The 72,089-nt window shown below is 47.0% G+C and overlaps 2 protein-coding genes across 2 annotated transcripts in view; one reads left to right on the forward strand and one right to left on the reverse strand.

Annotated features, from left to right (window-relative positions):
- Positions 1-23,520: 23,520 nt before the first annotated feature.
- LOC125948058 (zwei Ig domain protein zig-8-like) lies at positions 23,521-46,885 on the forward strand. The gene is made up of 8 exons (XM_049673696.1): positions 23,521-24,238; positions 30,886-30,973; positions 33,088-33,329; positions 33,467-33,583; positions 37,225-37,318; positions 40,703-40,830; positions 43,940-44,108; positions 45,430-46,885. The coding sequence occupies exons 1-8, from the start codon at positions 24,215-24,217 to the stop codon at positions 45,549-45,551; spliced, it is 984 nt and encodes a 327-aa protein (XP_049529653.1). The 5' UTR covers positions 23,521-24,214; the 3' UTR covers positions 45,552-46,885.
- Positions 46,886-70,299: 23,414 nt separating this feature from the next.
- Positions 70,300-72,089, reverse strand: part of LOC125948051 (cytochrome P450 4C1-like) — a 9,299-nt gene continuing 7,509 nt past the window's right edge. The window contains exons 6-8 of the mRNA XM_049673690.1: positions 71,725-71,922; positions 70,891-71,198; positions 70,300-70,775 (exon numbers count right to left, since the gene is read on the reverse strand). Coding sequence (XP_049529647.1) covers positions 70,502-70,775; positions 70,891-71,198; positions 71,725-71,922 — 780 coding nt within the window. The 3' untranslated portion in view covers positions 70,300-70,501. The remainder of the gene's footprint in view (positions 70,776-70,890; positions 71,199-71,724; positions 71,923-72,089) is intronic.

The raw sequence follows: 72,089 nt of genomic DNA on the forward strand, positions 1-72,089 counted from the left end.
GTTCCCAGCATGCCGGCGTGAACGTACGGTGGCCAAAGCAAGCCCTGCCAACACCACCAGCTCGCCCTATTGGCCGGACTGCAATCTTTCATCGGAATTGCTGCTGTTGCTGCTGCTGCTGCTGCTGCTGCTGCTGCTTCTGTTCCGGCGGCTAGCACGTGCCTGATCGATCTAAGGCTGGTGTAGCGACAAGCAGGAAATGGAAAAGAAAAAGAAGAATTATAGATAGAGGGAGAAAGAGAGAAAAGAGCAAAAGAGAGAGAGTGAGATCCCATAAAAGGCAACTAAGCCACCTTAGCCACTGTCCTTTTTCCAGGGACTCAATCTGCTGCCACGGCACTACGAGGCGGATAGGTTTTTCGGGTTTTTTTTCTTCTAAAATTTCCTTCGCTCACCTCACTCAATATGGCAACAGGGAAGTGAAAGGCAGAGCAGTGTGTTTGCGAAAGCCAAGCTGAAGTCAAACCATCCGTACCGTGTTGGGCAGGACCCGAAGCTCTCTCCTTCAGGCACCGAGGGCTGTCGAATTCGGGATGAATTTTTTATGCCAGTTCATCCTATTTATGGCGAAAGTTGTTCGTTTCGATTTTTGGAAAACATCCTCAAAAACTCTCCACGCTGCTAGCCGTTACAGCGGCAGTGTGGCTCCTGGGATGGGCTCATGTACCTTTTCCCTCTCACGATCATCGCTGTCGCCGTCATCGTCGTCGTCGATGTAGTCGTAGTGAAGTCTGCTACCGTGGTACCGGTCGCTGGAATGAATAATCGACCAGAAAGATACTGATTGGAAACCCTTTCGCTTCGCTGTATCCGGCAAATATTGGTTCAGGGCGAGCGAGCGAGCGATTCGCTTGGCAGGTGTAGCACCCTTTGGACTAGCAGCAAAAGTTACGCCAAACACCGGCTGGCCGGCACGACTCAACTACGATACGGAGTATTCGGCAGCAGCAGATCGCAAAACATGTTGCATTAGATTCACCCATCCTGACTAAGTACCGTTGCCCAGAAGGTTTAAACCATCCCGGAGTAGGTGGCCAATGGGCGAGCTTCGTCATATAGTGTCCGGTAAATGAAGTTTCCGTGCGCTTGAGTCGAACTCGCCAGCTAGTAAATGAACAGTTTTTTTTTTTGAGTGGTTTTCGTTGGTCCAGCACAGATTGAATACACTGCCGTATGAGGTGCCCGTGCTTGGAAAAGTGTTTGCGCTACCGGCTGATAGAGTTTTTAATTTTCATTTCCTGCACCATTTTTCCCATGTGCAAGAGTGAAGTATGAACAGTTTTGCTTCTTTTGATTCCAAACCAGCAATAGTAAACAGACGATGCTTTCGTGCTAACGTCAGTCTGTTCGATAGTAAACGAGCAGCTAGGAAACGAGAAAGATCAAGAAGGAAAGTGAACCGTTGCTCATTTCAATGTTCTTTTCCGCCCCATTCCCGATTCTTATCCCTTCATCGTGCTCGAATGGAAATTCACAATTTCACTTCCCCATCTGATATTGTGGCCGATGGTTCTATTTTTTTTGGCTCGACCGAAAAAAAACGTGAATATTCATCACGCTTCAAGTGATCCACTTAGCTCTGCACGATTAAATCTTCCTTTCGTTTATTGAAAGAGAACTTCAAAATAAAATGAAAGAACTCAATTAAAATGCCATCTGACGAGCTGGTTTCGAGGCTGTTCTGTTCTCGTGCCGTTTTTTTTCGAAAACAAAAAGACAAAAGAAATTTTGATGAAATGATTTCGAGAGAAAATTGGTGGCTACTTTTGGGCAGGAAGCTGGAAAACAGTTTGTATCGTGTTGAATTAATTCTTTGCAGAGCTATGATGGTTCGTTGTGACCGTGAATTTCATGAAGCAAGTACCAATGTTAATCAAAGAAAATTTATTAGCAAAGAAAGTAAGAACGTGTTGTTTTAGAATAATTAAGTTATTAAATCTATTTCAACTTCTTTTTGGAGGGATGAAATTCAATTTAAGTACTTTTCACAAAAGATTTTTTGTCACATCGTGAATGCGCATGTATCAAGTAATGACTTACAGAAAACAACGTTGTAAATAATTACGGTAAACGGTTTTTCAGGTTAAAATGATTAAATGACAGCATTGATAAGAATCAACCCCTTATCTGATGTTGGTTGATGGTTAGGAGATAATGATTGTGACATATGGTTTACCGATCGCTGTAAAGATTAAAGGCTGTACAATGTAATTGCACCGTTTGAAGATTTGATCAAATGCGTGTTATTTTCATTAGTGAAAACCTTGAATAAAAATTAGTTCACTTTTATAAACATTTCGTATACGCAAAGAAAATACACGTCCTATTTATTGTATTGTGAGTTCTTAACATATTAAGATGAAGTTTAACATAAAGTTACAATGGATGAACATGTCAAGGGATCTCAAAACAGTTCTCGAAACCTCGTACTGCCACATTTAGCGATGAAACAATAGAAAGCGAATGGAAAAATCTTTTCTTATGCCCATAAGTAGACATGAAACTGAAATGTTCAATTTTCCCCTGCTTTGCGCCGATGCTATACAATTGCGTATCTAACCAGACCCATCAGGATAGTCATGCTCATCGCTCCCAAAGCGTACGATAAACGACAATAGCCAATCTGCTGCAATAAACTCAGGCAACTAATTGTGCTAACGGGCTCACAGCAAAAGAGATCACCAGCCCTCCCTTCGTTAGTAACTCCCACGTTGCGCGTTGCGTTTCAATTACGATGATCGCCATCGTCAAATGTCGATTGATGCGAGGGCGAAGCGTAACCGAACGCCCGGCATTGAAGCGTTTCCGTTGAAAGTCAATCCACTAGAGAGTCCCAGCATTAATTTGCATTAATTCAACCAAACCATAAGTTAGGTTATGGGCATCTCTTACTTGGTCCCCCCCTCCCCCAAAAACTCGGTCTCAAGCGCTCTGGCTGACTAAAAGATTATTTCTGGTAAAGCGTTCGGGCTCCATAGGGACCTTCACTGGTACCCAGCGACCTACTGTCCGCCTCGAATGAGAATTCATTGTGATTGTTTTGCGCATTGGACACCACCAACCCTTGGGGGCTGTCCTACGTCCTCCTCGATGTCGAAAGTGTTCAAACAGCAAGCGGCCGCAGCGTCGCGGCGCTTCAAGGATTAGGCAAAGAACGGAAGAGAGGTTGGCCGGAATTTTGGTCAGCGGTTTATTAATGGTGAAACCGTCCGACTCATCGAGCGACGACAATAGAACGCCAGCCAACCAGCCAACCAGCCAACCAGGAACCGAACCGCTTTACACTTCACTGGTTCATAAGCCATCTAGGCGAACCTTTCATCCTCTCGTGGCTCGTTCGCGGTCGTCTTGAGGCAAGGATCTTCATTCAAGAGACGCCATTGATGCTACGGAAGGACTTCCCCCGCCCCTTCCCTAACCCACGCATTCCCACCGAAACCGGATGGCCCAATGAGTCCAACTTTACGCTCGATTTCACCGTTACCCTCACCGTCCACCGTCGCTCCGCTTCCGCCAAAAACCATTCGATTCGACCATATTTTGTAGCAGTTTATTGATGGCACACAATATTGAATCTCATTACTCTTCGCTCTTGGAGCGTTTGAGCGTTTTCAAGGACTCCGGCGGCTGCCAGCTGCCAGAACGGTGAAGCGTTCGGCGAAATGAAGCCGATCTCGGCAATCGCTCCAAATCCGGTTCCGAAGGAGAGAACCATCGAAATGAAATTTGTTCGCTCGCAAGGAACGAATGCTACGCCGGAGATGACCATTTCAACCGTTGTCATTTCGCAGCAGCGCCACCATTTTGTAGGCCCCGGAGCCATAAAGCTCCGGATTGATCACCGGGACTTAAAGATCATCTTTCTTTTCTCGCTCGCTATTCGCTGGAGTGTGAAAAATCCATCCGCGCGCACGCGTTACCATTCATCCGGATAATCAAAAGCCGAGTGCGAGTGCCCAGGTGTGGCGGAATTGTTGCCGATCCGGACTCCGGAGGTGACTCTTAAGGGGAGGGTAGGAGATAGGAACACACAGTCCGTCCATTTCAATGAATTTGTGGATTTTTCATGCGATTTTATGGCTAGCGTGGGGTGCTTCTCTCGGAACGAACGCTACGGGTTTGCACAGGTGAACCTCTCGGTATCGACGATCCATTTCCACCCGGTACCACCGAGCATATATGGTATGTATTATGCACACGACTCGCTCCTTCGGCCCCTCCCTGCTCTATGAAGCTGTCGATGAAGAAGAGATGCTTATCGGTTGCTATTTTTGTAGCTCTTTTGGAGCGGCACTCTCTGTTTTGTTTATTTGGGGGGAACATGCATTTCTGGAGGTCCAGAACCTCCAGAACCCGTGTTGTTGACCTATTTACCAGCTGGAAAAGCAATCGGCCGAATCGGCATGGCATCTGAATGCAAAGCGATACGCGGCCAGTACCGATCCCCTCTGACCAACCACCAAAGGTAGCAAACAAAAGAGGAAACGAAAGAGAGTGCATGGAATGCTTTTCCCTTGGTGGAATGAAACTGTGCGAAACGAAATTCTTTCATAAACGGAAAACTGAACATCATGCTCCATCGCGGTGTGTATGTGATGCTCCTTTTAAGCTTGGCCTTCGATGGCCATTCGGTCCATACGGTCCATACGGTTTGCATCTCGCTCGCTGGCGGCAGATGCATCAAGGGTTTTCCCGGTTTCAATTTATGAAATACAGAATATGAATGTTGAATTTCAACTGTTGAAATAGAACGAGAGGGAGAGAGAGAGAGAGCTCCACTTTTGAGGTGCTTTTTGGCCGGACATTCTGTAAGCTCGATGGCGAAGTATCAAGTGCAAAGTGGAGTAAGAGAAAAAGAGACACAGAAGCATCGTCTCCATGAAAAGAAAATCCCAGCAGCCTGAGATGAAGCAAGAAAAAAAAAACACCCCGGAACATAAATCTGACACAATGACCAACCGGAGACTCGTGCACGGTCTTCGGTATTTCGTTCCCTCGCAGCACGTATGCTTTGGGTCAATCTGGCATGCGAGAGGAGTTGGTCGATGCGGTGTTGTAGGTCGCCGAAAAAATGGGAACTCAACAATAATCCTTCTACAAAGCCTTGGGTGTGCCTGTCACGACAGACACTGGCACACAGTATCTGGCGTAGTATAATCGGACATACCAAAGACCACAGCGCATTGGCAAATGGTTGAAGAGTGGTCCACCATTCGAACATTTGCTTCTTTTGTTCTTCGTTTCTCCACGGTGCACGGTGGTGGCAAGCATTTTGTTTCAATTTCAGGACGCTGCTATTTGCACGAGAGTCGGCAGCATACGATTGTCCGTTTAATGTTTTGTATGCTGTATTGCTCGATCTCGAACGAAAGATGATGAAGTTCACATGCTCCCGTTAATGAATGAAGATTGCTTTCAGGAGCAGTCTATAGCACGGAAAATGAACCCCATTTTTCCACACGCAGAGCCCAACATTGGCATGCAAATGACGATGAATGGAATTAATCGAACCTTTTTGGGCCGCTTGGCGGCCGCTTCCTTTCCTCCAAATTCCGCTGCCTTTTGCTTGGCAGGGTTTGGCATAATTAAAAGTGCTACGAAACTTTTCATCCCGATGAATTATGGTCCTCCATTATTGCCGATACGTGACGCTAGGAAAGGGAAGCGTCCAGCGCACGTTTCAAAGGGTTTTTTTTTTCTGAGCGTCACTGGGTTGGGTCTACTGGTGAGCGTGATAGGTTAGTCCTCGAAGAAGAAAAAAAAGAACGACCCGGAAAATACCATAAAATAGGGAAAGTGCTTGGCTTTATAAGACACATTCCTGTCCGTTCGAAGGTCCAAAACCGCCAAACCGTTACCACACGCCTGACGCCGGGCATATTAATGAGGACTGTCCTAGACAGAATCCCAGAACGCTCCAGTCCCTGACCTCTGGTCTGGTCTACAACTCACGCCTTTGCCGTCCAATCGAAGCCACGAATCGAACGATGATGGCAAGCAAAAGACCGCAATTTTCATCAAACGAAAGAGACAATTAAGGTGGTGAGGTGGGATGTAGTTTCGTTGAAGTATGCGAAGCACTAATCGACCCCGATGATGTTGGTGGCGGTGGGTTGTGAACTTCATTTTATCCTCCTCTTCTGGTTGTCGATGGAATGTGGCAACCGGACGAATCGTTCAAATAAGGCTGGTGAGAATCTTTCCAAAACAATCGTGAGACCATGGAACGGTTTTACTTTGGATGATTTTTCTTGTTCAGTTCCTATATTTGTATTATTCCCACGTTGAAGATTATAAATGTGCTGTTTGCTTACATAATCATCTTCAGCTCATATCGAAACTCATGCTACAATAGCGTTATGATATGCATACTATGCAATTGATTCGAATAGAGCAATTATTAAATGTAGGCACTGATACCATTTTCTCATTAGTTTAGGCTCAGCGATGATTTTATTGAAAATAGATGCAATGACACGAACCAGAATCAATCGAGTTTAGAATCATTTAATCTTCTAAAGGCGATTCTAACACATTGTTGTTACTGCTTGGCGTTGCTAGTATGCATTATTAATAGGATTTTAAGGATTGGTCGATCAATATGTCTATTGACGCATACAAAATCGCTCGCCGTTACTAAAATCATAGTATCAGCCGCAACAAGTAATAATTGCTCTACTAAACATCAATTGTGATAATTGCATATTATGCATAGAATTTTGTTGTACGATCATGAATTTGTGTCGAGTAGATGACATGGTGTGACCGTACGAATTCAAACATGAGTCACGGTAAATATTTTCTATCTCATTGAACTTTTTATTCAGCGATTCTGTATGACAGATAAACAAATTTTTAAACTCATTGTCCTCATTGTACTACGAGGAATCTAACTTCATTATATATTTGAAAAAATGCTTTAAACTTCATTTTGACCTTTTGTTTAAAGAGGGCCAATTATTCATATTTTGAACAGACTGTACAAATATACGAAGCATAAACCATTGTTGAAATTACATGTGATATTAAATTTGATTTTGGTTTATTGTAGGCCGAACGCACATGCACTTTAGTTAAAATTTTTGCTCATTACCCTTATTACCCTTTCAAAACATTAATTCAAATATAGTCAAAATGTAGTGATGGACCAAATTGGAAAACATTGCAGACATTTCATCAGCAATTGTTTGAAGTATCCCAAACATTACCTCGACTTACTTCACGGGCATCCCAAAATAAGTGCCCCTAATCGAGCAGCAGTTTCCACATCATTTAGTCATTTACATTGACTCTCAAGTACCGTTACAAGAGAGAGAAAGAGAGAGAGAAAGGCAGGAGCCGTTGTCAGTGGTTTAATGTATTGCTCCAGGGGCATGCTGCCATTATGGATGTTATGCCCCCTAGAAAGCCATCGATAAGATTGATTTTACCTTTGCTTCCGCCCGAAACACATTAGGAGTTAGTCACACTTGTTGTGGCCGCTGACAACCGAGCATCACCATTCAAGGGGGGGGGGGGGGGTGAGAGGGGGGAAAGGGCGAGGAAACCCTACCCCACTTTCGTCAGGCTGTTTAAACATTTATCGTACAGCACATAAAACGGTGCCTTAGGATTTCATCCCGGAAGCAACGCTCGTATGCCATCGTGACGCCGCCGCTGGTGTCTCCCAGTACTCCTAGGGGCTGCCCACCGCCAAGCTGCTGAAACTCGTAAATGATGAGAGTGTCATCAATCACATAAATTTGATTTAAACTGCCTGATATAAAGCGTTGGCGGCGGCAGCGCGATCGTATGCCCTTCACCGACCATTTGTTGCCCGGGCGTCGGCATCCTGCGCAGGTCTCGGAACTGAGCCTCAGGACCACGGACACCTCACCCGCAAAAGCCCCTTGTCGCACCGTATGCCGTATGGGCGTAGCATGTAATTTATGCTTTTTTTATTTTATGTCTTTTTATCAATTTCAACACACGCATCCTTCTAATGATCCGGTCCATGACGCCGGTCCGAAGCTTGCGTGTAGGAGCCCACGATCCTGCCTGATGTGCCGGTTGATTTATATGCTCATTCAATTCGCATCTCGGATCACACAGACACATGCTCCCAACGAGCGAAATTTGACGAAAGATTTTTGGCACTACGAAGTGCGTCCGATCTCGGCGAGCACTCCAAGCGGATGCAACAGTTCCTTGGTGTCCTTGGTGTTCAATCGAAAACCACTCGATGCTCCAGGTAAATTTGCGCCAAACCCGAGACCATCGGCCATTGCTTATCGATGACAGTGTCCATGGCAGCGACATAAATTCATCCGGATCGGAGTCGCAATCGGAAAACTCCACGATACAAAATTGCCACGCCACCGAGGGATAATTAAGGCGCTCTCTCCCGAGCGATGGTGAGGCGCGATTCGGTTGAAAGCCTCAACCAACCCCTGGGAGAGAGAGAGCAGCGACACCGGTTCGAATATGCGGGAGCACATGGTTTAACGATGCAATTATTTTTACACCCCAAAAAACGTGGGAAATAATGGTGGCGGTAGACTGAGGAGAGGTGTAGCGGTTCGAGCAAATGGTGAAGCGGCGTTCGAGCCAGTGTTCAATGGTTCAATGGTTCAGATCCGTTCCGGTTTGGCATCGCGCGACGAGCTTAGCGATGTTTGCAACCATTTTGTATTAACACACACACACACACACATTCACATAGTCGCGCGCAGGAGAGACACAAAAGATAGCTGAAACATAAATTATTGATAATGATAACGATGCTCGCGAGGGATTCCTTCCCCACCAGCCTCCTTCACTTTCTGCTACAAACAACGCAACGCATAAAAGCGTTCGTTCGCGCAATCCCATTGCCTCGCGGAAGCTGCTTGTTGTTGAGCTCGTTCTGATCCGGGGTTCGAGCTTGGAACTCATCATTTCCCGCTACAAAGCCGCCCGATAATGGATGTGCACTGGATGAGATTAACTGTGTGCGTTTGCACGCAAACAACCACACACACATACACACATTCGATGAGCGGTAGATGGATGAGCTGTAATCATAAGAACGAATATACGGCTCCAGGGCGTTCGTGTTATGGCCATTAAATCTACATCCAACCAGGAACCGGACAGGGCAGGGTTCCTGGAAGGCTTGGATCATCACCGCTGTACGCTGTATGCAACTCTTTACATGCTAATGCATTAATTCACTTCACATGAATGGTAATGGCACGATGCATTGCATGCATTTGTGGGAATGAATGTACAAATGGCGCTTCCAAGGGAAGATACTTTACTTTCAGAGAATTTGACCGCTTTATGCAGCTCCTCGAATTGTGCACCCGGATGCCAGAACATCACGAGCCCCTCGTTAGCTGCTAGGCCATAGACCATCATCTCTAAGAATGATGCCGAGATCGATGATGCACGAGATCGCTGGAATGCTGCAAAGGTCACGTTTGCAATCGTTGGCGGCGGTACAATTAGTGCCAAAAGGGAGAGAACGGCTTCGTACCGCATTGCTTTTGCGAAGAGGGAAAGTCACGCCCTGCCGCACGTGGAAGGTTCGGGTTTGGCGATTTGTACAAACGTCTTATCACGGCGCTGATTCACGGTTGCGAAGCGATGCGAAGGATCGAGTGAAAGGACCTTGGCGCTAACCCACCATTACTGGTTGACGTAGCGGAAAATTGGGGTCCGGATGAAGTTTTACAAGTTTTCCTCATTATATCCCGGTGCTCCGATGCAAGCGCAAAGGGAAGCTCCCGAGGGAAGGGTTTCTTACAGGAAGAGAGAGAGAAAGACCGCACGGGGCGAGTTTTCCCGTGAAAGTGTTGCTTCTTGGCTAAGGCAGGATCGCGAGGAAGGTCGACGCAGGTCCGGAAAGATTTAACACAATTGTTTCTTCATCCGAGAAATCCGTCTCACCGCACTCGGAACGGAACGAACATCTACGTCTTCTACGTCTTTTTACTAGCTTAGGAGTGTAGTGATTGCATTGTGTTTTCTCACAAATTAAGCGCTCGTCTTGGGACCAGAGAATGGTGGCCACGCATCGGAACGTTTCCAATTCAAAAGATAAGACCTCACTTATACACCAACACACACGCACACACACACTCTGACCGTCGGAAACCATATTTAACCCCACCTCAATAGGCACTTGAACATAGGATGGGGTGGCCCACTGGAGGGTGAACGAATAATTTTCCGTAATTTTTCAAACACTTTCATTCGCATATTATCGCAATCGCCTCGCAGCCGAAAAATTGTATCCTTTTAAAGGCCTGGAGGAACACGCAAACTAGCTAAGCGGTTGTCGTTACCAGGCTGTCCTGGACTGGAGAGGACAACGCCTGACGGCTGTGGAGTGGGTTGCGTTCTTATCGTTCAAACCAGCCAGACCAGACCGATTGACGCAACTTTTAAAGTGTCTCCTGGGCTTTCGTTTTGCCTTTTCCACGAATGCGCGAAGGTGCAAAACGAGGGCAACAGATTGAGGATGGTTCGGGTGCGCTTTACGCCATTGCTGATCATCACTGATACACACACACACACACAGACACACACAATCATCGACTTCCACTGCGCTGATATCGGCTGCTGCTGCTGCTGCTGCTGCTGTTGGAATAGAGAGCACGCGGAATTGTACTTCGGTCGTTGTCGAGTCGAGTTTAATTTTGTAGCGAAATTGAAAACTTAAATGGGAAAACTTTGGCTAGTATGACAAGCCCGGGAACAACAACAACGACGACGACTACTACAACTAAAACGACAACAACAGAAACAGTAGCAGTGACAACCGATGCCATGCACGCCTTGCAGGTGACATCGGTTTTCAGGGAACGAGTTTACCTGGAATCGAGATTATGATTGGCTCCGAGTGGCATGTAAGAGATAATCTAGCAAATCCTGAAAGCCCATCACTTCTTCCACCTAGTACAACAAGTCGGTTGGTGAGTTTTATGCTTGAGCTTTGGAAGAGAGTGCTCGATTCTTAAAATATCTATCCAAACTGGATGCAGGAAGTTTTGCTTGTGTGAGTTTATAATTGATTATGAGCGCTAGTGAGTGCTGTTGGGTGTTACTTTTGTTCATGGTGTTGGCCGTTTCCGAGCATTACCTTCGGCCGGTCGGTATCCAAAATTGGTCTAATGAATTTGCATGTAGCTTTAGTTTCCGTAATTAGCCATTTTTTTTTTTTTTTTAATTTTACAAGCATAGTGGAATACATTATGTACGAACCTGGCAAAGACACCAGGAACAGTGTGGGACTCCCACCCACTAAACCACTCGCTTGGTTCCTGTTACCTCCCCTTCGCGGCTTTCCTCTTTCGAGATTACACACAAAGGAGAAGCAGTGCCAAGGCACTTGCACCAAGAAACAACCGTCTAAATCGACTTCTTTGGAATGATGATCCAAACCACCTACTTCATCATCCACAATCCCAGATTTCCCTCCCAAATTGCGACGTTTGTACCAAGGTACTTTAAAGAGCGGCTTCGGCCTAGGCCTATCCCCTCTCCCCATAGGGCCTCAAGATCGGCGCGGGGTGCCGAGTGTCCCTGATGGTCGTCCTAGGAACAATCATCTTCCTACCCTTGTGGTACCAAGTTGTGGTCATTGACGGCCTGGTGTCTTTGGAATTCCCGCCATTCCAAGCACAGTCGCGTCATGACATGACCCACGCACCCACTTGCCGCATCAAACGCCTCCTGGTTTCCGCACATCAGCGCCACGATGTTCTCCGGTCGGACCTCCTCCCTTGAGATCCCCCGTAGCCTGGCCCTGGCTTCGTCGAACCTGGGGCAGTGGAACAAGACGTGCTCCGGAGACTCCACGACCTCCACGCAAGCAGGGCACAGTGGCGAGGAGGCTCGCCCTATACGGTGGAGATATTCCCGGAAATAACCATGTCCCGTGAGGAACTGGGTTAGATGGAAGTTTAGCTCCCCGTAACCGCGCGATGTCCAGCATTCGATGACCGGGATCAGACGGTGCGTCCATCGTCCGCGCGCATCATTCTCCCACTCACGCTGCCAGCGCTCCATCGTCCTGCGCCTCGCGTCCGCGCGAATGCCCGCCCTTCCGCGGCCCGCGTAGCATTCCCTATCCTCCTCGACGAGGATCCCAACTGGGATCATGCCGGTTATCACACACACAGCCGCCAATGACACGGTGCTGAAGGACCCTGCCACCCGAATCGCAGTGAGTCGGTGGACCTGGTTTAGCAAAACCAGGTTGCTTTGTACCGTCAGCGCCCTAGCCCAAGCAGGACCCGCGTAGCGCAATACGGATGATATCACACCAGCAAGCAGTCTCCTCTTGCTACTACTCAGGCCCGAGGTCCTGCACATTATGCTCGAAAGAGCGTGGAGGGCCTTCTTCGCCTTACTGGTGGCGTATTCTACATGGCTTCCGAAGCTGAGCCTGTAGTCGACCATCACGCCAAGATACCTGATCGCTTCCTGAGACTGAACCACGTGGCTACCAATCGTGATCGATGCCACTTGGACTTCCTGCAGGTTGCTAACAAGGATCATCTCAGTTTTGTGGTGAGCAACTTCCAGTCCTACCCCGGCCATCCACGTTTCCACCGCTTCGATAGATCGCTCCGCATTAACAATCACCTCATTCAGGCTCTGGCCACTGACCGTCAGGACCATATCATCGGCAAAGCCAACGACCAAAGTCCCGACTGGCAGCCTCAGCCGCAGGACCCCATCAAACATCACATTCCAGAGTGTTGGCCCTAGAACGGATCCTTGGGGAACGCCAGCCGTAAGCTGCACTTCCTGTGGACCTGATTCGGTGTCATACAGCAAGACCCGATTATCGAAGTAGCTACCCAGGATACGGCAAAGGTAATCGGGTACCCTCATACCATGCAGCGCCCGGGCGATAGCCAACCAGCTGGCGTTAATTATCCGTAATTAGCCATGCTTCAATACCTCTGACCATATTTTATAACAAGGGATTCTCGGAAAAAGAAATAGAATTTATGTTATATTGCATGTTCCTTCTTCAAGGAATGTGGAAGGATATGCTGGTAATTTCAGGGAATGGATATTGACGCACGCATGACATGCAGTAGTGTGAATCTGATTAAAGGCTTATGGAATGCAATGAAATCAGTAGCTCCCTTGATACAACCACTTAAAGTAGAAAGTAAATCCAATTTAAGTTGATCCAGTGCCAGTGCTACTTTCTCAATCCTCTTACGGAATATTCAAGGGATTTGCAATGACGCTTCATACATGTGCATTTTCTAGGAATTTTGGGTTCGTAGCTATGGGTTCGTAGCGTAAAGCCACAAATTTATAGAAGTGTTGCATATTAATACAATCCTGATAAAAAGGAAGAATTGTTATTGTTAGCACCGTTCTCGATTATTCTATTCTGTCACCTACATCTTGCTTGCCTGTAGCAGATCTGAAATCATTGTTGTTTGCACAATATATTTGTGTTTGGATTAGTATTAAGCTTATCTGCCGTAGCTGTATGAGTCTAGATTAGATTCCACAATAGTGACGTACATAACATTTTAAGCTTCTTGAAAACTATTTTGTTTATGCAATACTGGGTTTATGCAAATATGGGTAAAAATGTGAAAAAAATAATTATTTAAACTAGAATGAATAAATCAATAGTTAAATGTATTAAACAAACAAGCAGAATCTAGTGAATCGAAGTTTATCCTTGACCATAGACAAATTAAATTAAATTTAGCTATAGCAATGGAAAAATGCGGCCATTTGTAGCGTTAGGACCGTTGTAGCATTCCATTGCAAGGCACACTTGGTGGAACATAGAAAATATGAAATATGCATGGATGCACGTAACAAGAGATAAGGGTCATGAATACAATTCTTTAGTTTAATTGACAATTGATTGAATCATGACTAGTTTCTATTGAAACCACTGTTATCGATGGTAGTTGATCACTTTGAGTTAGAGCACACCTGCAAGCAAATCAATCAAGCAAATGATAACTCATGTATTCATACCGTTTGATAAAAACAATTTGATTGAAAGTATTTTATTCTATTGTTTTGCAAACGAGTTTTATAATTACATATTTTTCTTCCACAGAAGTTTTACATTATGCAAATGATTCTATAATGATACACCGTGTGACACCATCACGTCAATAGCTAGACGTTCGCATTCTATAATCATATTTTTTATGGAACCATCCTTCAGTCCGCGGAAGCGACGCTAGGTAAGTATAAACAAATATCCGTTCGTATTCCAACGGAGAAAAAAAAGAAAAAAGCTCTTCCTCCGTTCAATTTCCTAGCCTTCCTGCTGCTTTTTTGAGTGAATTTTAAAATGTGCTCGCTCAATTTCGACTCAAGGATTAGATTACCGGTGCTCGATCCCGGGGAAGCATGGCACCGTACCCGGCTGGAAGCCAATAAGCGCGATCTACGCAGCGCAGCGGTAATCAATCTCGCATCGATCATGCACACGCCATATACCCACCGGGAAGCCGAATGCGAAAAGAAAATGCAATAACCTGACGAAACGATACCATCTCTAACCGGGAGTTGAGGGTTTTTTTATTCTCTGAAAGACGAAGACGATGGCGATGACGAAAACGAAGGCAAAGGCAACGGGGCAACGGATATCGCGGCAATGGTGCGCGCACCGAATTGAAGGACAAAAATAAGCATCCGGCCGTATCCGGCTAACCGTTGTTTGATTTTCCATTTCCTCGCACCCTCTCCCCTTCTCTCTCTCTCTCTCTCTCTCTCTCTCTCTCTTTCTCTCTCTCTTTCTCTCTTTCTCACACATGCTCTCTCCTCGTTCTGTCTCAGTGCAAGCGAAAACGTGAAGCCTCACCTAAGGTCACGATGTTTTGTGGATTTTTCCCGAGCCGAGACGTTGAGAATTTGCAATTAATATTCGTTTCCAAGCCCTTTTCCACTCCTCCTCACACTCCGCGGTCGTCGGCAGGCAGTGGTCCTTTTGTGTGCCAAAGAAAATCATTCTGTGACTGACTTGTGAGCTTTCCCAGTGCCAGTGATCGTGAGAGAGAGAGAGAGAGAGAGAGTTCCAGATTGAGACGCACACCGCGCACATATTTAAATATCATCATCACACCGAGCGTCATCGGCATCGTCATCACCATCAGCAGCAGCCTGTATTCCGCTTTTCCGGGAACTTGCACGTCACCCCAAAAAGGGAGCTCCCGGTTTGTTTGTTGGTTCCGTACGTCAAAGTCGAAGTCGAAGCCGAAGCCGAGAAGGAAATTGATTTCCACCTTCAATTATGTCGGCCCCCTTTCCCTCTCCAACCACCTCGTATGGGTTTTCGTTTGTTGGCGTGTCTGAGGACGCTTCACGGGTTTCTTGTTTTGCACCCGGTTTTCCACCGATTTTTTTTTTGGTTCAATTTTCATCGCCACAACATGTTTTTATCCTTTAGTCACCCAACCAACGAGTGGCATGGCGTGCGTTCGTGTGTGTAATACGGATTGGAAAAACAGGATGAAATCAATCCGCTCGCGCCTTATGGAAAAATTGGGCATAATGGTCTTTTTGTAGGTTTTCCACCGCGACTCGACGCTTGCCACGTGGCTGTGCCAATTTCCCGAAGCCCAGGCTGGGAAATGGTCTGCTGGAAATAGATATAGCGAAGCTTTCTTTTCCCCCTTCATATTTCCTTGCGCGGAGGGCCCCTTTTTTCTACGAGAGGTTCAAAACAGGGATGCATACTTTTTTTTTACCGCACAAAATGGTGAAGTGGGTTCGGGTTTAAAATTTTAATATATCTTCCGCATTTTCTCGGTCTCTTTCTCTCTCTTTTCCAGGTAATCCAGAAAATGGAAATTGGGGCATTTTCTTCGTACACTTCACCCAAAAGGTCCAGACTGGCATGGAGCAAAAACACTTCCGGTTTCACCTGTTTGTTTCGTGGGGTGGCGCAGCAAAAGGGAGATCGAAAACGTTATTTCGACGCACTTCAGAACGTGGCCTGCTGCAAGGATGGTCCGAGGAATTGTTTTGGTTTTTTTTTATTCTTGGAGGGAAGCATAATTTTCCGGAAGGGACACCGTTGCCAAGCAACCAAACAAAACCCATCAGTCTGTCTCGTTGCTAAAAATGAGCGTTAAAAAGGTATTTCCAGCGATGCTCTGCCAACCGATGACCCATCCGGTCATTCATTCCAAACCTGTCACCAAGAAGCACACAACGGACGCGGTTCAAATAAACCCCCGGTATGGTCGCAAAAGGTTCGGTGTTTCAAGTGGCAAACATCGCAGGAAATGTAGAGACGGTGATGCTGCGTTGACCTACCCCATGACCCCGAGATGACCGGAAAATAGGACTCCAAAATAGAAGAGAAAAGAATAGACAAACAAAAAAGCCTTAAGTTCGACGCCGATGAAGTGGATGAAGCAGGAATGAAATTGCGAGGAAATGAAAAGCTCCCACCCCAAACGTCCCACCCACCGGGGGTGAAAGGTTGAAACGCAAAAAAAATGGCCTCCTTCGCGACGGGCATCGTTAATAGGCTCATTGGACGGACTGTTTGTGTTCGCTTTCATTCGACGAATTTTGCTTCTTTTCAGCGATTGCCTTGCACACACACACACACACACACGAGCGCGCAGACTGCAGACAGTGACGTGCTGAATGAAAGGATCGAAAGAAGTGGACAGATTTAGTCAACATTCGTCTGACTTTCTCTCTCCTCTCCCATCGATTCCATGGCTGATGTGGATCATAATTTGGTCCAACCGTTTGTCAGGTTTTGACCGATTTATTGCATTTCGCCGGGGACCACCCTGTGGAAAGTGGCCACGCAGAGACCAGAAACCAGATGCAAACGGACGTAGCGAAAGAATAGGCCACCGTGAAGACATATGGCAGGATCACTTCCAGCAGAGGAGAACCTTGGGGTAGCTTTCAAATATTTGAACGATTGTCTCGTCCCAATAGAAGTGTATTAAATTTTGGAGCAGATGAAGATGATGTGGACTGTTCGAGGGGAGTAGTGAGTCACGAGAGGGAAAGGTGTGTGTTTGTGTATTTGTCGTCTAATATGTATATTGCTCTCTCGTCTATGGCTGCTACTGACAGGTCCTTCATATCGGAAACGGGAAGTTTCGAGAAATTACGAGTTGCTCGATTTTTCCTTCGAACAGACTGCTTTAAATCGGGATCCGGGAGCACAGTAATGTACATTAACTCTTGGCAAACAATTCAAATACCCATTCTGCACATCCGCACTACCATCTTCGATTTAATTGTGAATAGAAAATTATCCAATCGAAAAATCGGAATAATTAGTTCCCAAATGTATTCGCTAGCAAATGGCGTTCAGTCCAAATTGTTTCAAGTAGCTCGTGCACCTTTCTGTTATTCGCGGTCTGGCATTTCATCAACGAGCCGTTCGCAAGCGGTTGGCGATGTGTTTGGCATGGAGGCGATGCTGTCGTGTGCCGGCTTTAAAAGTTGCACATTCTCAAACTGAACCGTCTCACACACACACACACTGACAAACATGCGAGTTGTGCTTGGCCCAAAAAGTTGCCCGACAACGAGTGTTCCAGCGAAGCCCTCCTTAAGCTCAATGGCCGCTTGGATGGTTGCTAAAACTTCAGCTGCTTAAAGTTGAGTACAATTGGGAGCTGCACTGTTTCCGGCAGCCAAGGGTAGCGTGAGATGGTGCCTGGGTGCCACAACCAGGAAGCACCAGCCATGCCGGTTCCGGCTTGACACCGGGGGTTTCGCAAAATTCACTTTTACGACGACGACAACGACAACGATGGCGACTTATTTCGCGGATGCAGCACAAGACGGTTCGCTGGATTTAGCGGACGCATTCAATTGAAAGTGTGTATGTGTTCGAGAGTGTATGTGTGTGTGTGTGTGTGTGTGAGAGAGAGAGGGTGTGCCGCGTGTTAAAAACTTCCAAGTTCAATTTCAAACTTTGCGCGCTCCTTTACCACCCTACCGACCGACGGTAGGGCACACTGTGACCTGACATTCCGGGTGCCACACTAGCACGTGGCTGCTGCCATTGGACCATTGTTGTGCGTTGCATTTTGGGCAGTGCTTTTTGTGCTGTATCTCCATTTTGCTCAGCTCTTTCGCTCCACCGGATGATGTGAGCTGCGTATGCATTTTTGGTCGGCATTGTACCATCTGGAGCATGACGATGCTAGCACAGCAGCAGCACCAGTCTGGGGCGATATTTAGCGTTCGTGGATAGGAGAATGAGAAAGAGAGAGAGCAAGGGAGAGCGAGCGAGAAGAGAATACTGGGGACAATATGCTCGTCGTTTCATGCCAGGAAGTGCACAGTTGGAGATGAAAAGACGTGGATATCGTCGTGGACCACGCAGCAAGGAAATCAAAAAGGCCGGCCCCTCGATGTGACTTTAAAAGCGGTTGTCTAGGCGTATGCGGCCATTTTGCGGGCTCCTAGGCAGTAGGCAGTGGAGTGTTATTGCTACCGGAAAGGAGCTCAAGTATTATGCTTTAACTAGAGCTCGTACGACGATGCTCGGCGGACGCAGCTGCTAATGAGAACACATGTATCTTGGTGGCATATTGTTGTTTCTGGTCTGACAAGACGATGCAACTTATGCCAGGCGGCGAGCAAGCCAACAATTAAACATCAAACAGCTCAATGCGTGGTGTAGGATTTTTTGTGTCTAAGAAAACTGTATTGTGAAATGGTTTAGGAATTATTCTGTTTTAATGTTTTTAGTCGATATTCAAGTCGAGTTCAAGTTCAAGAGCTACAATCACGGAGTCACGAAGTATATAGAGCACTAGAGTTATTTTTTTTCGTTTCTGTATTTAAATTAATCATTTAGAAGCAGCATTTAAGAATCCAAACCATTACCGATCGAATAATATTTTTAATAACTTAAACTCATTATACTAAAGCTATGAAAATGAAATATTTTCAATGAAAACGTTTGATTGTACAATTTACTGAAGTAATCTGTCTAGAAGAAAAACTATTAACTCATTGTTGATGTTATGATATTTTGATAACTGTTTGGCTTCGATGGTAATGATGCATCGCCATAATTTTCATCAGTACCAAATGGCTATGCTGTAGTATTATCGAAAACAATACCGAGGATTTCAATGTGCAGCATTTCTGGAATTGATAAAATATATGAAACCTTTCATGGAAACATAATATCTCCCAACAACCGAGATGCCTTCAAAACGATGCGAAGAATTCTCGTCAAACGTCAATTAACGGGCCACCAGAGCTGTTGGATTGGTATATTGGCAAAATCCAAAATAGCACGACGCACGATGGCACTTCAAACATTCAAATTCAAATTGCAAAATTGCATCTAAAATACGCCGAATGCATTCACGGTTCACTTTACAGCGCCCGGGGAAAATGCGAGCACCGGGTGCACCATTTTATGATTCCACTTTTCTGAATCGAGCAATTGTAACGCACTCCGGGACGTGCCTTTGACCGGTTGGTGGCCACCGTTGGTCTACTGGACCAGCGATACCCCGATCAGTGCCGGTATCCTGCCGTGATGCATTCGACTCGAAAAGGTCCCATAAAAATGTCACAACATAACTCAGTTGTTCATGTGCATCCCCTCATCCACGGAGGGTGCGAAAGAAGGAACGGAACGGAGCAAGAATGTGAATCCATTTTTTCTGCACTTTTTTTTCGTGTCAGTTACCGTACCAGGAAGTGGTGTGTGGTCGCTGTCCACCTGCCACCTGCCCCCCCATCCGGCGCTGCAACCACGTTCATATTTTATTACCGAAGCCCTTGCTGTTGTCCTAGGGCCTAATCCCGTGTTCAAGAGGCGCTTTCCAGGTCACGACCTTAAATGGCTTTAAAATTGGGATTGGGAATGCACCCATGGCAGCAGCACAGCAAGCGATGGGCGACGATGGCGACGCGCAATCGAACAAAAAGTGACTCCGGTGCTCTCGAAATTCGCGCGCACAAGCGACAGCTGAATGGTTTCCGTTTTTAGACTTTTGCGTGATGGATAATAGTTGCCACGCCATCCGATTGCAGCGAGGCCAGCGGCCCAAAGGGGCAGCTGTTGAAAAGGGTGATAGTCAATCAGTGCTTTCACACCGCCGGTTCGTCCCTGAAAGCGTAAATGTCGGCGTATCCGGCCCCGGGCTAGAATTCCCAGAAAGTGATTCAAAGCTTCGCAATTTACCGGACGGTGGATTGATTATGGTCGAGTGGTGCGAAGCAGCTGAGAGCAGGAGAAAAAGGTGGAAAATTATTGAATCGAAATGCCTAATCCCGTTTGCGTTATTGGATGTTTTGAGTGACTCCCAATCCGGCCGAATGCAGCTGCCATTCCGCTACGGGACGGGGCAAAGGGCCTGGGATTAGGCAGCCTTTCATCAGGATTTACGATTAGTCCGTTGGCTTAATTAATGATAACGTTTCCATCAGCCACGTGCCTCGATCACCGGTACGCCGATGTTGATTGAAGGGCTCTTTACAGCGGGCCTCACCTTTCGGCCCCTCAATACAGTTCACATCCTCAGCGTTGCGCTTTGGCCACTGGCTGATTGGTTTTTAGAATTATAATTCAAATTTTGGTTGCTCGCGCACGCGGAAGATAATGAAACTAGCGAATGGACGGGTAACGTGTAGCTGCATAAATCAATCAGGGGTGCCAGGGCTACAAAAACAGATGCGCCTCTCCACACACACATACGTCGCCATGCCGTGCTGGTGTCCACGGGCGCAGGTGTGAATAATGTCATTTCACGCCACTGTCAAAGCGCTGAGTGTGACAGACGTGAGCTAGTTCACGGGGCGGGCTATGGAACTGACATTGCCTGGGAGGGGGTTAGGGGTGCCGGGGGAGACAACGATAAACATCGGTGACTTGTAATGGATCATCTCTTCATCGGCGAGACATGCCTGTCAGATGGTTGACGATGTCGCAACCGAAGGACGCAACATAGGACGCCGAGAACTGTGTGCTTTCGTTGTTGCTAACACAGTGAAATGGCAATTATGGGAGGAGCAGATCAATCAACGCTGTGATTAGATTTTACATTTCGCTGATCGTCCCATTTAAGTTGGATGTTTTCGGGGTTACGCTACTAACGGCTTCCACATTAGATGTATACCGTCCAATATGTTGACATTTTGTGTTAGTACAACTTAAAATGTCGTTGATCGGTTGTTCATTGCCATTGTTTATTTAGAAAGCGATTTAAATAATTATTTGACCTCGATAAAACATTAAACAATAAGGGGAATGCGTTGTGTTTGTTTGGTTGATTTGTAAATTCACGCACGGTTTTGAAAGATGGAAGTGAAATCGTTTTGCAGGAAGAATGATTAATCATCAATTGGAGTCTGAAGTTCTTAAAAAAGATCGATTGATTAGTGATTCGAATAAAATCGGAACGAATCGTAAACGAATCGAGAAATATAAGGATGAGATTAAATTAATTGTAATATAAAATTAGCTGGGAGAGAATTCATCAAATTTAGCTATACGACATTTACAGGTGTTGTCGATTTTCAAAATGATATATCTTTAAAGTCCGTTGGTGTATCCTACTCATATAAATAAATTGTTAAAATGCATTCCCTCCTATTTAGTTCTAAAGATGTTTTATGTATAAGTAGTTGAGTTTCATCATTTTTGGTTTACTCCAATCCAATATGAAAAAGTACAAGTAAAAAATCACTATATCAGGAGGTTATTTGAATATAATTGCTTCGTATTTTATCCTTCAACTGGTCCAATTTTGGCTCTAAAGTTATCATAATAACTATTTAAATAAAAATGTACATATTAACGCACAATAAAGTTAAAATATGTATGAACGCTATTGTACTTTAAAGAGCACAATATTTTCTATCGTAAATGCTTTTGTGCAAAACCTTTTTTTCGTGTAAATCATAGAAATTTCCAGTCAAATATGCGTATGTTAGCTCATTTCATTTAAATCGGTAACGAAAAAAATTAAACCGATACCATAAGTCAGCTTCGAAACGTAGCATACTCTATATCTGCCATCTTACTGCCTTGCATCACAAATAGTTAAAGCGAAGTTAAACTGTACCTAGATTGTGATGCAGTTGCTCCACGCACAACAGTGAGGCATCGAGCGCTTATCCCCCGGGATGCGGCCCCAAAACAAACACCGCGACACGCAACTAATCCATAGAAAATCATAATTAAATCGTGCACTTGGCATGTTTATATACCCCGGTCGTCAGTGCGAACATTACTCAGAGTACGTATCGTATCGGTCGGTTTGCTCCTGCACCTCGTGCAAATCAAAACATGGCAAGACTGGCCGTGGTCAAGCCTCGCAGCATCCAGCAAGCAGTAGGAGGATTGCGTCACTGCGGACCATCGATTGCCATCGACGGCGGGGCCATCGCTACCATCATCATAATCAGTCAGCCAGCCAGCCAGCCAGCCAGCCAGCCATAGAGGAATGCAGAGCAAATTTACAACCGTCCGCGTCGACCCGATGTGCCACCGTTGCCACCGGACTCATCGATTCCAGTCATCTATCGCGTTTCTATCTATCGGATTCGGAGCGCACGGATGGATGGTTGAGCGCGGCTCGAGGTATGTATGTGCGTGTGTGTGTGTGTGTGTGTGCGCATAAATCTGACCTTTCCGGGCGCTGCTGGCATTATTTATGACCCCAACACCGACCGGCAGACCGACCGACCGTCCGTGAGCATAATCTATCTGCATTGTCGGCAAACTAACTGGTGGTCGGCCACGGAACGCCTCATGACGCAGCATGCAGCAGGATTTGCAATGCAGCCCTTGATTAGTGTCCCTGTGGCGTGCCCGATGCCAGTCTGTAATGGTTCTGTGGTGCAAATATCCAGACTAACTCTTGGTGAGTTTCGCTTATCTTCTTTTAGAAATCCTGTGATGATTAGAGCGTTACATTGAAGGAATTCATTTTGCATAGCGAGGTCCCGGTTTGCACTCTCTAATCAAAATGTTTATGCATTCGACAGGAATTCCGATAAAATGGAACTCCACTGATCATCCAATGGAGTTAGATCAAATACAGTGGAACCTGCGTTAATGATTGCGTCGATGATGGCCTCAGCTTGCAGAATTCGCCTTCGACTTACTGGGTACCGGAACCAGTACCCAACGTCATTACGCACTGGTTTGACTGTCTGTCCGTCTGTCTGCCTGTCTGTCTGTTTGTGGTCGAGCAGTTCACATCACAACGTCCTCACCGTGAACAAGGAGGTGAGAAGGTTGACCAAGGTTAAGACACGACGCGAAAGGTATACGAGCACACCATGCGAGTGAAGACGGCAAAACAAAAAACATTGCAAATGCTCGGTCCCCGTTCACGATCCATGTGACCTCACATCCGGTGAGCAATCCGAAGCATGCGCAGGACGGATGAGAGAATGAACCTCGCCAGGATGAACATTTCTCATCTCGCATCCCGAATCTCATCTCACGCGGCGCGAGTCGTGAGATGAGTAAAGCAGAGGACCATCTCTGCTGGTTGCTGGTCCACAATCCGTGATTCAGTCCACCGAGAACCGCGAACCGCGTGACGCGCGTGTGTGCTTTTTGGGATTCGCATCGGCAACTTGTGTTTGTGTGTCTCGTGTTTCGCGTCCTCATCGTCCTTCGTCGTTATCGTTGTCCTGGACGTGTATTGACGCAAACTATTGCCCGTGGCCATCGGCGTGAGACGTGCGCTGCGGGGCGTACCTGGGGCGTGATCGATTCTGTTGCTGTCGCTGGCATAGAATTGACCTAATTTGTAACATTCGTGTCAGTGTCACTGGCGGTGGTGGCGTGGCTTCACCACGCTTCTGTTCCCTCCCGCTGGTGGAGGCGCCACATCCTCCACAACAGTGAAGAGCAGCTTCGTGGGCGAACTCCGGACCGAAACCCAAATCGAAGCTGTGAAAGTGGATCGAAGCGAAGTAGGAAGCGACCAACTCGCAAATCATTGTGAAACCATAAAAGCAGTGTTTGTGTTTGTGGGCGGTGGTGACAGCGGCTTGTGCGGCCGTGAAAGTGACGCGTGTTTGTGACGCCAAAAAGCAAAAGGAAAACCCTCACCGCACGCGGTCGTTTTTCACAAAAGGATACTAAAGTACAATGGAATCGAAGGGATAAAACAAAGGGTGCTACGAGAACACAAAAGGTGAATTCGTCCGTCCGTCCGGCCAATCCGACAGCATCCAGTAGCAACAACAGTAGCAACCCCAGCAGAACGATCAATGAATGACTGCGTTTGTCGTAATAAAGGTAGATCGTTGGCTTGGCGCTGGTTTCGCTGCCACAAATCCTCGGGATAATTTACGCGCGCGCGGGCTCCGGCGTCTGCTGCTTATCATCCTCATGTGGCGATCCCGGGAAACCCCTCTCCCAGCACATTGTTATGCATCCACCGTAACGGCTCCTAATCAAATGCCTCGCGCCCGTTTCATTCGAACTTTAGATTATTATGTTTGCCAGGACCGGGAGCAGCCCTCGATTGTGTTGCGGTTTTGTTTACCTACCACTCCTCTCTCTCTCTCTCTCTCTCTCTTTCAAGCCTGCTGGCCGGGGGAATGAATTTATCCCCACAATAAGATCGCACCAGCAAGAGAGTACAATGGAGTAGTGCAATCGGTGGCGCTACTGGCACTGGGCACGTTACCGCCAATCGACCGTTTGACCACACCTGGGCCCGTTGGCGAGGGGGCCAACGATTGGGCACACAAACTCAAACTCAAACATTCCATTTCATCGAGTCGAATACGACGAAGCGCACCGTGATGGTGAAAGGATGAATTTGAATTATTTGACCAAAGAGAGGTGCTTTGGCATTTCATTTATTTAATTCCCCTTTTGCTGGTTTGCTTTCTCGGTCGAGTTGAGTCCACGAAGGGACGGGGGGAGCTATTCAACGCTGAAACGTTGAATGGTAAACAGCGCTTGGCACATCATCGCATCGCTTCTCACCCGGGGATGACGAACCTGGGAGAGTGGCAAACAACAGTAACGTCAACATAAAAATAAAATAAAAAAAAAAGCCCTGAAACTTTGAACTGGTTTCATCAATCAAATTCGCTCGCGTTTGGTACGCTCGCGTTCATGATGAAAGTGTGATTGCCAGATTGATTGCGGATTGCCGCGTGCACCGCCTGTGGCAATAACAACAACAACAGCGCGATGCTCAATGCCGCTGCTCGATTGTGTGCTTTGTTGGCCAACGGAGGGATTTTTTTTTATTACTTCGCGGTTCGTCACTCGACAATGCCACCTTTAAATTGGGGGATTTTGTGGGTGGCTTAAGGTTTCGCTTTTGTCATGGCGGCCTACGCTTTGTGTAGGGTTACCATTTTCTGATGGTTTCTCTTGTTTGATGAATTACTTGGCAATCCTCGAACGCGATCGCAAATTACTATTAATGTTCAAATTATGAGGATAAATATTTGTTCAGTTGCTATAACTACAAAACGGAGCCTTCTGTGTTCTTATTGAACCGGAATGTCCACCCCCAGGGGCCAAGGGAATGTTTTATGAATTATTATGCTCGGCCTAGCACCACAATAAATTCAACGAACCGACTTCAACTTCACGAAATAAATACATTTCGATCAGAAAAGAACTACTTGAGATGCGGCTTGCAGGGGACGAACAGGCCGCAGGGCGCCAGTTGTCATCCATCTTTGAAATAGGACCGAACAGGAGGCAGATCGTCCGTAGAAAGCAAGGGCGTAGTGGCAAACCCGAATCCGAGAAAAAGGGTCAACAGGTTAATGGATTTCACATTATCGGCGGCACGGCCAGGGGCTCGAGAGGTTTGGTGTAGCTCCAAGTGAAGTGTAGGACCATTTTGCAAATCCGATCTTACGGCCCTCTTCTGTCCGTGCGGTCCGGCTTTCTGCTCCATCAAACTCGTCATCATCGGCCGGCATTTTCTTGGTAAAGTGTGTTGATACAGGAACATGAAGCCTTTTTGCCCTGGAGGAGAATGGAGGAAGTCCGTGCCGAAAAAAAGGGTTTTATGTGAAACATAAGATGAGCCATTTTTCAACAGCTCCATTTTCCAAACCAGAACCAGCAATTTTGTAGCGACGCCTAGAAGCTAATGCCGCCGCCGCCGCTGGAATGAAACAACTCGCCTCGATTCACTGGAGTTCCACGTAGGTTGTGGTCGCGAACTGCCACGAATTTTTTTGGAAATAAACAAGCACAGTTTTTGCAGCGGAAAAGCGGTGCTCAGCGAGGTGGCATGAACATGATTCGGATGATTGGATTTGGCAATAAAATGATAAGAGGCCAAAAGGGCACGAGAGGCGGGTCTATGAGCGGAATAGTAATGAGATTATAAACGATTCCCCGGACGGACGGACAGGCGGACGGACGGATCGCCGTTACGGATAACGGGATGGTGGTCCGAATACTAATCGTCATGACACTCGCCGGTGGTGGTGCCCTGGGGATGTGTGAAAGTGAAACTGGGCCCGGCCAGCCGTCCATCATCATGGATTTTTGGGTATGCCATCCGTTGATGATGATGATGATGATGCGATAATGTGAGTCTATGCAGAAGCCTTCGGCTCCTTTGGCTGGCTCGCTTGCTGGTTTTTCAATCAATTAATTGTCATTACAGCATTACTGTAGCAATGGTTTAGGGGTTGTAGGAATGTGCTGGAATAGCTCTGCAAGCTGGCTGAAAGTTGGAACAAAAAAGTGTAAACAGCTGGATGGAGCTTGATTACCGTGTTCAGTGGCTCACCTCGCCAGTAAACATGATGCTAGGCCAGTTTATATAGACACCCTCGTGCCTGCGTGTGTGCCTAATCTCGTTATGCTCCGCTTTATTAGCCCCACCTACCCCGCCCAGGAAAAGGAATGCATAAACAATCTCAGCAGGACATAAACAAGCGCTGCTCGAATGGTGCTCGATTTTACGATCATCATTATCCCCGTCAGCAGCTCGGAACAAAGCAGGCGAGGGTGCTGGCCAAACAATGAACACATTCATCTAAACGATTTGCTGTTAACAACAAACAACCCTTTAGCGGCCGTGCGAACGAAAGTTTTATGTGCGTGCGTGCGTGCCAGCCATGTTATGCAGCAACTACATTAACAACAAATATGCTCCGAAAGCAAGCAAAACACCCCATATACCAGCGCCTCTATCTGAAGCCTCTACCGCTGACAAAGGGTCTGACAAAAGGGTTGACTCATTATTTATACGACTTTGCGCGCCAGGTATAGTTTATGGCAAACAATCACTCCACTGAGTGGCCGGCGCTTTGCCTGGCATGGTTTGTGGCCGACGGAGACAAAGGTCCCCGGGGGGCCGGGCAAGTCACGTTCGATGGTATTATAAATTATAAAACTCATTATCACACATGTTGTGAACAATTAATTCAATTATTTTGTCATCGAAAACATAACCACCGCCCGTGCGCACCGGGGGTGCACCGGCCGGCAGTGGGTTGAGGAAAGTGGGAAAATTGAAATAAAGGGTAGTGAAGCATAGGACTGCAAGCATGGAAAAACAAGAAAAGTTATGTGGCTGTGGATGGCAGGCAATCGGTAAATGAGAATGCACGTTTTGAAGTTTTGGTTTTTGCTGGTGGGTAATTAGGTAAGTTGTGAGGCTCTGTTATGTTTTATGATCACTAGGAGGGGGTGCTGGGTGCCTCGGCTCATAAAAGTGATGGCGTAATGGTGGAATACCTGGTAGCAATCCGCAACATTAAACAGCATTTAGGCGAACAATAAACAAATCCAGCACATAAAGCAGCGGGTTGCGGGTATCGCCAAACTCCAGTACATCAGCGACTGGGTATGGTCCTTGTTGAAGGGACAACGCTAAGGTTACATTGGCATCAGCTTATGCTGCTTGTAATGATTCTGATTTGTAGGGACAACGCTATAGTCATAATAGGTGTCACGTGCTTCATTTTTCTTATTACTAACTAAGAAGGAGCTATCGACATCGTGCTCTTGACCGATAGAGTTATTTTCATTAACGGCACGAAAATGCTACCATTAGCTGGATACACCTGAGAGAATGACTTTGTCACTTTGTACCTACACTCTCTGATGCTTGAGGTTTAAGAATTGAACTTTAAATTTTTAAAACTTTTCTCGAACCACTAGAGTCGCTCAACCCACTAGAGGGAACTTCTGCTTAACAATCTCGGAGGTACTCCAAACACTAAGCACCCTAACGACTCTATCCCTGGTTCAATATGACGATAACGACGACTTTTCGATGAGCGATAGTTGGGAACTTAGCTTACGGGGCGCCTCCCGTCCTAACTACAGCTCGCTCGGTCCCGCTGGAGCACCGCCTGACAGCTGTCGTCTTAATTAAGCGTCTTAGCTTTGCTTAGTCTAGCGGAAAAGCTAACCGCTCACAAACGGGGGCTACTTTCCCAAGGCGATCCGAGAATTGGCTGCCATCGATAGCCGAGCTGGATAGCTGGTCTACCACAGCAGCTCCACCGAACCGACCTTTATACCTATATACGGCGAAACCTGCATGCATGACACGAGCTAATTACTCTGTAATGTCTGTCAGACTGTCCGTTTCGGTGCGGTATCACGTCGCGCTAACCGCCAGAGAACCGCCGAAAGTGATAAGACGACGGAACTGGTGGCGGCAAAGTTGAGACACTACCCGGAAGGACCACCGAACCGAACGCTTTACCCGTACCGCAGTGTGAGTAGCACGTTTCCGTTGAATGGCACTGAATGGCCGACAGCTTAGCAGTAAGCGCTTCAACCACTTGCCAACATTGAGTTAGCGGTCGAAACTTAAACTCCAGTCGTGTTCAACTTCTACTCGGGACCACTCGGGTCCAGTACAAACACTTTGTGCTGGTGCTGTGAAAGCGCTGGAAGTTGGTCGTCCATTGGGTGAACCTCAAGCACATATTAGGCGCCGGGGTGGTTTGTCTAGTGGTTTGTCTAGCGGTGTAGGAAGATAGAGGGAGAGAGGAATGGTTGCATCATCTTGATTTGTTCATTTGCAGTAGAAGACTGTCACTTGACTATCGTGCACTTGCTGTCAGCTACTCACGTTCCGGAGTCCCTCGGTGACTAAGTACTTGTCCCAGTATCTACCTGGAATCTAGTAATTGCATTCGGTATCCGATGGACGGTAGAACCTGGCTGGACGCATCGATCGCTAAATATCTGCAGTCGTTGTACTTCCACAAAAAAAAAAACATTCTTGTTGTCAAGTTGCCAATCAAGCGCCTTAGCCTTGTTTTGCAGAAGGTGTTTCAAGTATCCCATCGGGAACATTTTAAGAGTTTCTTTTGGGCAAAAACAGACAGAAATCCATGGCAACGTATTCCCGGGGAGCAAATACCTGGCCTCCATTGATGGAATGCGACAAGAAAACTTAAACGAAACCCACGGTGTCAGCAGCTGCTAATTAGAAGCGCTCCTCGACCAGGACTCCTGAAGACGCAGCTCTCAAGCGGAACGTCTCCATATCGGGTATCATGGCCACAGCCTTTTCCCGCTCAGTCTAAAGCAACTTCCTCACAACTTTCCTAGTGCCGCACAGCAACGAAAGCAAACTCGCTGGAGCACGTCGCAGTGTGCTGTGTGTCCGAAAATAGCGAAACACACTTACGCGTCCTTCGTTACCCACAGTAACTTTCTACGGCGATTACCCCACAACCGAGCCAACCGAGCTAACGGGGGGGGGGGCACCGTGAGCACCGTGGGTAAATGAGGAAAGTTGGTGGACGGACTCGGCCGGTTGACAGCGAGAAAGTTATCCCATTTCCCACCAACGTACCACCAGCTGGGTGCCTTTTACCGGAGAGTCGATGTCTTTGGTCGCACCTACACACGTTCATTCCCTTATGTTTCTTCTTCTACATTTTGTTGAATTAATGAAAAATTAGCTTCCACGAAGTACACGCGCCAGCAGCGAGGCGCTGGCCTATTTCTGGAAGGACTAGCATGGTTGTGACTGCTGGCTGGCACACAAACACACACGCACACACACATACATACACTGCACGTCGCAAACCGGTGTAATCCGGTGTGTTGCGTCGCCGTCAGCAACACATTTTTGTGCGCCATGTGGTTCTGGTAACCGAAATGTTCGGACCACAGGACAGGCTGTCTCTGTTTCCACCTCTGCAGAGGCTGCACTTACTCAGGATACAAAAAACACACTCTCACACACAGACACACACATACATCCTAGCGTGGAAAGGAAGTGGAACTTTTTCTCCAGTTTTCCCCGGGAATGGTTTGCAGTTTGTATTCCGGTTGTGTGGCCAGACCTCGGTATACCTTTGAAGGTCAGGTCATTCCTGGTCCTGCTCCATAGGTTCCATAGGTCCAGTGGGCCAGATCAAGTCCAGCGTGCGGTATAGTGGCCTGTAGACGACAACAATCCCATTATGCAAAGCGTTTAGTGTGAGATCCTTCTCTCTCTCTCTTTACCTTGGACATGGGACCGAAGGTTTGGCCTTGAGTACGCACTTGGACTGCTGCACGCTCGTCGAAATCCAGTGACCATCCGCCAGCGTCGAGAGGGCTAGAGCAGATGATGCAACTTTGTTTTACGGCCAAGTGGCCAAAACCTCTGGTGGACCATCTAGCCATGGAGGGGGTGAATGTGGAGTAGGAATGTAAATAAGATTGCTTTCAACCGCACCGCATCGGGATAGCATCTTCCTGCTTCCTGCTGTAGCACTCTGCCCCCCCGAGAGAGAGAGAGAGAGAGATTGCATTGCGTAACATTTGGCATTCGGCAGGACGATGGTGGTCGTGGTGGTCCCCTACAGTTGCCGTCCCTGGAAATGTATTACAACGCACCACCATCACCACTATCACCACTACCACAACTAATAAGCCACTGCAGCACGTCGGTTTTTCATGCAGCTTACCCGAATGCGTTCCATTTCCAACAGGACTATGAAGCCGGCGGCCTACAACCACGAGCAGCAGCAAGCATGAAGCAGCTAGCGGTAGTGATGATCATTTTAAACATAAATTACGGTAAGTAGAAAGCATACCACGGTCTACGCTTCGCTCTCTGCCGAGGTCTTTGTATTTGTAGCCTGAGCGCCGGAGCAGCTCCCTTTTTATTCCGCTTCTCGGCAGAGATACGGATTCTGCTTTTTCTCATAATGCGCACACACACACACGCACGCACGCTCGCAAACCATGAATTGGATGTAGGATAGCTCGGTCGCTTCCTTATTGCATAGCTAGCAGCAAACACCGAACAAGATCTCGGTTACGATTTTCATGTAGCCAGAAACATGGCGAGGAAGCTCGGAATCCCCCAAATGCTCCATTCAACCATCTTCTGTGGTTTGGTTGCGTTTGCACATAGAACATATCTAGGGCCCAAGAGTCTCTCTCTCTTTTCTCTTTTCCTGAACCGTTCCTGAATCCTCGGCGATGGAAAATTAGTGCAAATGGATGCAGCCAACTTCAAGTGGAAACAATTTTTCCATGGAAATGAAATTAATTTAAAAAATGCCTGGCGCGTCTGCTCACACCGTGCTGCATTCGCTCGAGTCGGTGGCTTACATGGCGTCGCATACGTTTGACGATGGACGGTGAAAACAATCCCACATTTCACCGGCACCGAGCGCTTTTCGTGGAAAACACATGCCCCGGGTGCTGTTCGGGGAGCAAATGTTGTAGAGCCAATCTCTGGCCCACCCGGGGGCGTTAATAGAGTTTGGAGAGTTCTCGGAGTTCTAATTGGATACATTTTGTTAGAACAACCAATTTATCTAATGGAAATCGTCGGGGATTGCATTTGCGCAATCCATTCACTTTGCTTCGATGTTTATTGCATCATTCAGATTATGAGCAAAAATTGTGTATGATTAGATCAATCAGTTTTTAGCTTTGACTTTGATCACGAACGCCTTGTTGACAAAATGAAAGCATCGCTGAAAACAAGAAGCACTTGAGTTTTTCAGAAGTGGTATTGAGAGCACACGAGGATTGGTTATAAAAACTGATGAACACGAATCAGACTATTTCAAGTGTTTGCTTTTTACTTGAAGGAAAAGGCAATCTGCTTGCGAGCTTTAAAGAAGATCAAAGATGTGACTAGCGACAAGCTGCTCTTGAGTATTGAGTACTTGTTTGCTCTTTACTGTTCGATGTTCGACTGTATATGTACAGATGTGTATTGTTTTTTTTTAATTCCTCCTCACCCCGCTATGATTGATAACTTTTAATGCATTAGTTATCGTTCGATATTTTCTTTAGTTCTTTCTGTGAAAGCTGTAACCCTGTACATTAGCCAAATTAGCAGAGTTTAGAGCAAAATTTGGAATTCGTCATTCCCATCTGAAAAGTTATAGTAAATGCTGTTTCCATTCCACCGAATCATACTCTATTTGTCTTTTTCTTTATTGACTCACATTTTTTTGAACCGATTACAGTTTGCTGTAGCGTTATCACGAGGGGCTTTTTAGTTAAAAATGCTTCAGTTCACCGTTAGAGCAAATCATTTAATTGAAATCAAAAGTATGTGACCAAAATTTGACCAGAAAGTGGGCAGAAGCTGCTTTCATTTGATCAATGTTCTACGAATTTCGATGGAGATCCATCGACTTATGCAACAATCGTATTGATTGCTGTAGAACTCGCCTCAGAGATGGTGGTTACCTTTTCGATTCAAAACAGATATACTGCAGCGCCCAAGCTTGTATTACGCAAGTCCCAGGGTCAACATTCCATCGGAAGGCTCAATGGTTTTGATTGCCCTCGGTCCCCGGAACGCAATTACTTGGGAGCGAGAAAAGTTTAAGTATCTCGGGGGCTCGGAGCGAACCACCATCAGGGATCTCACATATCCGATCGACCCTAATTAAACCCGGAATTGCTTCGCATTTTGCCGACGCAGCACCACCACTTCTGCGTCCCGTGGTGTCGGTAAAAAAGGTGTAAAATTAAAAATCGGATTACGGAACGTGCTCATTTGGACTTCGTGGGTCCAAGTGCCTGCGGGCGTGTGTGTGTGTGTGTGTGTGTGTGTGTTTGTTTCGTAAACTAAAAATTTAATATCAATCCTTCCCTCGCCCCGTGCTACCTTTTTTAACCGCTGCTCGCATATCCCCCTCTCCCACCTCTCGTGCGTACAGGTCGGCTGCACTGTTCCTACACCATGGACATCGATGAACCGCACACGTACACACCACCGAAGCACTACTTCCAGACCTCGTCCTTCGATGACATCGAGCAGGACAGCGATGATGATGCCATCGCGAGAAACCCTCTGGACCGGGGACCGTACTTTGACATCACTGCATCGCGCAACGTCACCGCCCTGGTCGGCAATACGGCCTACCTGAACTGCCGGGTCCGGAACCTTGGGAATAGAACGGTGAGGCGTACGCTACCGTACACACACACACACACACACACACACACACAGCGTGCTGGGAATGATTTAATTAACGACGACCCTTGTTAACCCCACACCGCATGCACCGCAACACCCCGCCCTCTGTCCCGCAACAGGTCTCGTGGATCCGGCATCGCGACCTACATCTGCTGACGGTCGGTAAGGCGACCTACACCTCCGACCAGAGGTACCAGAGTGTACATAATCCGCAGCTCGACGACTGGTCGCTGAAGGTGAGTCACGGTCACGGTTAAGGTTGGGTTTCGGGGGAGCGGAGAGGTGGAGGAGGGGGTAAAATGATGCCCCGGGCCACCGGGCGGGGGTGGTTTACCATTTTCCAAGAAGATGGGTTCACGTACGCACTACCCTGTCCCTTCCACTACGGTCGCCGTCGCATGGTAATTACAACGTGACACTAGCCCGTGCCCCCGGATCCGATCCGATTCACTAATGGGAGCGATAAAAATAAATTGAATTTAAGCTGGTAGAAAATTAACCTCCAGCACAACCTGAGCAAATACCAGGGACCATCCTCAATTTGCAGTATTGTAGACGAAGGTACAACTCGATATCATTCCCTTGAAAAATGCGCCCGTTGCTAGGCAACTGTCAAATAGCTCATCTTTGAAGTAAGCTTCATCGATCGTTCCTTGCTGAAGCTGAAGAAGAAGCATTGGAATCCTTTCTACTTAATGACGATTGATCGTCCATCAACTGCGACACCTTAAGTGGTCTAGCAATCCCAAGTATGTCGTCGGTAGTAACCCTACAGCTACAGCAGCACCAGTGACAAAACGGAACTGGAATTGTCCCCGCAAAACGGGAAATAAATATTCCGGCGAAGGCTCGTGAATTCGGCGAAGGACGTGATTTCCTTGTCATTCTCGTCTAAACGATCTAATCCACTTTCCACGTAGTATCCATTCACACACACACCATCCATTATCCAGCACTGTATGCCGGGTTTGCCACTATAGTGCTACCGTTTAAGATGCTTATCCATTAATTTATTAGCTCACTTGCCGCACATTCTCTCTCTTTCTCTCTTGCTGTCTCTTTGGACCTTCACAAATCGACTGACAGAGTGCCCAAGAAGTGGTAAATATTAAGACAGCACACCAAGCGCCTTGCTAGTTATGCAGCGTACCACCGAGAAGGGCGCAGCGAATGCTCTCAGCGTCCCCGGAGAGTCCTACGGCGGATGATCGGAAATGGAGTGGAAATGATGGAACGCGCTTGCGGTGTCCCAGCAGCAGCTGTGTGGTTAGCCCAAACGAACGGGATCGCCTCCCAAGGGCACGTGCCTTCGTATAACGAATTGGTTAACGGCCATTACCCGCACCCCTGGACTTCGGGGTGAGGCCAATTTTGGAATTCATTTTGTGCGTTCCAAAGCCGAAGAAAGCGGCAAGTATTGGCTCCTGCCTGCTAAACGCACTCTCGATTTGGAAAGCGAACCTTTGGAGCTCCGAGAAGAGATGAGATAAATCGAGGGCTTTTCTTGCCTCCACCTCCTGTGCAGGCCTGTGCCTACTAGGGGCGCCCTGAGAGTACTGTTACGTATTAATCACTAGTGCGCCCCACCTCGGGTGTGACTAATGGGCGGCGTTTATGTCAGAGTTTTAATTGCGTTCCCGAGCGAACTGCCTGCCTATCTACTCCTGGAGGCCACTCCTGCAGCGTGTGTAAGGGTAACGCCCAGGGTAGCTACGGGGCAACTCCACTCTTCTGCAATAAAACTATTATAAACCGGAAGACATTACAGATCCACTCTTCAGATCAGACACGAGCCCTGGTCCTTCCAGTCTCGCACTGAAGGCGTCCTGCAGAACGCCCTGCCGTCTTCTGGTTGATGATAAATGATCCCCGGATGACCCCTACCTAAAGCTGGCACTCCTCGTCCTCGTCCTGGTCGTGCTTAATCAAGGATAGCTTCCTGAGATGGTGCTGGTCGTGCTGGAATTATGAAATTATGTTTTTATCCTACCGGTCCGCTTCTGCTTGCGCTTTAATCCAATCAACTGTCAGACCGTTGATCGGTGTAGCCGGATAACGGATGAGGTGGAAGCGACCGGTGTTGCTTGGATTGATAAAACAGTCTGTTGTAGGCCCCTGGCTGGAAGTTAGTGCTGTTGGAGCGAGGTTTGAAGTGAGTGATGAAGCAAAAATGCCCCAGGGGTAAGGAAAGGCTTCTAATTTGGAGCATCATTGAGCTGAACTGTTGTTCAGGTAATAGGTTTGCGTGACGAAGGCTTGTTTCCTCTCATCAAGATGGTCAAATGTAGTGTCATGCTTCAATCGAATATTTGAGTGGGACTATCTCTGACTAACTTCAAGATTATTCTCTCTTTAATGTGGCAATTACATAGATCTAGGTTCCCGCTGGCCACGTTATAACTGGACCTTCTGACAGAAGCTAGGATTGACGTTTGTTTTCTCGACTTCCTTGTATTGAACCCAGTTTTCTCTGATTGGCTGCAGTTGTTACGCCATTTACGCCACGTGCCACATTGCAAAAAAAGCAAATACACATAAAAGGGACTGTGAAGATCCTTGCCCTTTCGCGACAAAAATGATGTCCGTTCTTTCCGGTCATTCGGTCGCGATGGTCGGTAGTTTAATGGCAAACGGGAATCTTTACACCATCCATCGGTTCACCGTCTTCAGCTTCAGTGGCTGGGGCGAACGAGATAGCAGCGATGACCTCGACATCTCGGACACCACCCGGAAGACGATAAGTTGCCTCGGGTGTTTTGTGGCCGGCAAAAATGATCGTCCCTTATCGATGGAACGATCTAGCTAATTGCGTCCTCTGCCCTCGGCGGGCGCCCCCCGGGTTTAGGGCCATGCCTGAAGGCCGGAGGTCAGTAATTAGTGCAAAGTTGACGTTTCCCACCCCATGCCCATGCGTCTTTACTGAATTGACCGAGAAACGGAACGAGAAACTGCGAGTATCAGTTCGTTATGGCTTCGATGAGAGATGAGGGAACAATTGGACAGCTGTGAAGACACCCGGTGCCCAGTGCCTTCAGCTGCTGCACGATGCTATCCGTCGCTGTTTGCTGGGTTGGGGGCCGTTTTGCTATCAAAACTGGTCTCGACCAATGCCTCGAAGGTTGGCAAACGCCTAGTCCATCGGATCCTACGGAGAGCAGTTTGCAGTTATTGTGTTATCCGAAATCAGTTGGGTGTGAAGATACAGTTGCTGAACCTCTCATCCATCCCTCTCCCCTCCTTTCCACTCCATTCCCTTTATTTCCCGTGTGTCAAAGCCGTGCGTATCCGTCAGTGAAGCCACAAATCGATCCGATAGGTCGTGTAGAGGTCGAAAGAGCCATCGAGTGCTCCCATCAACGTAGTAGGCCGTCGTCACTGTGCCATCGAACCATTTGCTCCAAATCGGTCCCTCGGGTCGATCGGGTCGGGTATTGCTGGTTGATAGTCTACGGTCTACGTCGAACGTCGCCGATAGTTTCACTCGAGGACGACGACGACGACGACGTCGAGGACAACGTCGACGACGCCTTATTGAACCTACTACTTGGAACCGTCGTTGTAACGGGAGTGACGGTCTTCGTCTTTTGGCGAAACGTCTTCACCATCACTAGGAAGCGGAAGGAGGCGGAGGTTGTAGGCGATGAACATAAAACCGGAATGTATAGAGCTACAACTCTATTATCTTTCGGGCTCGGTTGATAGGTTTGTGTGTGTCCCGGTTATCGTCAGGTCAGGTGCAGCTATCGTCCTCTCGACGGTGGCTTACGGAAGGTTGACACCATCGTGCCAGAGCCTCCTGAGTTTATGATACTTCCTCCTCTATACTTACTTCTCTCTCTCTCACACACGCTTTCTCTCTTTCTTCCTTTGTTTGCAGGTACTCTACCCTCAGCAGCGTGACTCCGGGGTGTACGAGTGTCAAATCTCTACCACACCTCCCGTAGGCTACTCGATGACACTGTCTGTCGTCGGTAAGTATGGCGCTTGCATACATGACCGTTACATCACCGAGGGCTGGAGTGATTCCTTGAGGGAGCGTTTGGTTCGGGCTGGACCATTACTGGAGTAACTTATTTGATTATTGACTTCTTGGGTCCCTGCAATCGGGCTGTTCATGCGACTATATGAATGATTGACATGCAAGTCAACTCACTAGACGAAAAGATCGCCCAGGGAGGTATTCAGGGAGTGTCGATCAATCTCAGAATGCCTTGCGATAATGTTCGATAACCACATGATTGAAATACAAAAACGAAATTCCTTCGAGACTCTTCTCTTCCCTTTGGCTGTTGGACGCCAAACAGAACGTCTCACGTAACACCTGCCCCGGAGTGATACGCGACCAAATCGACTTGACTTTGTGAACTGCCAACCCTCTCAAGCCACTCGCCATCGGCAACAGAAAAGGGCTACGATGTAATCAAAACACAATCGCGTACTGGAATCACTGGATGATAGCGCACTTTGCGCCTCATCATCATCATCATCTTCGCCATCATCGGCCCAGGTTGCGTAATGATTTTGCGCTCATCAGCACGATGTTTACATAAACCATTGAGTGCCCACCGGGCAGGTACCGGAAAGGAGCGCCGTAGGTCACAGCTTCGAACGACTTTCCGCGAGCTAATCGCCTACGCGCTTCCACTCTCGCAGAGGTTTGCCCTGAAGAACGTTACTGCCGGATGCCCGTCGCGGTCATTGAAGCAGTTCATTTTACATTTTTCGGGCATCCATCTACCGGTTGGAGTGCGCTACCCCGAGGCCACACCAGTGACCATCGACGCGTCGAACGGCGAACGTTGAATAAATAATGTTCTGCCATCTGCCAGCTGCCGCATGATTGGCCTGGCCTTACCGTAATAAATCTTGATGCCCTTACAAGAACGCAATCACGGGGCCATGCCGCCAGTTTCGCTCACGCCGTTCCCATCCACCATCCACTGCTGGTGCTGCTCCTCGGTGAGAAGAAGTTCGTTCTGTGTTGTTGAGGAGCAAAAGAAGTAAGACAGAGACAGAGACCGGACAAGGGCATGTATCCTCGTCGTTATCAGATGACAGTTTTGCTGACCTTCGGTTTGAACATCGCCCGGGCGATAAATATTCCGTTTCGCTTTTAATTAAACCCGCGACCGATGGCCCTGGCACGGAAGTAGGTCACAACATTGCGCCCACCTCCCTTCGGTGAGCCCTATGCCTGCATTCCGAGCGATAGAACCTTCGCAAAAGGTAGGGAGGCGAAACGAAGGCGAGATGTTAATATCAAACGACGATAACCAAACGGTGGGGGGGACGATCTGTCCGTTCTGGTTAGTGAAACCCGGTGTACCAAACCCTTTTCCGACGGAGTGGGACAGCGGAAGCGAAGGTTAATGTAAACCGGTGGCCCCTAAGTCGATTATGACATGGTGGCCGATCCCCGATCAGCTGGGAGCATGTTCTCGAAAATTATTAAACCGTTCCGTGGACATTCCGGTGGTTCCGGTGTCCGGTGATGAGAATGCGGAAGTGGAAGCGGATGATGATGGTGATGGTAAAATGGTGACAAGGCAAAAGGCGATTAATTAGAGACCATTCCGGTGATGAAGTGTAGCACGAACGGCGGTGCTGTCCATCGATGGCGGCCACCGTTTACAAATGGCTGTTGCTCTCGAAAGGGGAGATGGTAGGCGAGTCATTAAGTAATGGATTAGGTGAGCGTTGGGATTAAGCGCTTTCTTCTGTCACTTCTGCTTTAGTCCTGGAAAAGGGATACGTTGTTGGTTGCGCTTCGTTAGTCTTGAAGTGCGAAAAGTATTCAACAATGCTTACCGGCAACGCCGATAAGGAGAATAAGGACAGGTAAATTGGATGACATGATCGGACTTGAGGACTTGTTGGATCATCTACCTTATTGCTTCTACTAATGACGAAAGCTTATTATGTTATGAGTGATGAAATGGTCACATGATTGTGGACCGTGGTCAATCAATTCGTTTGGCCTAAAATGAGGCCAACTAGATTGCTGTACAGCTTTGAAGAAAAGTGTTCTAAAGCAATGGGAATCGAAGTGTTGTTGTGTTTAGAATGTTTGCATGACAGCTTCATAAAGTGAGCAAATTCAAACTAAGCTTAATATATGGAAAATTCACCTCCGTAAAACTATAAAATGCAGCTGCAATTTGTTTAGACCCAAAATTTTAGGAAAGATAGTTTTTTATAGAATTAAGAGGCTTTTAAATTGCGTACCACACTTGGTCTTGATTAACGTTAAATGTTTTGAATGCATTTGGATCAGAAGTTACTCACCGATCTTTCTAGATGATTGATCTTTAAAAATAGAAGAAAACTGGTTTGCATTCGTAAACTCTAAAAGCTATTGATTAAGCAAAATCCTTTATTTATATCGTCCTTTTGGATTCGTCATTATCAAATGCTCTTGCAACTTATTAGGTATTTATTGTACGCAGAGGGTATCCATATGGTTCATATAATACCAGTGTAGAAGATCATCTAACTTTGTTTTTATCAACAATTGTGAGATAAATTGAACTAAATTTTTGGAGGTTTGGCTAAAGCTGGCATGAGGTTTGGAACGTTTTATAAAACAGGAATTTTAATAATTAAGCAACGAGAATGAGAAACGGTAATGAAAATTTTGACTAGCTAGGATTTTTTGCTATTGTATAGGATTAATTTTGTTTCAATATTTTTATTCAGCTGAAAGACTCTCCAGTCAATGTTTATTTCTAGTTAATGTGAAGTCTATCACATCAAGAAAAAACATTTTAATACCATTCTTGGGCAGTGGTCGGCTCATTAAAATGGAATTCGCTTATTTATATAAACGTTTCACAATTTCAAACCATGTAAATTAGATTGCTGCCAGTGTAACAATGGAGGGTTAAATCCTTTCCATAAAACCATCACCATTATTATTAAGCTCAGCGCCTGCTATGCGATTGCAATAATGTTCATTTCCATCAAGTAGAACTCCACCACGAATTAGCTTTGCTCTCACGAAGTGACGGCAGGTCAAGTGCCGACCGGTCTTCAATAATGTTTCAGTATTAGGGATAACCCCCCCCCCCCTCCGCCCCTTAAATCTACACGCATCGTTACGCAAACGAGTATGCTTTATGTGCTGCATGTTTTGGAGAGGGTCTGGCTGAACGATAAGGAAAAAGGGAGGAAGAAAAAAGGATCCAACAGGACACCCTTTCTGACACACAAATAAACACAATCACACACACACACACACCGCAGATATACCGATCGTAACACACTCCGGCAACAGCTCCGACCGGGGGCATCTTAATCATTTTCTCACTCGCAACACTCCGGCCGGAATGCCGGTGGCGCTTTGCTTGTATCCCCAGAACCCCTTACCACGATCATCGGTGGACCGGACCTGTACATCGACATGGGTTCGACCGTCAATCTGACCTGCATCGTTCAGCACCTGCCCGAACCGCCGCCAGTCATCCAGTGGACCCACAACGGGGAGGTAAGTTTGCCAAACGATGATGATCGAAGAGCGGAAGGGAGGAGGTTGGGAGACATAAACCATCAGCAAGGGCGCGGTCACTATCGGGCCCGACTGGCACGAGCAAGATAATCCTTAAAGGCCGAACGATGGATCGACGTAACCGTATCGCCCGAAGATGACCCGCATATCGGTGATTCAGCACAAGTCCACTGTCCTAATGTTTACCTTTGATTAGAGAGGAATCCTTACCCTCTCTCACTGCCTCTCCCTCCCTCTAACATACACATACAGAGCAGTGCAGAGCCTACGGCCATCTTATTATAACCGGACGGTCTCGACCTGCCGTCCAGCAAACAGCTTCTGGTTTGTGGCGCAAAATTCCCGCTACCAATCCGTAACGTATGAGTCACAAAAAGCCTCCCTTATGCCAGCCAGAATTCGGCCCAAAGAGGCATAACATCCTCCCTCGCCTTCAACCCTTCCTCTTCCTCGCAAAAGGGTAAGGAAGTAAATCATTTTCTTGGGACCTTCTGCTACTCCAGCTTCTGCTTCTGCTGCTGTTTTTGCTGAATGCCGGTTGAGGGGAGCGGTTTGTTTATCGGAACTTTTGCACCACTTTACCTTTAACCCGTTTTCTCGGCTTCTCGGCTGGCACAAAAAGGGTAAATATTGTTGCTCTGCAGGTCGGGTCCCCCTTCTTCCTTCCGGTTACCGGCAATCCCTTCCGGCGGATCCGGAATCCGTCGGCACTTGGCCCAAAGCTTTTGGCAGGATGAAATTGCCAATCGAAGCAACCAAAATATGTTGCAAATATGCGGACTACTATACGTTGTTTATGCTCCGAGGCGCAGATGAACCATGAAGCGATACGGAAACTGGAAACCTTGTGTTGTTTGGGATCGGTTTGTTTTAGTTTGTCTCGCCGGTAGTCCGATGCGAACAAACAGAGTACCACCGTCCTTAATGCCAATGGAGAGAGTACCTTGTCTCGAGTTCATCATCATTGATCATTGAGAGAGAGAGAGTAACATTACAGGTGAGTCATACACCGGAATGTGCATTATGGAACCTACGGTATGGGCTCCAAACACAAACTACGATTATTCGTTGAATGTAATTGGCGATTCGGTTGCATTTTATATCACGTAAAAGGTACGATCCAACGTTCTTTATCTTCTCCTTATCACGAAATCCCCTTCATTCATTCTCATTTCGGCAATCAAAATTACGCCATTTCGTCAGGGCGCCAGCCAGCGCTCCAACGACGATGAGCGATGATTGGTGGCGCGTTTTATGGCGGCCGGATTTTGCATATTTAAAATGCAATCATCCATCCATCCATCCATCCTGGCCAGAAACAAAAGAGGGAGGACCGCAGGATAAAAGTAAAATGGAAGTTTTGGCGCCCAGACGCGTAGGACCATAAATGGTGGGGGGAAGTCAACCGTAACGTGGCGTACCGTGGAGATCCAAACGCGAAAGGCTTATCGTGGTCAAAATTAAGGCAGATAATATGCGTTGCCCATAATTTGGTGCGATTTTTATGGCGCGTCGGGTGCGTTGTTGCGAGGAGCCCACCAGACAAGCACAAGGGTTGATGACGACATGACTGGAAACCTCCTCCGAAATACATAATCTAACAGGCGCTCTCTGGCCAATTTGTGGCTCTGGCGGAGCGCTCCTCTGCTCTTCTTGAAGTGTTTCTCCGTCGAACTTGATTTCGTTCGAATCCAGAATTCGATGTCACGATGTCAACCGTTACCTTGGTGATTCGTTCCCGAGATATCGTCACATCTGCACTGGCTCTGAAGTTCGCGATCGCGTACAGGTCTAGGTCTATGTTTATCTTGTTATCCGCTACTTGGTGTTTCTGCGCCACCGGAATACCGGGGGAAGTGTGGTCCTTCCTCTGATAGCATCGCATTCCCCCGTTATCGTCGCCTTCCTACCTGTTGTTTTTGTTGTTGTTGTTGTTTACCGTTAGCTCGTCACTCGCTATAAATGTTTAATTTATTTACCAAAAATCCTCGGGACATCTGTTTGCGCATCATCGAGGCCTACCCAGAGCGTGACGAAGCGACGAGCATTTCACATTCCTTGGGCAGGAGCGGCGGGGAGAGAGTGAAAATCCCCGGCCAAAAAGGTAAACAGAATGGAAATTTGTCAGATTATGTTTTGAATAAATTTTCAAAACCACAACCCCCCGGCGCCCTAGACTAAGTTCGCTAAGTGGCAACACCGATTAGGGGTGAACGGGGACGGGCCTTGGTCTTCTGGCTTCTTGGTAGCACCACAAGGCACAAGGCACAGTAATGCGTGTCCTGGTCCTGCGGTGTAGGGGTTGGAATTCTTGGCGCTGTGGGGTGGAGTGGGGGACTGAAACCTGGAAAAGAAAAGAAAATGTTTCATGTGGTGAGTGAAAACTTTTCATTCTCCTGCCTTCCAACCCGGTAGACCTAAACCTTTCTGTCACCTTGTTTCGTGCAAGAAGCATAGGAAGAAGCATTAACCAAAAGGGTACAACGGGAGTTTCACATCCGGTTCCCGGGGTAAAACACATGGAAAAAGGGGATGTTAAGCCCCCAAATATGCACACGGCATTGGCATTCGACGACGGAAAGTGAAGGGGTCTAGCGAATGCCAAGCGGAAAACAAAGAACAAGAACACGTTGTAAGCGTTTCGGCATAAAAGTTAAGATTTGTTTGCCCTGATTGCCTGTGCCTGTGTGTCCGTGTGTCCGTGTGTCCGTGTGGGGATAGGAAACACAAACGCACACATCCCAGGGTCCCAGGTAAGCGGAACCGGATCCGGAAGTATCGTGCAAAGTTTTTGGGCATCGCCGGTCGCCACAGTAAATCCGCCGCAATCGCAAACAAGCATTTCCGCTACAAGGCACCACGAGACACGAGGGATTTCCAGTTGAGCTGCTGCTGGTGCTGCTGCTGCTTCGTTTGGCGTGATTTGGCGCCGCTATCTTATCGATAATTAAATTAAACACTTGACAGTAGCTTTGCAGCGGAAGGGAAGGGACAAAGGGGCGAACACCACAACAAAGGTGCGGCGCAAACTCACTCACTTCGTTCTCCCCTTTTTTTCTCGTTGGCGTGGGGGATGTATTTTCCGCAGGATATTAATTACGATTCGGCTCGCGGCGGTGTGTCGGTGATAACGGAGAAGGGCGACATAACGACCTCGTATCTGCTGATTCAGCGGGCCCGCTCCGGCGACTCCGGCAAGTACACGTGCCTGCCATCGACGGCCAATCCAACCACCGTGCACGTGCACGTGCTGAATGGTAAGTGTCTAAGCGAATCCGCATCCCAAAGAACCGAGACGCAAGCGATGAGGATGATGATGATGATGATGATGAGGCCTCTGATTACCGCCGACCAAGTTCCAGCTGCTACGTCGCTTGTTTCTTTCCCTCTTTGATTGCCTGTCGGGAGCAGGGGAGGGTGGAACTAGTGGGGGCAGAAGGAAACCGAAATCCAAACACCCGGTGGCCATCGGTAGTTGGCAGGGAGTGGGTAATCGGCAAATTTGTTGGCTATATGATTTTGGGACTTTTTGTTTCTTCAACTCGTTTGATTGTGTTTGTGTTCGCGTGAAGGGCATGGGGTTCGTCATCATGGCCGACGCCAGCACCAACAACTTGGCGTTGATCATTGCCTAGGTTTCAAGTTTATGATCATTGTTCATCAGTTGTTGGAGCAATGTTTGGTTTCAGTTGAAGGCATTTAATTTGTTTAGAATATTGTTTTCGTGTTGTGCGTGTCAAGCGTTGCGTTTAAAGTTAAATATTTGGTGTTTCAATAACATAAATTTACCAAATTCCATTACAAACTGTGCGTGGTTGACACGCATTCTTAAGTAAATAGGCCACAACAATAAAAGTTACAAATGGAAGCATCATTTTATAATTCAATTGAAATGCGAATGTTTCATAGAATTTTCAATTATTTATTGATGTTTCTTTACCATGTTTATTATGTGTTTATATTCTTTTGCCTAAATTGTATGTTTGTTTTAATGTTATCGTGCTTGTTTTCCTGTTTCTACCTTTCCTTTCAAATATAAAACCTTTGTGTTAACAACTTATTATTAGTTTTAGTTTTTTTCCTATTCACTTGTTAACCTTGTGCTTCCTTCTATAACTATTTACTGCATTTTGTATGATTGAAATTCTCCTAGCAACATTGCTGATAATGGTTCTATGCTCTGAGCAACAGTTTATGAAAAACCTGGATTGTAAACTTGGTCAAGAACAACGAGTTTCTCTTTCGTCCTTTGTTCATCAATTTAATTCTAATTATCCTTCTATTCCACGTTCCTGTGTAAGGCCATATTGAGAGAAAGCATTTTCCAGCATTTTCAATTTCAAACAACAACAAATTGATATCCATTTCCTTAACCACAGCACAGCGCAGTTGAGAGGCAGTTCGAAAATCTGTGAAATTAATTTCAATCCCCTTCTGCTCTGCTCCCCTTTCCACCCTCTCTTTCCACTGCTGGCGTCGGTTCGCCCTGCCCATCCTGCATCACATTACACTCCTCTCTGTCATCCTCCCTGTCGTCATCGCCCTCCTCCTCTTCCTCCTCCTCTCCCTCCTCTGCAGGTGAACATCCGGCAGCGATCCAGCGAGGGCGACAGACGCGCAGCAACTGTGCCCTGCTGACGATGCTGTTCCTGCTGCTGATGGCGATATCCGGCGGTCCGGTGCGGCCTGGTGTGCGATAAAATCATCCGTATTTCCGCTGCCGCAACTGCAAATAATAATAATACTAATAACAAACAACAACAACAACAGTACCAGGCGGAGTTGAAGTCCTAGCAGTGGAGTCGCTGCCGACGCTCGCGCTCGGGGTGGATATTGCAATCAGTTCGGCGGTGCAACCCGGCATACAAAACGATGCTGCACTGTACATAGAGAGCGAGGCGGTAGAGGTGGTCGCATCGCAGCAGGCCCGGAAACCGGAAGCACCACCGAGCATAGGCGGCAGGTTTGGAAGGTGCCATTGGTGAATTCAATCGATTGCAGCTAACTTTGTTCCTCTATTTGTACTCGGAAAACTAGTTCCTGCTCTCTCTTTCTCTTTCTCTCTCGCGCTGCTTCACTCTGTTGCCTCTTGTTTGATCGGAATCTATTATTGATTAGCGTGTGAACGTGGACTCCAGGCCTGGGATATAGAGCCAGTGGAGAGGCGTTGGAACTTCTCAAAGCGAAGCAGAGAGAAATATAAAGTTTAAGTTGCGAGAGGAAAGAATTAGAATAAAGAGAAAAACTTTATCATGCGGAAAAACCGAAAATCAGTAGACCGTCAGACTGAAAGTCTCAAGTCAGGCACTTGCGTAAAACTTGTCTAGGAAAGGGGAAACAGAAATCAAACTAGGACATCAGCACTAGTCGAGGAGTACTGTAGTCTAAACGGTTCGAAAGCAAGCAATTGAGGAACTCGACAAGTGAACGAAACATAAGAAAAACATATGGGAACATTCAAAATTGCATCGAAGATGCAGTATCAGAGGCGTCGCCCAATCCAGATGGTTATTCATTTCTGTTTTTGGAAACCAAGATCCGTTTTGCTGTTTTATATACGTTTCGCTGGCTCGTCAAAAACCATCTTAAGTAAACTGAAATTCAACAATACAATCAGCAAACGTTTCGAATGCAAGCTTTCACTACTATTTTCCATCCACCATCCAGCCATTCGTGAGTACAGTGGCAGTGCGCGGACTTTCGCGGACTTGAACGCTGAATTCCAAGCACTGTACTGCACTTGGTAACATCAACAACGGCAGCATTGCATGTTGTACTTTAGGGGGAGAAGAAAGAAAAATCAGAAACAATATTTTCTACCGACTACTTTTTCCACTCACGCACAACCCAAACGCATACAATAGCTAGGAGCACAAGAACAACACAAAACCCAACGAAGCGAACTCGAAATTCGCGAAAAGTCAAGAGCGAACGGAACGAACGGAAAGGTCCTAGGCAGGGGAACCACGAGACGAATCATCGAGTCAATCGTACAATTAGTTTGTTTTCGTCGAAAAGAAAAACCGAAACAAATCTTTTCAAAATACAAACCAAAATCACTGTACCGGTGCGGGTCTTGGGGAGGTCGTGTTCTTGCATTTTACGGCTTTGCTACGGCTCAAAGTTCCGAAAAGGCCAAACAGTCTACCATCTGGGTAAGTCGGCGGTAAGTCTGTGTGGAGTCCGTCCGTTGTCCTGCTGCTGCTGCTGCCATTTTGATCTACTGACGTACCGACGTCGCAGCTCTAACTAGCTCATAACGTGTCAGTAGCGACATATCATATCAGGAGCAATTCTTCCATCGTATTACATGTCTACCAGACTGCGCCGGGTGGTGGGGCGAAAGCAATGTGAGATCCAACGAGATGTACGAGCCACCCCAGCGTCGTCGTCGTCGTTGTCGTCGTCGTCATCGGTGTCATAAATCATCCGCCATTCTTTCGCGTGGTGCATTTATGACACCAGTCGACTGTCTCCACGAGTTGTCCACCGATTCTACAGCTTCATGCTGAGAGAAGCAGCATAAAAAGTAACCCCCTACCCGAGTGGGATGGAGTACAGCAGTATTCCACGCGACAAAGAGTACGGAACCAACGGAGGAAACTCAACTTCGTCGACGCCGAGCTAGCGCTGCTCGGATGTGGGCAAAGTTTTATTCGTATTTTTCCAACGTTTTTCTGAGTATGTTTTCGCCATTGTTTCTACTCCAAACCTCCCCAACCAGTAGCTCACCCCACACCACTACTACTGCTACTGCTACTGCTGTCCCAGAACGTGGGAATGGCAAGGCAAACCATCCACCCGGGGAGAGGAGTAACGCGCGACTGAATGTTGGCAAGTTGTCTTGTTGAATGCATAATTAAAGTCAGTCGATGGAGTCCCCGCGGGGAAACTGGTGGACCTTGGTCCAGTGGTTTTTTTTTTGGTTTTTTTTTTCATCCCTCATCCCTTGGCATCGACTCGGCCCGGACTCATTATTCCGTGCTTTCCTTTGTTCCTTTCGTTTTCCTGCACCTTCAGCGAGCGGTTCGGGAGCTACGCTTGCTTTGTTCAGTTCAGCTTACCGAATGGTGGGAATGGTGATGCCGGGATGAGAAAACCACAACAATCCATCGAGTTTTCAACACTCCCGGACCCGAACCAGCCGCGACCTGGCGCGATAATTGAATTCAGTTTGTCAGTTGCAGCAAAACCGCGACACCGTACCGTGTGCGGGCGGGCGTGTGTGTGTGTGTGTGTCGCGGCTCTGGTGCCGCGATAATGCCACTGATCATCCGGCGAAGGAAATGGTTATTGACATCCTTAGGAGAGAGGAGCAAATAAAACTGCGGTGAGCTGTTTTCCCAGAGTTAAGGTTGCTCAGTGGCGCTGCACTGCAAGCGTTGAAATTAATTAATGGAAATCCGTGGCCACAGCTTGTAAGTGGGAATGTCGTTGAAATGTGCGATTACGGGAAGATGCACGCGGGGGGGGAGGGGATTACCGCCAATCAGTAGCACCAGGTGTAGATGCATTGGGGTGGAAAATGAAGACACCATTAATTAGATCCATTTCAAGCGTTGCATTTTGTACTTCGCAATGCGATTAAAGGATGTCAATGCAGTTGTACAAAACGGTGCAACTACCTTGAGTTTTTTTTTGCTGTTTTGAATCTTTGAGGTTGAGGTCGGTTGAGGATCGCCATTTTCCAATCTCTGACCAGAGGTGAAAGGTGTTCGTCGCTCGTCGGATTCCATCAAGGATGATGATGATGATGATGATGACGATACCCATATAAATGTCAATCTGTATCAGTGCTCGGCTTCAGTGCCCGTGAAGGAGGGATTGATTGCATCCACCCGAAACATCTCCTAATCTTCTTATCAAGTTCCAGTTCTCGGCTATAAATCAGCGGCGGTCTGGCCGGTTCGTTGGTTTAGTTTGGAACGCTCCGGGAGAACGCTGGATGATTGAGATGGTTATGACAGGACAGCCGGTTGGCCGGTGTCGAGACCTCAACGGAGAACTTCATCTGCCGAGCGTTCGAAACCGGCTCGGTGTGTTCAAGCTGGGTAAAGAGAGAAACGTCTGATAAGAAGTGACTGCTCTTCGCCAAGAATCCGGTTTTCAAATGAGATTCGAGAACGGGGTGGAAGGCCGCTTTGAAAGGGTCGCGGTGGCCGTTTCGCAAATAACCAACTCCGCTAATCCGCTTTGGCGAACGATGGATCAGTTCTCATCTCGACTGGACTGCTGCTGCTGGTTCTGGGGCGGATTCATTAGCGGATAGGCGAGCGACTGGCAGAAGGAGTCTTAAAATACTTAGAATAAGCTTAGGAAGGACACAACTCGGAATGGACCATGGAGAGACCCCAAAAAGGGGTTCGGAATGACTCAAATCCAATGAATTAATCATCGAAACGCTTTTGAAAGGTGGACGTGCGTCAGCTGGTGCAGTCCCCCATCCTTCTTCTCGGTTTCCTTCTGGTTTGGTGTGAGTGTGACTTCATGTAAAGAGTGATCTTCAATTATAATCCTCAAAGCAGGTTTCGCGGTGGTATTTTTCATTTGCTCCAGATGGCTGGCTGGCTGGCTAACCACGACATGACCACCGCACCGAGACCGAATGGCGAGCGAGTTGAAGGACAGCTCACGAAAGGCGCGGAGCCGACAGCAAGTCCAAATGTCGCCGCCGCCGCCACCACCACCATCGTTAGAATTTCTCATTAATCGAGCATCTTAAGCTTAATTAAATTCCATCCCCACTCTCCAGTTTCACCAAACCATCTGGTAGTCAATCGCTGGCACAAACCGGGCGTGTGCTAAATGAGTGAAGCAGCTTGGATGATTTTCATCTCGCAACTCTGCTTGGTGGTTTTTAAGCTCTTTCTATTCCCTTTTTCTCTTGGGGGGATTTTCACCTGGTCTTACCTATGGTAAAACCCCGTCTTTGCGCTCTCCTTTTGGCGTGTGCAAAATTATGCGAAATATGCGGCAATCATTTAGCATCCATTTGCTTCACTCCACTGTTCGCGCGCATGAAAAAGTTCAATGCGAGAAAGGGAGAGAGAAATATAAAAAAAAGATTGTCTAGGTTCAGGTGTGCGATTCTGTAATGAGTTCACTTTGTGGTGTGCAATGTTTGCACAATGTTCACTTCCAGGAGATCAGCGATTAGAGTGTCAACGAAATGCTAACGCTAAACAAAACGCGTTAAAAGCATAATCAGATCTGCCGTTTATGCCAAGAGAAGCATAGGTTCATCTTCAAAATAGAACCCTGAAGTATGCATTATTCGGTAATGGATCACTCTGCATGTTTTAGAATATAAAAACATGGCAATACATTTGCTCGAGTTAACCGTTTGATATTTGAATATTTGAATTTGCAAATCAATCATTACGACTCGTCGCCAAAGAGAGGAACAGGTGAGTTCCCTAGTGTGATATTAACCAAACCAAATGAAACCACCGAACCAACTGGAGTCAGCCTGACATAGAATTATGATTGAGTTTAACTTTATTACGTCAGACCGATACATAGACACACAAACACACATCAATTCGACCATCGACCAAAACCAAAACCAAAGCTTTACCTCGGTTTGTTTTGAAGTCAATCAATTCTGGCAAAACAAGCGTAGCGCTGCTCTGCTGCTGCTGCTGCTGCTGCGAGTCTGCTGCTTGGCAATGCAGATCGTGCCGTACCCGTCATCTTGGCCGTACCATGCCCGCTGGTAGCAAATTCGTTGAATAAATTGACTTCTTGAATTGACACTATCCGTCGTCGTCTCGCATCCTCGGGGCCTCCGTCTAGGCTAGTGTTTCGTTTGCAAGTTTCCGGTGGATCTTGTGGCTGGTTAGGGGAGAATTTGCTTCCCCACACCCGCACCAGCATCCGCACCCCAACGACATGCATCTCGCTTCCTTTCGGAATCGGAAATGCCACCGACGTTTCGGCACTGGATGGAATCGATGTCATAAACCCGTAAGCGAGTCCCATGTGCCCCACGAACGTTCGAAGTCTGAAGGTGCAGAGCGTATTTCAAATTTGGTACGTGATCAATCCGCTTTTCCGGAGCTACACGCTACACGCTCCTCCTGCCCTCGCTTCACACCTGATTAAGAACATTTGCTTTGACATTCACCAATCCTCTGTGACAATCGACGACGGGTTCGACGTGGTATTTTCAATACCCAATACCACCGAAACATCGATGACAGCAGCAGGAGCGACGTGCATCAGCCTGTGAAATGGTCCATAGATCTCACACACACATACACAAAGACACATAGACGCGGCCCGGTACACTGTATGTGACGTCGTTTAATATGTTGCTCGCGCATCTTCGCTTCTCGATGCTTGATAGACAATTTTAATAAGCAACCGGCGCAAGCGTTCCGCGGAATATGTCTCTATCTGCCATTGCCATCCATCAATGGCAGCTGGCTTTCACTGGCCCGTAGCCAGAATCCTCAGACACCGGCTCGAGTTAAAATCAAAAATGAGTCAAATACAAATACTCATCCTTTTACCGAGATTTCATCGCCAGAGCCGCCCCTGATGCGGTCGGAAATATGTGAATCCGGAAATTTTATAGGATCCCTTCCTCTTCCTGTCGTTGTCACTGGCAGGCTCGGGTATGCATGGTAATCCGACGGTAATACGACCGGTTGATTGATTGCCGATAAATGAATATGTCATGCAAATGATTAAAAAATAATGGATCCAGATTTCAGAGAGACGCAAAGAGTTCGACGAGAGACTGTCATCGCCCTCGTATTCTGCACTAATTGCTCACTTGCCGGGAAGCATAATCGTTAACCTTCTGCTCTGCTCGCGACTGCCAATGCTTACACAAACCCGACGTCGACGTCATACATGCAAATGGTGCTCATTGTCGAAAAGTTAATTGAAACAGTAAACGGCGTCTGTGCATCGTTCTGCAAACGTGTTCTTGTGCGAGTATTTGCCAAGGGGAAGGAGAAGGGCACGTGAAAACGCAGCGCAGCGCGGCGGAAATTATGCAGATGGAGAACGATTAAACACATTTTGCACAGCTGCCGGCAGAAGGTCGCTGGTACCCAACCGGTACCCGCAATGTCGTGTTTTCCTTCGCTGGAAGTACTTTCCGTTCCGAAGTTATTCTATGGGAAAGGCGAGACCCTCTAAGGGTCGCCTCGTAGATGTGTTTGCACTTTTTCGGTTTGAAATGGAAGAAAAGACGAAAGGGGAATCGTATAGCAAGCGAGCAAATCGTTTGATGTGCAGTGCTCCGTATGTGTGTGTGTGTGCGGGTGTAATAAGATGCTGCGCTTTTCCCTTTGAAGCCAACGCCTCTTGTTAAATGCTCGTCGCATCATCATCGCTGATGCCTCAGGTCATAGCTCACGCTGACTGCACATTTCAAAAAGGTTAGTAGCTTACGAGGAATTTCGTTCTTTTCCTCTTTTTTCTGCATTTTTTTATCTGCCACTGGTAGGAGTGCGATTTTCATTTTCCAACTTAACTACTTTTGAGACTAATTGTTCGAGTCAGTCTTTCACCCACCTTCTGCCTTTTGTGTGTGTGTGTGTGTCACCATGGATTAACAGCCACGAGGAGGAGTAAAAGTGGAAAGGAAAACTTTGTTACAGGCTTTTGACTAATGCAACCGGTCGGCATGATAAGGTGCGCTGTGTCAAAAAAATGGTAACTTCGAGGTCGAGGCCGGTGCTGGAGCCTGTAAAATGGCTTCTAGAGTGCAAGATTAATCTTATCCGGTTCAAGCTGTTCATCCAGTTGGTTCATTTGCGGCGTTTCGTGTACTGACAGTCCCTCTTCTAGCGGTGTTTGCTCTCTCTCTCTCTCTCTCTCTCTCTCTCTCTCTCTCTCTCTCTCTCTCTCTCTCTCTCTCTCTCTCTCTCTCTCTCTCTCTCTCTCTCTCTCTCTCTCTCTCTTGCACATCTCTTCGTGATCTTCTGTTGGCTTTTGGCCCAAACCACACCTGCAACCGCTAAATCTAATCAATCTACATGCCGGTCTCGTGCCTGTCACTAGCAATGTACAATTTGGATTTAATTTCCGAGAGAAAAGTTCATCATTTTAACCGTCGGTCGTGAGGTCAACGATCCATCATTGGGATGATGGTAATTTCGTCTTTTGGAGTATTAACGGATGCCGCGTTTTTTGCTTTCCAATTGCTTCGGCAAAGATGTCAATCATGGGGTGGGGAATTTTCCACAGGTCGCAGTTACAGGTGTAAGGCTAGTGCTTTGTCATTGCCAACAGTGAGGAAATATTGAAGTGTTACGATTTTCGAATCACTTAGAACATTCATTTTAATCACATAGGGTTAATTATAATGAACATAATTAATATTTTGAAAGAAGTTGGTAATTAATGGAAGTATTATTTGATATTTTTATATTTTTTATATTCAATATCAATGCTCACTAGTAATGTTTAATCAGATGAATTAGTTGGAATAATTCTTTTCGATGATGCTTTTATGTCACAGATTTGAGAACATGTTTTAATAACTGTAATCAATGTTCTTACAAGAGACCGAACCCATCTGGACAAAAGATTGTTACTACGGCGTTAAAAAAGAATTTCTTCAATAATAAAATCATCAATCGAACGAAACTATAAACGAATAATTTTATTTCCCTACATTTTTACAGCCTTTTATGTTTTCTGATGAGATATCAAAGGGCATTCAAACGTTATTCCAATTTATCGAAACTTTAAATTATTTTACATTTTAGATTATTGCTATACAATAAAAAATAGATTACGTTTTTGGACAGCTTGAATATTTTTCCTACGATTAAACTTCTATGGTTTGAAAACTTTATAAAATTTTGAAAAGGAAATTCCACTTAAAAATTAACAAAACAACGAACCTGGATATTCGAACTGGCGTGGCAATCATCTGATAACCAGATGACGCATGCACCACGGGTGTTTGCTAAGCAGGTATGAAGCATAACTACAGGAGTAAAGAGGGCAGGCCACGGACCCAGGCGATTGTAACCCGACCGAGCCGGGCCACCCTGCGAAAACATAAACAAACATAGCGCCACCCCGGTAGGCACGGAAATGATTCTCGCTACCTAGAACGAGGTCATACGAAACCAGGAAGAGAAAGCGGCGACCCAAGATGTTGCTGCAACGCAGATGTTTCATAACTCTTCCAGATGTTTGCCAACCCGGAAACTTTTCGGATAACAAAATTGTGACGTAAATTGACTATAAATAAAGACGAATTCTGATGAGAGGGAGACAGTCAGAAGGAGAATCTCAAACCAACAACCTCGTGTCGTTCTTGAGTTCTTAACGAAGCATTGGTGTCCCCCTACCCTGGTAAGGCCCAATGACTTCCACCGATTAGTACCGAGTAGGAGAATCACTCCCGGGTGATTCCCCACGGTTGTCCGGTCAACCACGAGTCCACCCGTGACTCACCCCGTCTGCTTGCCACACGGACATAGTCTATGACTACCGAACCGCAATCGGACGTCACCGCGCGGGCACTAACCCAAACAGTTCGTCGTTTCCCGCGGGTGTAAAGTTAACGTCCACCACAAGGGGTCTTGTTTTAGTTTCTGTGAACAGTGATTCTACGATAATTTTGTTTCTAGAATTTCAAAGCGGTTGCAATCCTTTGTGGTGAAAACATAACCAGACAATCCTCCATCAGCAATTTCCCATAATGGCGAAAGATCATGTTCTGGGCGCTTGTTTATATTTCACTCGAATGTAAGAACTTCCAAAGAATTCCTAGCAATTTGTACAGGAAACCATTCGCTTTGCCCATCTAAACCACTGCCACTGGGATATTGCTTTACCGGTCCGGAGTTCCCTGTTACCGGTGGCGTGTGTACGGCATTATCTTTCGCGATGAAATTTCATGAAGGTGCTTCAATTTACTGCCCGAGAACATTTACTCCCCTCGAACGCAATGATCCGCTTTCGAAGTATTTCCTGGGAAACAGACGACTCTCCTTTCCCCTCTCCCCTGTCTTTCGTTTGGTTGGCATTTCCATGCTCTCCCATGCCGATGCTATGATAAGCCATTGCGCCCGAAACTTTACAACCATGGTGGTATTTATGTGATTAAAATGCGAAGATGTCTTTCACCACCGACCAGGTCGACGTTTCCGACGTTCTGCTGTCGCATTGTTTACGCGCGCAAAACCGTGAGGTGCGGTGTCCTGATTTAGTGTTCCCGTTCCTGTATCCGGATAGCTACGCGTCAAATGACTTCCATTCTCCATTCGCTTTTTGTCACCATCAACTACACCATCTCGACACGGGATCTCGATGCCCGTCCCTGACAGCCCGAACCCACGCGCACCCCCTCCCTTAAGTACAATGAGTTCCGGATGTTCCCCGTCCTCGGAAAAGGTTGAGCTACCTCGTACCAACCTTTACGACGCTCGCGACGGAAGGTGGAATTTGGAAAAGTTAAATATGGTAAACCGATGCAAATGCTTGAGTTGAGGGTTGTTCGGGAGGGGGCAGCAGAAGGAGCCTAGACCGTGGAAGGCCTGAGCTTTCGGAAAGGATTGGCGAAAATATTGGCGCTTCTAATCCCCTTTTTCGGGTTTCGGGCATTAGCGGGACTAATTAGCAAAACGGTTCCGCACCAATACCAGCAACAGCAACAGCAACAGCAAGTCAGCTTAAGGTTTGAATATATTTCGACGGTTAGCGTTAACCGTCTCTGTTCATCGTAGCTAGTTCGAAAGGAGATTCGCCCCGAATTGAAGCCCTGATTGTAGAACTTATGAACGGGGATCGCAGCCAGTTTGATGAGAAAATGAAATGTTTTCCAGTTTTAGAGAACAGTTGAAGCAGAGGGCGTAAAATGATATTTTCTGACGGGGTTTTCAATTACCATAATCCTTCGAATCCGCGTGACCTTCCGCACGCCCGGGACACAAAACATTGGCCAGGTTGTCGAGCTTGGTTTCGAGATGTATGGGCACGAGACGCGGCCCCGAATTAGGGAAGGAAAGCTCCCGGATTACCGTCGGTGATTGAAGACCAGTAGGCGTGGTGGTGGTGGCTGGTGACCAGTTTTTGCATTCCAGCGGCCATCGATGAAGATGATGATGGTATTCATTATTAATGCGGTGGCCGATCATCCCATCCGGACAGCGGCCGCTGTCCTTTATCAGGCACATCACATTCATCAGCAGCCATATGGCGATGGCGATTTTATGGACCGGCGATGGCCATTTCTTTTGTATTTTGTGTTCCCTCTCTCTTTCTCTTGCTCTGTCTATCGTTCTCTTTCTTGCAGTCTAGTTAGCTTCAACAATCGAGAACGTGAGGCGTAACACCAGTATGGAAAGGAAAGGAGAGAAGATGAAAGAAGAGGTCCTTTGTCGACGGTCCAAGCGACACCATCAGTCATGGCGAAAGTGGGGCTCTTTCGTCTGGCGCTAGCTGAGATAGTGTGAGTGAAGGAGCGAGAAAAGAGCGTCGTCGGCTGCACTCAAGAGGACCGGACACGCGTTGCCGCTCGGATTTCCCGGGGGCCATCAAAGTGAGCACCCGAAGTGAATGGTTGAATGAGCGAACTATCTGCTCGGTCCTCGGTTTGGAACCCATATTCAAGGGAAATCGTTTATCTCTGCTAATCACGCGTCGCTTTGACCACTCTCTTCTAACCATCTACCATCCTAGCGGCACGTCGACAATCCATCAGTCAAGCTGGGCTGGACCAGATTGATGGTTACCAGCCCTAGCGGCCTACAGTCGTCAAAGTCGTCACGATATCGGGTCCATCCCACAGCCAGTACTAATAGAGATGCCTAGTCCTAAAATGGTGGTGATCGCGTAACGATTGTAATGCAGAATGTGGCATGCATTTACAGTAGGCCTTCGCTAGAGAGCGAAAAGGAGAACTGAAGAATGACCTACTACTAGAACTCCAAAAGATTGATTTGGATGGCGGACGATGGTTGTTGAATTGATGAAAAAGAAAAATCCATACCCGGAACTGAGGAGACCAGGTTCAGCAAGGGCTTCAAAACTGTAACCAACAACTTGGCCAAATTCTTCGCCACAACATGAGGCCTACAACAAGGCTGTCTTCGCCGTTTCAACGACTTCAAGAAGTAACGTTAGATCAATGTGGGCGGACGGTTGGTGGAACGGGTAGTGGATGGCGCGCACAAAACTTTTCGGTAATTGAAAAAGTGAAATTTTCCAATTATTCACTCGCCTGAATGGGCGGCCCGCTACTCCCGAGGAGCTTCAGAAAGAAGTTGAAGTGTACTCCACTCCAGTGAGGATGAAATGTTCCTCGAGTGAACCAACGCGAGGAACATCAAAAAGCCGTCTCTCGACAGCCGTCTCCTTGTTGGCCGAAGTAAAGGCGGCCAACGGCCAGACAGACGCCTAAAGACTGGAAACTGAACCTTGGCTTTGGGCAACTTTTGAACCGCCTTTGAGCGTTACTCACTGTTTTGCTGTGTTATCGCTTGTAGAATAAACATGAGTGTCATTCGAGATTAGCATTGACCGATAAGACTGAAATGTAATGTTCAGTGCGTTCGGTTTGCCTCCTACACTCCGCCTTACTGCCTGCGAAGAGGCAGAACTTCAAATAAACGGCGTAGGATCGCCTTGTAAGCATTCTGCAAGGCCACGAGACAGATTCGAAAGTGTAATCCAAATCAACTAAGATGGTTTCAACGGACGGTACCAAGCAGCTGGCACCGAAGAAGAGAAGAAGCAGAAGCAGAGAATGTGATTCAAGGAGGGGCAAAACTTTTTATAGCAATTATTATAGCAAACAACAGGCGGGGTTATAACCGAATGCCCAGACACAGCGCCCGGCCCGTGTTGTACCGTTTTTAACATCACGCGCGACGGTGTAGAGGTAGGTAGAGTAGGAAAGATAAAAATTAATTAAGATGAAAAACATGCCCTTTAATCCATCGTTCCATCGTTCCATCGGGCCACAACAATCCACAAATGGACTTGGAGAGAGCTTTCGGAGCTTTTGCGGTGTGGTAGAGTGTGGTGCGGTGCACGCGAATTTCTCTCGTCTTTTTGGTTTTTATTATAATGCACAATGGACATTTATTAACATGTAATCTGGGTGAGTTTTATTGGGACTCTCAAATGGACGTACCGCACCGCATCGCAGCCCTTCGTCCTTCCCGTCCGGTGCCCCTCTTTTTATCGCCGTCAATCTTGACGATCCTGTTGTGTTCGGACCGCGGACTGCGCCGCACCGTCGTGGTTGATGTACACTTTTTTTTATGTTCGTCCAACTTTTGCTGGACAATCGAGCCCTCTTCTTCCTCCTTCCTCTTCCCTGTACGCCCTTGGCTGATGGCGTTGCGCCGAGTTCCGAGTTCCGACAAAGGTAGCATCTTTGAGGCCCGCCCTGGGTTACCGCGGTAAACCCTTCACCGCAAATCTCGAATAAAGCAAATAAAAAAGGGGAAGGAAAAACCGGAAGCAAAACAGGGCAGGGAAACGAAAACGTGTCGTAAATTGTCGTTTCTTACGATTTATATACATTAATAAAATTACGCCCCATAAAAGCCAACAATAACACGGACGGAAATTCATAAACCCACCACCGATGGCCGGCCGCTCGCTCATTCGCCGGCCCCAGAAAAACCGTCAGTTAAGGCGCCCCCCCCGTTAAGATGGCGTTGAGCTGAAGGACGTTGGTTAAAGGCACAAGGCCGATCCTAAGAGCAAGACGTTCCGTGCAATTCGTAGTGAGGGACGGATTAGACGAAGCAGCAGCAGCAGCAGCAGCAAGAGCAGTCGATGCGGATGGTTCGCAGCATCAACTCTCTTCAGCCTCAGGCAGTCGGCCAAGGCCCCACGGCCAGGGTTTTTTGCGGATGAAATAATCGAGTTAAAACTTTGGCATTCGGTCGGGTTTCGGAACTTTCCGGCAGTGTTCGGCCGGAACGTTCCACAACAACTGTGGCGTCCATAGCGCCAATTCGGTTGAGCGTTTTTTGGTTCCGGAAGACCGTTCCCATGCAGCAGACAATCCGTAATCGAGTTTGGTAATCTTTGTTGTGGCGCCTAAAGTGTGTGTGAGCGGCGTGTGCGGTGCTCCAATCTGTCGCTCTCTTTCTGTTACTCTGTTACGAGCGTTACACGCAGCGCCTGCTGGCTGGCCACGTCACGAAAGTGGTTTTAAGATTGTGTTAATTGACTCGATTGTCCACTAACTAGTGCCAAACGAAGTGCCGGGCCAGACGCTGGTGTCGCACTACTATGCTGTTCAACTCCCACTTCGCCTACTATGCTTTCTATGCTGGTATCCCTCGGATTTTGGGGTTTTTCAAATTCGGACTCCACTGGAAGGCTAGTCAAGACTCGAACCATTGTACGAAGGGGTGGCTCTCCCTTTTTTGGGTGGAGTGGAGAGACCACTCGGAGTATCTTAATTACCATGCAGCTTGCAACCCCCCAAGCCACCCCAAAACGGACGTTCTAGTGTCAATAAATCTCAACTTATCATTTTAGTTTTAATCAAGTTATGGTGACTGAGGAGGTGGACAATTTCCACCCAGTTTACACAGGTTCGGTGGGCATGAGGGAGTGCCTAAAGAGGGATGAGGGTGGTAAAAGTTAATTAAAACGAAGAGCGATAAGAGTGAAGTGAAGCAACGAGTTACCGGCGCCCAAAAAAGTTGGTGCATCCTCTGTGCCAGCTCTGCTCGTTCCATCTTCTTTTGATCCTTTACCCCTAAACGATCGAGGTATCAAGCGACACCCTAGAGCCAAATGGTACACAGTGGCGCTGTCGACGGGACTGTCGATTCAATCGTCGATCTCCGATTGCCAAGAGTGGAATAAACGGGGAGAGGACGCTTTCATGGTCTGAATGGAGGAGTGGAGGAAGGTGGATTGCCTCGAGAACGAATCATCACAATCAGCAACCAGCAACCAGCAACCAGCGACTGGCGGCATCGGCAGTAAGAGATTTGAATAAAATCCATAAAAATGTAAATGATATCGAGCCACCGGTGGAAGGGGCCAGGAGGTACGGAAGACGCAGTCGAAGGAAATCCTCCATCCAGATTTGACTGCCCTTTTACCGGTCACCCTCGGTACCGGTCCCCCCCCCCCCCCTTCATTCCCTTACGAAAGATGAAACATTTTTCCAACTTCCACTCTCGGATTGGTTTTTTGTGCGGCCAAACCACCAAACCAATGGTGGATGGTAAGTGTTCCCCGCCCGTCGTCGTCGTCATCGTCGTCGCCACCGCTTGAGTTCCTTGTACCATTCGCAAGGATACGTCCTGGTGTCGCTTTCGCAAATCGATTCCGCCTCATGCTTTATGGCATGCTCTGGCAACCGCTTCCGTTCGTTGTCGTCGTCATGGTCGTCTTCTTCTTGGTCGGCAACAAGTTGAGATAAAGAGGCCAATAACCCGATTCAAGCGAGGTCTTAAGTCAGCTTTTCCGGGGGAGCACCAAGAGTGCAGTGCAGTCAGGTTCCGGCTGCTTACAAGACGCTGCTGCCTCCTGTCGCTTTGTATTCCATTGAGTGCGAAGGAAGCATTAGCCGAAGCAGCAGAGCATGCCAGCTTCCACACACACACACACACTCGTTCTGCGTGTCACTAATCTTCACACCGGCACTCTCTCTCTCTCACTCTGGTATGGAACGAATCCAAAAGGGAACCATCGAGCACCGAACCAAATCGTTTTGTTTCGCGAAAACCAACGGCAATGGTGGACGACGAGGACGCGATGGCTGGTTTTTGGGGGAGTGAAGCGCGACGCAACACCAACTGGTTGATGGCTTTTTGAGATTCGAGCATGTGAGCATTTCCGCCAGCACGCGATGTGTGCGTGTGCGCCAAGACTCTTGATGGATTTCAAATCATTTCCCATTCAAACCTCCAGCAAACGGATCCAGCGCCACCATCGTCTGTAGCCCATCCTCTGGGCTAGCTGGCTGACATGCATGTGTGTGTGTGTGGCAAAGCAGTGGCGGCCCAGGGTGGCGACACACTTGATGTCATTCCATTTCCGCACTATTCGTGATGGAGGCGCATGGTTGGAAATGGAGGCGCCTGGTAGGTGGTGTCACAGGGGTTGAAAAGGTGGTGGTGGTGGTGAGTAAATACTTGCTGAACTGAAAATTCGTGCGAAGATCTTCACTTAGATCCGGTAGCATCTTCTCTGCTGAACGGAGCAATCGCTGGCTGGCTGGTTGGAGTCAGACTTTCCATCTACGATGACTACGACCATCCCGTCCGGTGCATGATGCCATACGCAGATGATAATCGAACGAATCGTGCCGATTCCGGTCCCCTGTTCCTGCCTGGTGCCATACGAACCATGGTTCCAACTATTGCGATTGCGATGTGAGGTTGCAGCAGATGGAATTCTCGGATTCCAAGGATGCCAAGGACCTCAATCACCCCGTAGCGCCTTTCGCCTGCAAGGACCCGTCGCACACACACACACACCCGTGCATTCGATTTCCCTTCGTCGTCGTAGTCGTGGCGCACACGTTGGTTGGATCACAATTTCATGTGTTATCGAGAGGAAATGTACCGCACATAATGTGCGTCCCGGGTTCAAGCTTCCAGCAGCAGCAGCAGCAGCAGGAAGAGTGCATCAACCGCTACGCAGCGTGTGCAGCGAGTGCAAAGAATCATTCGTTGGGCACGGCGCTTTTCGTTCAAACTGAAAATTGGATGAAAAGCAACCCCCAGCGACCGAGCGGCCAGATGTTTGCCAGCGTATTCTTTCTGTGGTCCCGCGTACGGGGTACGCCACTATCGCAGCGAACATAAATTTCTATTTCATCGGCCAGACCGGGGAACAGATAATGCTCTTCAGCAACGAGCGGTGCATCGCGGGGTGCACCCGATTGGTTCGTGGGTTCAGTCGAAGGTGACTAAACGAAAGATGAATGTGTTTTTGCCTTTTTCAGTGTACGTCGTCGCCTTTCTGCCATGCGCTCGGTGGCGCTGGTAAAGCTGCTTTCGAGTTAGAATCATCAGAGAGGGAGAGACGAGGGAGCGGAGGCCTTGGAAATTCGTTTTTCCTATTTGTTTAACATTTTAACAATTCCACTCTAAATGCATCGAACCGCAAAACGGTTGCCGGTGTCGATTCGGGGCGAGGAAAAAAAACCCGTTTCAATCCGAGTTTTCGATCACTTCACTAACGCAAACGCGGGGATCACTCAAACACGCACGCACACACACACACACGGTATGCGAATGGAAATTCATATAAATTTTCATATAAATTGAACCATCCTCTTTTTCGATAAGCGGAGTTCGTGGCGGTGAGGGTTGGTATTGACCGTTTTATTTTCTTTTTTTCTCCATCCTGGTTGCGCCTGGTTGATGGCTCTATTTCGGAAATGGTCGGCCGCAAAGTTTAACAAAACTCGTACGTTGCAATACGTTGGGAAAAAGGGGAAACAAAACGAAGGAAAAACGAAGAAGAAAGAAATCATAAACCAGGTTACACTGGAGCTGCGCGTCATCGTAAAACTGTGATGTAGCATAAAGCAAAACATAACTCAACCCGGCATACAGCAGGGAGCTGGAACAGGAGTTATGAGTGCTTAACATTTTTGTTTGGTTTGGCCATTGCGCCCCGATACCGTGATCAGTTTCCGAGCCGATCAGCAAAGCGGCAAATGATTCCAGAACGGGAAAAGGAATGCTCATCACACACACACACACGTACTGGATGGAATCATTTTATCGGTCTCTGTGCATAATAAAAACGTCCGCTCATAAACATCGATGTGCGTTCGACGACGACGAAGAAGACAACGACGACGGACACTAAACGAGATGTGATCGGTGAATCCATCGATGCGTGACTTCGATTCTTCCGGATCAATTCTCATTCTCATCGCCGGATTGTGCCGACCGGCCGGCTGGCTAACGAGCCAAATTATTGGCAAACCAGGGCATTGAATTACCGACGGAACTGACGGAATCCCCGGAATGATCGGATGTAACTTCGCCCGGGACCGGGACCGGGAACGCAAACGAGGCGTTGCCGAAGGCCCATCGCTTGATGAGTGCCCCCGAGGGATCAATCATGACGAATCGTATGTTACGCGTAAGGCGGAAAACGGAAGAACGTCGACACAACAAAGCTGGATGGAGGTTAGATGGAGGCATGGCAATGATACGCAAATGAGGATGCAATCGGATCGGATTTCTCGGGAACAATCTCCGGGAGCTGTTCTTGATTGTAACGTTCACCTGATATCGTCTCGGGGATGGCGCAAGTGCCATTTTGATTTCAAAAGTAAATAAAATAAAATGAAGACCAATCTAGCAACACACACACACAAACAAACACACACACACACACACACACACATACGGACGCTATCAATCAGTGGCTGTAATTGCAGAGGCAAATTGCTCCGAGGGATGTAATGGGAAAAATCAAATACAACGAATCAAATACTCAAAAGTGGCTGACACAAATGAATCGCACAATTTACATGCTCAAAAACGATCGCTCCGCTGAGATAGAAGAGAAGGACACGTGGATAACCGAAAGTGCCCACAAATCAGAGATTGATGAGGGGTTCCTCAAAATTACGTTCGGACTTTTTGGCGAAACTTTTTGGAGAGATTTCCACGAATAAAGCACTCCCGATAAAGTACGGCATGTTACAACGTCCATTGAAAATCGAACCACTGGATGGTGGAGCGTACATTTAGTGCTTGCACTGGTTTCCGATCGTATCGCAAAATGGTTTCATGGAAAGACCATCCAGCTGTCGACGTCAACTCGAAGTGTATCGACCAAACCCGAATAGAGTAGCTAGACCTGCCATTGATGGATGGTTTAGAATTCGGTTTTGCACAGATTGCAGTTCATCCAGCATCCAGCAGAGATAAAGCCACTATACCGTAAGGCGTGTTGCTTACAATGGAGTACTTGGAGTGCAGCCACAACTGCCGCATCGTCGCAAAACGCGCCCGTTGGCCATCGCGTGAGGGCCGCATTGCGAAAAGTGAATATTGCGGCAAATACCTCGAGGTCCGAAACAATGGCCCGCTGTCATACTGTCGCTGTCATGGCGTCAACGGTGATGCAGCGTGTTTTGGTCAGGCAGCGATCAGGCCGGTATTGTATCCCGGGTGTTTACCGGGTGTATCTACAATGCCGGTCCGATGCGTAAACGATGGAGCGATGGTTTGATGCATTTTTATTCCCGCGCTCTCTCTCGAGAGAGAGGATCATTTTCAGGCGACAGCCATTCTACCTTTGTTTTGGTGACTTCACAAGCGCAATTCTACGTGGTTGGTTTTAACGGAAAAAAAAACTTCAACTTAAAAAAAAATTGGCTCAAAAAACCATTCTAAAAAGCGTCAAAATGCTGTATTGCGTAGTTGGGCTAGTAACTGGAAAAGGTTTTAATTAAAATCGCGAATCTCGTTTGCTCGCTTCAGCAGCAGCAGCAGGTATTGATCGAGCAGGGACTGAACTGCAACATAGTAACCTGTATTGAACCGGATTTTAGTACAACGTTGTTGTACTAAACATCTCCATTTTTCCCGCTGCAACAATGCAAGGCGAGGTGTAATAGCTAGAGGGCATTATCATCGCCTGCACTGCACAACCATTACGGGAACGGCTCTTAAGCACATTGCTTGTGACAAGAGCTGCTCGGAAAAAAAGTAAAAGAAAATAGAAGATCCAGCCAGCAGCACAGGAAGCAAATGGCATCTCTCGGTGTGGTGATTGAAGGAGTGATAGTGGGCTGTACCGGGCGCTGTACTTTCGCTCGACAAAGAGTGGACAATCCTCCCGACGCAGAAAGCACTCAACACCAGGATCTCGTAGCAGCACTACCACCATCACCAGCAGCAGTAGCATGACAATTGTTCTCGCAAATCCTTCCCCCGCCGACCGCCAGCCACCGGATAGTCTTTGACAAAAGGCGATGAAGTCAATGGCATCCGTGCTGTCCGCGTACGAGGTAAAGTTTAGCGCTTCGCGCTCGAATAGTGCTCGCCCCGGAAGTTTGTTCAACTTTCTGTCTCCCCCTACCCCCCACCCGGAACTCCGGAACGAACGAAAGACCGGTACCACATTAGCACCGGTGTACGGATTCGGTTGTGCAGGCAGAACGGTATGGCAGAGGGCACAGAGGACAGAGCATCCTTTTATGTGGATGATAAGAAATGGAAGTAGAGAAAGAGTGAGAGAAAAGAAGCAAAAACACTGACATAGGGAAGTGAGAAGGCACACATACACTCACACACACACCCATACAAACACTGACTGCTATTGACTGATTTTGGTCAGAGATTCCTTCGCGCTGCTGGACCACTCCAATCCAGGCGGCAACCGGACGAAACTATCTCGCTACCATTGTTTTCATCGCACAAAGACTTGAGACAGGGATTTCTGGGAATTCTCTCGTATTCTCGTCCGTTTTTGCTTGTACTTCCTGTCGTCCTCTAAAGCCGGAGTTCCTCCAGCAAGAACTTCCGAAGGCCCGTGAGGAGAAGAAAAAACCGTCAGGATTCCTTTAAAGGCCTGGCAATACTTTAAGCGGGCAAAGGGTGACGGAAGTGACGATGGCAGAGTAGAGAGGCAGGATGATATTTTAGCAAATAACCCAGCGGGACAACATCGCAAGAGAGATGGTGTGGAGCCGTTTCTTGGAGGAAATTGGAGGCACGAACAAAATGCAAGGAGTTATCAGATCAGCAGAACAAGTGAAATGTGTTTTCCCTCGGCCCCACCTTCTGGCGAGTGCCAACGATGCACAAACACACGTACAATACACACACACATACACATACACACAATAGTGATGCCAAATGAAAACATGTGAAACAGCAGCAGCAGAAATCAATCATCACAAAGGAGCACAATGGCCCCGGGGAGGGGGTTGATTATTTATCTGTGAGTTCTCTGTTCTCGGACCGAAAAGCGAATCCAACTATCATTCTTTAGTTCCACAACCCTGAAGGTACCCTTGCCACTAGCTAAACGGTTTGTTGTAGCGAATTCGAATGAATACAAAATGCTGTCTAATCGGAAACTTTTTCTCTCCATTTGCACTCGCCTTACTCGGGTCATGCACAAGGCAAGTGCACAAGGACCTCGAAAACCGACCCTGGGAATCGACAAGTAATGGCTCCGTTGGCCACCAACTGGCCACACGATGCCATGGGTGCCTGGCGCATACGCTTCCCGGGATCCTGGATTTCTCCAACCCAACACTACTAAACAAGTCCATCTTTATGCGATGAATGAATGTGGCGCCATTGGCGTGCCCACTCCGAAATGTAAATGATATCGTCCTGAATAAGTCAAAATTATTCCCGCTTTATTGCGCTTCGTTTATCCGAACTCGTTGTTTTTTTTTTCCTTCTTAGTTTTCTTCCATTTATTCCTCTTTTCCTTCTGCTGTAGCTCTTTGTCGGGCTGAGTATGCAGACAATCGTGGAATGGCGTCGACTGGTGATGTTTTGGATGCGAGCAGCCCGGGATCCTGGAATCCAACGTCCCAGTAAGACAAATGATGAGAAAATGTTTCAAATACCAGCAGGCGAGCCAGCCAGCCAGCCAGCGGGGGTAAAACCATTTCTACTAAGCTGCATTGCATTCAGCCAAGGGGCGTACCATCCATCCATTCAGATCTGTGGCCAAGAGCTGGCGCTTCTCTAGGTGGTCTAGTTCTTTGGCATGGAGGTTGGTGCATGGTGCTAATGCAGCACAAGTTTTTGCTCCCCCAAAAGATGCATCCTAGCGCGTAGGGAAGACTGCCAAGCAGAGAGCAAAGGTTTATAGCCGTATGTGAACGTGTGTATGTGTTCTGTGCTGCTGCTTCCCTTAGCTACTACACCGGCACCTCCTCCGCTGTGGCTCCTGAACAAATTGAATTTATTTTCGAGCATCACTCGCACACATTCTCTGGTATGCTCGGTTTCTGCTGGCAGCCAAGACACCTGTCCTCCCGGTATGCCGCCCCAGTTTCGGACACAATTGCTACATTTGTAATCATTGTACCGTGTGGCGAGTGCAAGCTATTGCCGCAAGTCGCAACAAGGTGTTGCAAGTACACTTGGGTGAAATGGGGTGCTTCAACAACTCTTTCGGCGATGGCTGCAGCACGGAAAACCATTAACTAGCCAGAAGAGATGCTTGTGTTTGTGGAATGCTTTCAATGCTTTCGACAGTCGGAAGTCGTCGTTGTGAGGTTAGTTAAGGTAAGGTGCTAAGACAAACGTAAACTTGTGTGAGCAATTGTTTTTGGGCAAAGTTTCAACGAGGTGCACGAGACGAAAGGTGCACGAGACGGGCCTTCATTCGCCACCTCGTAAATCGGGCGCGCAAAGCGTAACGAGCAAGTGGTTCAATAACCAGTGCCAGCATACGGGCACGAGCTCGTTGAATTTAGTTTGAGAGCACATTTATTTTTTCAGAACTAACTAAACTTAGTCCTGACACATTCTGTGTGTTGCAGCACTTGGGGCACAATGCTAATATTAAGTGAATTGTACGAAATGAGATGGTTTTGCTCTCGTCAGCTGGGCTCTAATTGATTGTATTTGGTTTGAAGCTTGAACAAATGTGCTGAGGGAACACATTATTCATTCTTTATTCCTAATATATTGCTCAAAATGCATCTTCAAAAAAAGTTAGTTAGTTTTCGGTCATGTTTGAAAATTCACTATTACCAAGTTTTTCACATTAGCTAGATGGTTTGATGTATAATTTTAACAGTCTCATTTGTTTATGCGCAACATTTTTGTATGTTCAGGAGGCATAGTGGAATTGGTAGAAGTGTGTGATTTAATTTCTTCATTAAGGTTTCTTTCGTGTGTATCAGAAAGCTCTCGAAATTTTATGCTATGAAAAAATGTCTTCAGCTGTTTTATGATCATTCACTAGGTCTTAATGTCTTAAAAATTGCCAACAAAAGTGAAAACCTAACAACGAGGCACACTCGACAAGCCACACTGAGATGAGATGTCGTCGCAATCAAGAGTGGTGGCGATATTATATTTACCATTCGATTATAGCCCCTCACCAACAATTTCAATTCGATCAGTGTGGTTTCTTATGTTCGAGACAAACAAAAACGTTGGATCCAATTGGTGTCTTCGTTGTTTCAAACCTTCGTTATAAGCTCAACTCTGATTAAAGTTTTTGTTTATTGTGGCGCAGTGCGAAATAGTTACAGTAACTTTACCACCTTTTTTCGTCGATGTTTTGAGTAGATATAATAATAATTATATAGTAAAATAATAAAAATATAGTAATTGGGGAAGTTCTTTTCCAGCCGGCCAATATCGGTGAAAGTGAAAATCGCTTCTTACTTTGGCCAATACACCCAAAAAAACAAAAACATGTAGTCACACATGTCATTAAACAGAACATTGCACTAGGGTATAGTTCACTTTCACTTTAAAACAATCTCTTTAGAATTTATGGCAGCTTGTTTCATGTACCCTATGCAGTCAAATCGACTTTTATGATAATCAACACTATGAATTATTAAGATAAAAATAAGATAAAGATAATTATTAAGATAAAAATAAGGCTATCCCATCTCATCATCCCTGCAAAACATATTGTACACCAAACCGTGCGTGACGTCCTCAAACCAATACAAACGATAAAGGAAAAATTGGTGCTGGATAAGGATTTAAAACATTGTTCGCTTACATGTCTTTCTTACACTGTACGACTGTAAAAAACCTTTCTGATATGATTTATCTTTCGATCTTTCATCAAACAATACAAAATTACACCAATAAAGATCCACATTCCTCTGACTTAAAGACTGATGTTATCCATTCAGAACGATACAATTGAAACACGATAGGCACGCCTCAAAACAAACGAAGTACAATCAATGAAAACAATACCGGAATGCTCTAAAGCGCCCAAGAAACACTCTAAACTAAAGCATCCAGTCATTGGCGGTAATCGAAACGCTAAACTTTGCTTCGATTTATCAAGCCGCACAGCACGTCTCCCCCGTCCCGCGCAGCAAATAATGTTACTATCGCTAAATTTGATAAACGCGATTGTCATTTATCCATTCGGGTGCGATGGTGCACACTCCGCTTATCCGGCCCGCGATCATGTGTCGAACATGGCATCGTCTAGCGAACATAAATGATCAAAGTTTTACGCAGTCGCTCATTCGAAATCCATTTGCCTAATGGAACGAAATCGGCAACGTGTCTACGGATTGTCAGTGAAGGGCGCGATGCAACCCCCCGGGTAGCTCGGTAGGGGTGGCAGTTATACTTAAAAAGTTTCCCCGAAAAATGTACAACCCCCGCAACACCTTCCGCTGCTTGCGCTCACATTTACGTGTCGGGCCCCTTCTTTCGACGCCATTTTAATGGAGCGTACAATTCGGTGTAATGTTTCGTTTCCTTGCACGTAGTTGCTTCTTGCTGCTATTGTGCCGAATTTCTCGAGCGACGCCAGCAATCGAGTGGAACTGCGCAGCGAGCGCACGATGATAAATCGATGTTTGTTCGACAAGCGCCGTTACGCCGTTTGGTGGATTTGCGGGTGGCGAGGAAATTGAAAATTTTGTATCACATTCTAAGACATCGGCAACTAGATCGTATCGAGAGATGGAAATAATTGGCTTTATTTCCCTTGTTGTTCCCTTGTTCGGCTAAAATGCGAATGCCGCCAAGTTTGACAATCATATCATTATTACAATCAGCATCAGATAACATGCATGTAGAAGTGTAAACATTAGAATAGGAACCCTAACCTCGCGTCCATACTATAATCATGTTTAGCTAAATGTACCGAAGCCCAATGCAAATATATTGAGGGAGAGCTGTCACTGTTTATAGCGGTTTTTATATCGGCTTTATTCCCGTTTTTTGTTTCATTGTTTCTAATTTAATATTCTTCTATATGAATGTACTGAAATATTTAGCTTTTTTATTATTTATTTATAATACTGTTCTTCATAGCTAACAAGGGTTCATTTTGTTATTGTTCATAATTTACCTGGAATCCGTTTGATTCCACTGGGCAAACTACCGTGTTTGCAGTAAAGCTCTCGCTAATTGACACAGTTTATCAATGTAATACATAAGAGAATACATGATGTCACATTTCAATTACGTTTCAATGTGAAAATGGATAATTGATAAAAAAAACTAATGATAAACAATAACACTCCGTTGCAAGATAAAATGAAAATTTTTATGGTGACAGTAACAAATCATTAATTTTTTATATCAGAACAATAACTATCAATAAACAAAGAAAAAAAAAATACTAATGTTATTCCCCATCATTTGTGCCATTTATCGAATATAGTTTGAACAAAAGTATTGGACATAACTTGAATAAAAACATCGCAGAGTTGCAATCGTTGTAACAAGTTTGTGACTTTGCAAGAGATATTGATGGTTAGCTATGCGAGGCTGCATTGTTTGTTGATGAATATCAAATTCTATTTTACGTACTCAAAAAACTTCACTACAAATAGCAATGTCACAACATTTTATTGAAACAAACATTAAACAAATAATCAGTTTAATAACTGTAGCACATGCGTTTATTTAACTTTCATCGACAGTTTCATCAACAAACACCGATCGCGTTTTTCGTCGTTCGCGTCTCACGAACTGCAAAAAGGTCACACAAACACTTCCACTCCTTCCTTGACTGCGCCCACGACTCATTGGCGAGATTCCAGGTAGAGCAGGATGCCATCGCGCGGTCGGGTAATCAGCTCGTGCATGATGGTTTGCTGTTGGCGTGTCCGGCCCGAACGGAGCCGGAAGTGGCGCAACACCCGCGACACCACGCTCTTCTCCTCGAGCAGCGCAAACTTCTGGCCAATGCAGTTCCTCGGTCCCGCACTGAACGGAATATACGCGTACGGGTGGCGCTGTTCGCTGTTTTCCGGCAGAAACCGGTCCGGATCGAAGGTTTCGGCGTCCGGGAAGTACCTGCACGGAGAAAGCAGAAACCAGTCAAGTGAACAGTTTCCCGTTTCCATCATCATTTCCGCCACTCATTTTCGCCAACGTCAACGTCGCGACTGTCAGATGCACCGGCGCGTACCTTTCATCTCGATGCACATGATAGGCGTGTATGCCGACGATGGTCCCGGACGGGATGTGATGGCCCGCCAGTTCGATGTCCTCGCTGAGTGTTCGACCGAAGAAGGAGACGGAGGGGTATAGGCGGAGCGCCTCCTTGATGCAACGCTCCAGCAATCGGAGTTCGTTCAGATCGTGCATGGTTGCCGGTCGGCTAGTGTCCTTGCCCAGTACGGATTCAATCTCCTCGTACACTCGATCCTGTATCTCCGGATGGAGCGCGAGCAGAAATAGTATCCAGCTGATGCCGGCCGTCGTCGTATCGTGGCCCTAAGGATTCGTGGAGAAGGGGGGAAATTATGACAATTAGGAATGTGCAAAACCCTGGAGCACCCCAGTGGTCGGTGTCTTTTGGAATGATTCAAGCGAAGTATCGTTTCTGACGACCACGATGACAAGTCAGCGAAAGGGAAAGACCAAAACCACAAACGACAACGAGTTGCTGAGGCGATGATTCGTAGGCAGGTATTGGTAGCTACCTCGAACCGTTCACAATAGACTCCGGAACCGGAAATGCATCCGATTATGCAAGGAAATGTGAGTATTTACGAATCGTCCTCGGAATTGCTTGGAGTTACCAGGAGGAACAACTATCAAAAGGATGGACCACTGGATGACGTAGAGCTGTGTCTCCAAACAGTGATCAGTTCCCTTTGATCAATGGCTATCGACCATTCCGCTTACATTGATGAGTACCCAACAGCGAACGAAGCTACTCGACCGCTACGCGTCTTCTTTACTGCCATCTGGCGACTCCTTGCAGAAGGAGACCAACCAACACCAACACACTACTTACCTCAAACATGAAGGTGTCCACCTCCTCCCGGACGTCCTCATCGGTTAGCAGATTGTGCGCCTGATTGCCCTGCAGCAGCACATCGAGAAATGCCAACCGATTCTTCGTCCGCCCGAAGGAGTCACCATCGGGGGAAGGTGGTTCGGCGGGCTCACCGTTGCTACGCTGCGCCAGGGCCATCTTCCGGTCCCGGATGACCTGGTTAAAAGCGAAAGAAGAGCGCAGGTAAGAAGCGTGGTCTGGAAATGGAAGACCGGTGGTCAGTCCGGAACTGGTCTGGAATGTGGAACACACTGGCAAAGAAAGAGAAAGCGAGAGAGAGAGAAAGAGCGGACGAGTGGCAGAAGTTCGTGTAGAAGTCCCCG

Source organism: Anopheles darlingi, chromosome 2, assembly GCF_943734745.1.
Source record: "Anopheles darlingi chromosome 2, idAnoDarlMG_H_01, whole genome shotgun sequence".
NCBI classification, from domain to species: Eukaryota; Metazoa; Arthropoda; class Insecta; order Diptera; family Culicidae; genus Anopheles; species Anopheles darlingi.

Coding starts and splice junctions, on each gene's coding strand:
- LOC125948058 (XM_049673696.1), top strand. CDS start 24,215: ATGACTGCGTTTGTCGTAATAAAG. Junction 40,831..43,939: donor AGTGGACCCACAACGGGGAG/GTAAGTTTGCCA, acceptor TATTTTCCGCAG/GATATTAATTACGATTCGGC. Junction 44,109..45,429: donor GCACGTGCACGTGCTGAATG/GTAAGTGTCTAA, acceptor CCTCCTCTGCAG/GTGAACATCCGGCAGCGATC.